A 72,089-nucleotide genomic window follows, 5' to 3' on the forward strand; every position below is an offset into this window, starting at 1 on the left:
GTCTCATTGCTGCAACTCCCCAACGGGCTCGGGAGAGGCGAAGGTCGAGTCATGCGTCCTCCGAAACATGAACCTCCAAACCGCGCTCCTTAACACCCGCTCGCTTAAACCGGAAGCCAACCTCACCAGTAAAGCCCCCCCCAATTGTGCGGCGCCCTATGGGTGTCCTGGCAATTGTGCTATTTTGTGTGTGTTTTTTTGTTTGTTTTTGCACTGTTTTCAACATTTTTGGCACAAAATGTTTCCACCATTTTCTATGACTGAAAAGAGCTTCTGGACATCAGAACAGCGATTACTCACCTCAAACTGGACAAGGATTTTTTCTTTAATGAGTCGGACGTGAAGGATATACTGCTCTTCCCAGACCAGGCCCAAATCCCTGTCATTTGTATTAAGAGGAGACTCCATTACATAGGTCGAAGAAACTGCATTGGCGAGTGGATAATCCACCTTTACCCTCCATTCTACTGGCGAACGTGCAATCAACTGGATGAGCTCTGTTCGAGATGGGACATTGAAAACTGTAATATCTTTTATTTCACCAAGTCGTGGTTGAACAAGGACATGGATAATATACATTTTGCTAGGGTTTTCCGTGCATCGGCAAGACAGAACAGCAGCCTCTGGTAAGATCAGGTGGGGTGGTGTATGCCCCTTTGTCAACAGCTGGTGCGCAATATCTAATATGAAGGAAGTCTCGAGTTAGAGTAAATCTTGATAACTAGTGTGGTCTACAGCTTTTCATCTATATTCTTTGTAGCTGTCTATTTACCACCACAAACCAATGCTGGCACTAAATCCGCACTCAATAAGGCCATAAGCAAACAAGAAAATGGTCATCCGGAAGCGGAACTCCTAGTTTCCGGGGACTTAAATGCAGGAAAACTGAAATCAGTTTTACCTCATTTCTACCAGCATGTCACATGTGCAACTAGAGGGGAAAAAAACTCTACATAACCTTTACTCCACACACAGAAATGCGTACAAAGCTCTCCCTCGCCGTCCATTTGGCAAATCTGACCATAATCCTCCTGATTCCTGCTTACAGGCAAAAACTCAAACAGGAAGTACCAGTGATGTGCTCAATACGGAAGTGGTCCGATGATGCGGATGCTAAGCTACAGGACTGTTTCCCTAGCATAGATGGGAGTATGTTACGGGATTCATTCGATGGCAATGAGGAGTATACCACGTCAGTCTCCTGCTTCATTAATAAGTGCATCAACGACTTTGTCCCAACAGTGACCGTACGTACATATCATTCAATCAATCAATCAAATGTATTTATAAAGCCCTTCTTACATCAGCTGATGTCACAAAGTGATGTACAGAAAGCCAGCCTAAAACCCCAAACAGCAAGCAATGCAGGTGTAGAAGCACAGTGGCTAGGAAAAACTCCCTAGAAAGGCCAGAACCTAGGAGCACCTTAATGGTGGCGGGTTAGCGCTGCTTATCGTTTGAAAAAACACGTTTCATTCACTGCATGGCAGGAGTCCCAATGGACTCTTGGAGTGGGCAGACGACATGAGACCAAAGATTGTCATGCCGGAATGTGCCTTCACCGTGTGAACCAGTAAGTTGTCTAGGTAGTCCAAAACCTATATTACCTGACGAGTCAACGGTTTTATTTCTGCCTCCAAGCATTAGCTTGGAAGGCGAAACGCAGGAGCTTCCTGTGATGCGGACGCACCGGCACTTGGAAGTATGCATCCTTTAGGTTTATGCTTATACAGCTTTGTTGCAGACACAGTCCAGCAGACACTTTGTCGTAAGCATTCGAAAGGGCCGTTTGGCTATGCTCTCGTTGAGAGTGTGGAAATCCAATATTGGCTTCATTCCCCCCATCTTTTTTGGCACTAGGAAGTAGGGTGAATATAGCCCGGTGTTCCGTTGCTCTTGGGGAACTACTGTGACCGCCTCCTTCGCCAAAAGTTCCGTAATCTTTTTCACAAGAGCGGCTACTTTCTCTGGCGTCTTCATCAACGTCTCCACCACGCCCGAAAACGGGGGAGGAGTTGGATGGCGTAACCCTTCTCCAGCGTCCGGCTTAGCCAGGTGGAGAGGGTGCAGCTTTGCTGCCACTCCCAATAATGCTCTGAGAGCGGGAGAGTGCGAAGCTGTGGTGCAGACAGTAGGAAGGACCTGTATTCCTCTATGGCCAAAGCCGCTGTCCCCCAACATTGAAGTGGTGCGACAGCCCAAGGTGGGCCCCCCTCAAAAGAGGGAGGAAAAATTGCCGCGTTCTGTGAGAAACGGGGGCGACGACACGTTGGTTATACTCATAACCTTGTAGTTCCAGCCCTCCTTGAATGCAGCACGGGTTTGAGCTGCACTAACTGAGGAGCTTGCCTGAGTTAGTGCGCCATCTCCCAACAGCGATTGTGTCATCAAACCAACATGGGGCTGTGTAGGCTGGCTGTTCTCAGAACCCTGAGCCACATTACTCCTAGGAGTTTGTGGTGTAGGGTTCTTATGAAGTGTAGCATAGCGGCTCAAAAGAGTGTCCACTTTGCTGCCCTCTTATTCTTCCCACTCAAACCGCCCTCATGTGTGTGCTCAGCAACGCACCCATAGTGGGCTGTGCTACACTCAGAGTGGTGAGAAGAAGAAAGAGAGTGCATGAATTCGTTCTGAGAAACGAGAGCGATGACACGTTGGTTATACTCGTGACCTCGTGGTTCCAGCCCTCCGTGAATGTAGCACTGGTCTGAGCTGCACTGACTGAGGTGCCAGCCTGAGTCAGAGTGCCGTCTCCAAACAGCGATTGCGTTATCAGCTCCGAAGCGGGCTGTGCATACAGTCTGCTATGTACAACCTGAACCACATTACTCCTAGGATACTGTGGTGTGAGGTTTTTATAAGGTGTAGCTCGGGGGCTCATGTTCACCCTGCCACCTTATTTTTAACCTTACTCAAACCGGTCTATGTGTGTGCTCAGCTACGCACTCAAGGTGGGCTGTGCTACACTCAGAGTGGTGAGAGGGAGAGAGAGAGAAAGGGAACCTGAACGGTCTCTGGTTTGTCATGGAAAAGAGGTTGTCTTGAGACAAAGTCAATTGGAATCCATTCTTTATTAGACAAACAACATGTTGGCTCAACCATGGGGGGGGAACGGGACAGTGGGCACACGTGAACGAAGCACTGTGCTCTCTGCCGATCTGTCCCCCACATTTCGTCAGAGGCAGCCCTTCGGGTGATGCCAGGTGGACGGCTTGACGACCTCTTGCCGGCGGAACGGTTGGTCTCTCCGACGCTGCAGGAGAGGCGGGGCCCGTTCCCGTGCTGCTGGAGGGTGCCATCTGGCGCCAGGCACAACGCTTAGCGGTTTAGACCAGGTCAATTGTGTAACCCATGGGGTGCTACATACTTACCTTGGCTGAGAATAAGGGCCGCCCTCCATCATATCCAGCTCCGGTTGGAGGGAATGAGGGGCAGCTTGATCTCCAGCCGGCTCGCAGCCTGCTCAATGAGCCCTGGAAATCAGAGCGCAGAGAGGCCGTTGCGTAGGAGGGGGCTGCTGAAAACTCAGAGCTCGTCTCTTCCTCGCCCAAGGATGTGAAATTCCCCTCGCTCTCCCTAGCCACGGTCAGTGGGGTGGGTTTTTCCAGAGAAAAACCCAGACACTTCCCAACGTCCTCGTCTTCTCCGGAGGTGCCGTTGTCATATGACGCCTCAGAACATGAGGATAACACAGACATGGCGTCCTCTAGAGGGAGATCTACCCTAAAAAAAAATGCCCACTGCTGCTTCCTCTCCTTTAAAAAAAGGAGGGCGCAGCTAGGGCATTCCGGGGGATCTGTGAACCTAAGCACACGAAACATACAGTTGAAGTTGGAGTCATTAAAACTTAAAATACTCCACAAATGTCTTGTTAAGAAACTATAGTTTTGGCAAATCGGTTAGGACATCTACCTTATGCATGACATAAGTAATTTTTCCAACAATTGTTTACAGACAGATTATTTCACTTATAATTCACTGTATCACAATTACAGTGGGTCAGAAGTTTACATACACTAAGTTGACTGTGCCTTTAAACAGCTTGGAAAATTCCAGAAAATGATGTTATGGCTTTAGAAGCTTCTGATAGGCTAATTAACATCATTTGAGTCAATTGGAGTTGTACCTGTGGATGTATTTTAAGGCATACCTTCAAACTCAGTGCCTCTTTGCTTGACATCATAGGAAATTCAAAAGAAATCAGCCAAGACCTCAGAAATGTTTTTTGTAGACGTCTACAAAGTCTACAAGTCTGGTTCATCCTTGGGAGAAATTTCCAAATGCCTGAAGATACCACGTTCATCTGTACAAACAATCGTACGCAAGTATAAACACCATGGGACCACGCAGCCGTCACTCCGCTCAGGAAGGAGACGCATTCTGTCTCCTAGAGATGAACGTACTTTGGTGCGAAAAGTGCAAATCATTCCGAGAATAACAGCAAAGTACCTTGTGAAGATGCTGGAGGAAACAGGTACAAAAGTATCTATATCCACAGTAAAATGAGTCCTATATCGACATAACCTGAAAGGCCGCTCAGCAAGGAAGAAGCCACTGCTCCAAAACCGCCATAAAAAAGCCAGACTACCGTTTGCAACTGCACATGGGGACAAAGATCATACTTTTTGGAGAAATGTCCTCTGGTCTGATGAAACAAAAATAGAACTGTTTGGCCATGATGACCATCGTTATGTTTGGAGGAAAAAGGGGGAAGCTTGCAAGCCGAAGAACACCATCCCAACCGTGAAGCACGGGGGTGGCAGCATCATGTTGTGAGGGTACTTTGCTGCAGGAGGGACTGGTGCACTTCACAAAATAGATGGCATCATGAGGGAGAAAAATTATGTGGATATATTGAAGCAACATCTCAAGACATTAGTCAGGAAGTTAAAGTCACAAATGGGTCTTCCAAATGGACAATGACCCCAAGCATACTTCCAAAGTTGTGGCAAAATGGCTTAAGGACAACAAAGTCAAGGTATTGGAGTGGCCATCACAAAGCCCTGCCCTCAATCCTATAGAAAATTTGTGGGCAGAACTGAAAAACATGTGCGAGCAAGGAGGCCTACAAACCTGATTCAGTTACACCAGCTCTGTCAGGAGGAATGGGCCAAAATTCACGCAACTTATTGTGGGAAGCTTGTAGAAGGCTACCCACAACGTTTGACCCAAATTAAACAATTTAAAGGCAATGCTAACAAGTACTTATTGAGTGTATGTAAACTTCTGACCCACTGGGAATGTGATGGAAGAAATAAAAGCTGAAATAAATCATTCTCTCTACTATTATTCTGACATTTCACATTCTTAAAATAAAGTTGTGATCCTAACTGACCTGAGACAGGGAATTTTTACTATGATTAAATGTCAGGAATTGTGAAAAACTGAGTTTAAATGTAGTTGGCTAAGGTGTATGTAAACTTCCAACTTCAACTGTAAGTCGTGCAGGTCCGTAGCCGCCATAGTGGAGCATCGACACTGAGCTCTTAAAAGAGCTTTTGGGTGTGGAAAATGCGTGCTCATTGAAGTAGGAAGTCGAGACCAGGAGAGTCCTGAGACTTCTCTCTTCTCTGCTTCTTCAGTCCAGTCCTGTAGCTGAAGATAATGGGAGGCTGATTGAGGGGAAGCATCCCCTTATATAGGGACACCTGTACTACTATTGGCTGCAGATGTGTGCATAATTTTTTCTCTGTCTATTTACTGCCTAGGCAGCTGGGTAAACCACTAGGAGAGCTCCCATATGGGGCGGAGCTCCACGACATAGAAACCTTAGCTCACTATACTTCACTGATGAGTTGTAATTCGTGTAAAGAAAAGGTGGAGAAAAGACGCTTGTGGCGCCATCACAATAGGTGCCCTCCTCTCTCAACCTGTCTCATCACAAGCTCCCAGACACCGCAACCTTTTAAAGTGCTGAAACTAAAGCACTTAAGTTTAATTCTGCGGAACAGCAACTCGTTTTGGAATATCACCCAGATAGAGCAGGACTGAAGTATTTAACGGAGGCAAAGCTCTTCCTATGGCAAATGACACAGAGAATGACCCATGCCACAGCAATCTGCACATTGACAAGGGGAACCCGCGCATCAGCGCGATCATGTTCTCCGCCGGAGTGATAGGGAACTTGGCCGCTTTGATCCTTTTGGAGATCCGCCGCAGGAAGTACCAGAGCCGGCAGCGACTGTCGCTCTTTCACGTTCTGGTCACCACGCTGGTCGTCACGGACTTGATGGGCACCTGTCTGGTCAGCCCTTTCGTCCTGGCTGCCTATTCCTTAAACACCACCATTATTGCTATGATTAAGACTGAACCTCCTGCAATGTGTGAGTATTTTGGATTCTGTATGACTTTTTTCAGCTTGGCCACATTATTTCTCCTCTTCGCCATGGCGCTCGAGCGATGCCTCTCAATTGGCTACCCCTACTTCTACGGGCGGCACATCACTAAACGTTGTGGATATATCACCATTCCGTTCATCTATTTAGTTTGCGCGGTGTTTTGCATCATGCCCTTTTTGGGTTTCGGGGACTACGTGCAGTATTGCCCGGGGACGTGGTGCTTCATTGACATGAATCCGTTAATGTCTGAAGACCGTGTTTACCCAGTCCTGTACGCAACTGTTATGCTCATTTTAGTCCTTTCTGTAGCGGCTTGTAACGCCTTTGTCGTTTATCACCTGGTTTTGATGTACCGGAGGCGCAAACTAAACGGGGGACCCGTGACAACTCGGAGTAAGAAGGACCGGAGAGTCCTCTCCATGTCCGAAGAGGTCGAGCATCTCATCGTACTGGTGTTCATGACGGTGATATTCATGATTTGCTCCCTTCCTCTGGTGGTAAGTTTTTTAACTTTTCTAAATGTTGTACTGTTTGCCTCCCAAGTGTCCCTTTGATAGTCTGACACGTATATTTTGCGCAATCGAGTCAAGCTATATTTGATTTCTCACTTGATAGGTAATAACAATTTACTTGGTCTGCAGACAGCTCTAATGCCATATTACTTGTTATAACAGTGGTAGGATACATTTTAGGTTTATATGGTAGGCTATGTCTCTCTATGAAATCTTTAACGTACTCAAAATGACTGTTATTTAATCATGATCATTATTATGATAATAGTTAGACATAAGCTAATAACCCGTCTCGCAATGCCTTATAACTGCATCACAATGCATTATACCTTGTCATATAGTCTACTGAAAGTAAAAGGCAAAGCCAACATCCAAACAGTTGCACATCCAAAAATATTAGGATGCCTGTCTAATACAGTCAGCATAAAAATGTACATGTATCAACAAAGAGTGTTTCTCAGAAAAGAAAGACAAACATGAGTAACACATGTTCTTATTCAGTACAGTTATGCAATAAAGAGGGCATTGCATTTCAATAAAGACATTCACATATGTCTTTTATATCTCAAAGCATTTTGCAACCTAAGATAAAGCATAAAAGGTTAACCACAACTAGCATGTCAAATTGTGCCCATATGTTGGAGCTATATTTCTCCTGCTCCTAAAAATCTGCTTGTCATTGACTGAGGTATTGCCTCAATACCCTGTTCATGGCATATTCTGAGGATCAATGTACATTAACCTAAGGCTTTAGATGGGATTTTGTGAATCCATGTGGAATGGTATGTCAGGGGTGGACACTTGTCTCTGTCAGCTGTGATTTGTTGTGATTAGCAGATTCAGTCCTGTAAAGACACGGCAATCCCAGTGTCCCATATATCACCATTCATGGAGTTACATGGTCATTAGTCCTAATTGCCTCTGGTTCAATAAAGTGGTGATTGAATCCTCCTGGCTCTTGATTTATGTCAGATTAGACTAGCGTTCCCTGAGGATTGTGTGCCAGTTATGCTATGATATAAACACATTATGTACTTTAACACTTACTACATGGAGTTTGTGTTATTATTAGTATATCTTATGAAAGACACTCAGAAACGGAAGGAAGTAGACAACAATAGGAAACAGAGTGGTACCTACTTATAGATCACTGTATGCGTCATGTAGGCAGGAAACCAAATGCCAACCAACCAGTGACATTTCACACAGAACAATTCCCCCACAAAACCAAAACAGGTTATTAGAAAAGTCAACTTTGGTAATTTAACTCTGACAGGTATAATCATTTAGAGTGCATTGACATTTATGATGTCTCGTTATAAGGCTATAAGGGGGGTCATACATTACGAAAAGTCAATGCATTATACCTGTATCATAAGGCATTACCTGTCAGTCAGCTTTCTCACAATTGGAGCTTCATCAGGGTCGCACAGTGGCGGTCCAGGGCCCCAACAGTGGGGCCAATGCAGTTTCCCTCTCAACCACCCCCGCTCCATATGATGGATGAGATCCATTGATAGATTTGAGGTCACCAATAGGTAGATGGCATGAAAAATGTGCTTGTTACAGAATAATGATCTCCTGCTAAATTGACAAGGTGTCTGCCCCTATGGAGAAAAGCAACATCGGCCATACGCGCAAACGCATGGATGTCCCATGACGCCATCTGTAAACCAATCGTGAAAGCGGAACATCGGCCTTGCTTATCATGCCAAACACAGGACCCCGCATACTGTAAAAGTATGGTTGTTAACCACATAACTTGTATAGGTTATCAATAACAACATCATTCGTTCAATTTCAAACATTCCATTGTGTTCGAAAACTCGGGACTCTTAAAAGGTGATAAATGAGGATCCTATACTTTTAAACGTATTTCCCACGTCTTGGTTAATCGTTCTTATCGCTCAGAGGTAGTGTTATAGGCAGTATAGCGCACTAGACTCTATCTAAGGTAATGCCGACACAGTCAGAGCCCCCTGTGGGATTTAAGCCTATACTCTAGGTCGGTCTGCTGTTAATGAAACCGCATCCTGCTTCTGTACGCTCAGTCACAGATGATATGATGAATAATTAAACATAGTTTCACTGTTGCAATTGAACACCTACTGAGAATACAGCTATCTGCTTGTCTCATCAACATCCACCCAGAGTGCTCTCTAACTAAACAACAAGCAACCGCATGAAACAATCCAGCCAGAGTTTTCTCAAGTTCCAGGGTACGTAGGGTTCAGACAGAGCAGAATTAGTGGAGAATTTGAAGAAGCTCTCTGAAGTATTTTTATTTAGTAGATTAAACCCTGGGGGATAAGGTGCTGTTCCCTAACCCCCTGACTCTTGGGAAACAAAATTGCACCTCGGCTGGAGGGAATACCAAAATTACATGTAGGCTATTTCTTCATTCGTCTTTTGCTCGATTCCTCAAGTCCTATCTCATCGCTTCCTTCTCCAAAAACGCATTGGAGGAGAAAGTCAGAAATACGTTCTGAGGAGCCATAGAGAAAGGACACAAGGAAAGAATAGTAGAGAATCACAATCTGGAGGTACTTATAAAGCCATTACTATATTTGCCTAATGCTTACTGGAATATGAATGTATTGAGAACACTAATCAACCCTCACACTTAGCAGGGTCAATAATTCATATGGATGAGCTTGGCCCCATTGCACTTTGTGAGTACCTAAGGTCCTGTACACCGTGCAGACACAAAAGTAAGGCATGGCTGTGGTGTGTTTTTCACTCTCCTCGAGGTTGTTCACACTGCTAGTTCCACCCACAGGATATTGGAGTAATTATGGTTGTTTCAGGAAATTGGCCCACTTTTACTGGAGTCAGCATTTGTGTGTCACACTGGGAAAGCCAAACAGTGCACATAGCTTAGCTACATAGAGCAGGGGCTGTGTGTGCCCGGTCGAGGAATGTGTCTCACTAATACTGAGAGTAATAACCTGTGAGATGGTCACATTTTCCTATCATTATTGTGGAATTACTTGATAGGGATATTGATGGCATTTGTACTTTATTTGACTTTATTTCAGAAAATAGCATCTGTTCTAAGGTATCTAGCGACAGACAGACTGGTGGAAATTTGTACCAGACCAAATCTTGTTTCGCTCCTGCAAATACATCTTCGACTCTGTGACATTTAGCATGTGGAATAGAAATGTAGATAGTGTCATTGTTGCTCTGGCCTCAGCCTACCCTCTCTTGTTTGATTAGCTTACATACAAACTCTGTATGTTTTAAAGTTGCACTATGCAGAAATTGCTCCACCATTTCCTGGTTGCTAAAACTCTAATAGTTTGCCTAATTTCATTTTATGTGGCAAAATAAGCGAGTATAGTGTGGATAATCTTTGTACCATCTAAACTGCTGTGAAATGTAGTGTATTTTCCATAACCAAAAATATTGTTATTTCAGCTGTTTGAAGCTGGTGTACAAAACCGAAAGTAAAAGACACAAAAACAAAACTTAAGGGAAGCATAGAAATAGTGCACATAGAACATATCTACCGCTTGTTATACTTTACATTTTTATTTGTTATTATTATTTTGTAGATCAGCTTTAATATTGCAGATAGATTGTGGCTTCCATCAATGTAATTGTCTGCATTATTTCCAATCCCCCATATATTTATTTTGTAAATATATATTTTTAAATACATTTTCCTTTATTATTTTCCCCTAACCCTACCACACCTCTGCTAATTGGAGTAAAATAATGGACAATAGCACTTAGGCTTCTACTTCCAGCTTATATATACTGTCATATTTGTGTGTGTAGGTGGCAGGGAAGTCAGGTGCAGGAGAAACCAACTTGGGGTAAATGGAGTAGTTTAATAAATATAAAACAAACTCCAAAAAAAACTACGTACATAAATAAATAAACATGGGTAAAATAACCCGTCGCGCACCAATACAAAACACGAGCACATAACACAAACAATCTCTGACAAGGACATGAGGGGAAACGGAGGGTTAAATACACAACATGTAATGAATTGGATTGGAACCAGGTGTGTAGGAAGACAAAACCAATGCAAAATGAAAAATGGATCAATGATGGCTAGAAGACCGGTGACGTCGACCGCCGAGCACCACCCGAACAAGGAGAGGCATCGACTTAGGCAGAAGTCGTGACATATACATTTTACGGACACAGTATATTTTACAATAGTTACCTTTTGTTTGTTTTTAATCCCATCCTTCAGCTCCACTCAACCCCTTTCACATATCTCTGAAGACCGTCCAGTTTTGATTTCTATTTGCCATATATTTTTCAACTGTGCTGTGATGCTTCACAAAAGTATTGAACCTTTCTATTCTCATAGTTTCTACAGATTGTAAATTAAATAATTATTTTGCGAAAAATATTATTATATTATTGATCGATTGACTATGACTTTTTAAATCACCCAGCAGTGCTATTTAGCTCCAGGTAAATGTTGCAATTCTTCAGCCATTCCTGAACCTGCGACCAAAAACAAGCTACATATGGACAGTACCAAAACAAATGATCTAATGATTCTGTCACTTCGCAGCAAAATCTACAGAGCTGGGATGGTTGTATCCCGCTTATATATAATATTCTATTGGTTGCAAGAATTCTGTATAATCATTTAAATTGAAAAACTCTTAAGTTTTGAATCCAGCATTGTTTTGTGTATCGGTTGATAAACCATCTGCCATGGTATTAGTACATCAAATCTCTGTGGTACAGCTGTTCATTTTTTTGTCCTTAAATTAAATTTGTATACTTAAAAAAAAAAATGTATCACAATTTTCTTTAACCAATACTGGTCTTTAAAGCAAGGCCAACAGACAAGTTCCTTACTTTCTCCCCCTTCCACTTGGCTCTTCCATTTTTGCGGTAGTGCTGCAATTAGTTGGTTGTAATTTTGAGTAGAGCAGACATTTCCATATATTTTTGTGAGCTGCATGTGTGACTACTTCACCAGTCCTATTTATGATAACATTTACAAAGGTTATACTTAAAAAAAAAATTATGACATCGTTTTTTTAATCAATTAGTATATTTGAGTTTAACCATAATATTTATTGTAATAGTTGTTCTGTCTTTTCTGGTGGATTAAACTGAAATTGCAACCAACTTTTAATGGCATGTTTTAATAGCGATATTTTGGATTTTAATTTTCAAATAACAAAGTGAGAGATTGTAATCTGATTAAAGGGAAAAGGGCCATTGTTGAATATGGGGTGAGACATTTTTACTAATCTGCTAGATAACCAGTTTGGGTTTAAGTATAACTTTTGTATGACTGAAGACTTCAGTGAGAGGTCTAATGCTTTAATATTTAATCATTTCTGCCCTCCGAATTCATATTTGTTATATAAATAGGCCTGTTTAATTTTGTCTGAAATGCCGTTCCAAATCAAATGGAATATTTTTTGCTCATATAATTAAAAAAACAAGTCACTAGGTGTAGGCAAGACCATAAGCAAATAGGTATACTGGGAAATTACTAAAGAGTTAATCAGGGTGGTTATTTTCATTTCCATGGTAGCAAGATCTTGATGGAAGCTTGGGAGGTGTGAGCATGGCCACTAAAGTGCTATGGATAGTTAAATCCAAGACTAAGTTATGGGCTAGAAAGTCTAAGCTGCTTGATAAGGACCATGAGAGGGCTAGCTACTGCCCTCATTCAATGCCATTTTTACTACGCTGGTACTTCCTGGTTTGGGGGCTTATCTAAGCTTCTGAAGGGGAAGCTCAAGATAGCCCAGCATAAACTGATCAGGGTAGTATTGAAGGTGAGTCCACATACTCACATAGGCAGGAGCTGCTTTCAGGAATTCAACTGGCTGCCTGTTGAGGCTATGGTGTCCCAGATTAGACTGAGTTTGGTTTACAGTAGTATTAAATAGGTGTACAAGCACCACCTGGACTGGACACAGCTAGACAAACTTATGTTTTTGAGAAGATCAGGGAGTTTTGCGACAAAGAGGCTACGGACATCACATGCCCTGCACCAAAAGCAGGACAGAGGCAGGACAGAAACAGGCTCTCCGAATATAGATTCCCTTTTTCATGCATGGTTCAGATGGACCAGTCATCAGCACTATCTGCAGTGCCACTATTCAAGTGACTCTCCTAACACACACGCCATACGAACTGCTACTAAAAAATGTTTTATCCTGCTGCTCAGCAATTTTACCACTGATTGTATGCCTATAAATACCTCATCTATCACTGATATTGTTATTGATATTGTTCTTGTACATACTGGATATTATTTAATTTATATTTACACTATCTATTTATGATATTGCTACTATGCAAGTAACCATGTGGCTGTACTGTTTACACCTTCTGTAGATACCCATCCACTTGGCAAGATGTGGCTGGGGGTTATAGCATTTCTATCAAATCAAAGTTTATTTGTCACGTGCGCCGAATACAACAGGTGTAGACCTTACAGTGAAATGCTTACTTACAGGCTCTAACCAATAGTGCAAAAAAGGTATTAGGTGAACAATAGGTAAGTATAGAAAACAAACAACAGTAAAAAGACAGTGAAAAATATAAGTAGCGAGGCTACATACAGACACAGGTTAGTCGGGCTGATTGAGGTAGTATGTACATGTACAGTCGTGGCCAAAAGTTTTGAGAATGACACAAATATTCATTTTCACAAAGTCTGCTGCCTCAGTTTGTATGATGGCAATTTGCATATACTCCAGAAGGTTATGAAGTCCCTCTTTGCCATGCAAATTAACTGAATCCCCCAAAAACATTTCCACTGCATTTCAGCCCTGCCACAAATGGACCAGCTGACATCATGTCAGTGATTCTCTCGTTAACACAGGTGTGAGTGTTGACGAGGACGAGGCTGGAAATCGCTCTGTCCTGCTGATTGAGTTCGAATAACAGACTGGAAGCTTCAAAAGGAGGGTGGTGCTTGGAATCATTGTTCTTCCTCTGTCAACCATGGTTACCTGCAAGGAAACACGTGCCGTCATCATTGCTTTGCACAAAAAGGGCTTCACAGGCAAGGATATTGCTGCCAGTAAGATTGCACCTAAATCAACCATTTATCGGATCATCAAGAACTTCAAGGAGAGCGGTTCAATTGTTGTGAAGAAGGCTTCAGGGTGGTCAAGAAAGTCCAGCAAGCGCCAGGACCGTCTCCTAAAGTTGATTCAGCTGCGGGATCAGGGCACCACCAGTACAGAGCTTGCTCAGGAATGGCCTGGTGTCAAGAAGGGCAGCAAAGAAGCCACTTCTCTCCAGGAAAAACATCAGGGACAGGCTGATATTCTGCAAAAGGTACAGGGATTGGACTGGGGTAAAGTCATTTTCTCTGATGAATCCCCTTTCTGATTGTTTGGGGCATAATAAAAAAAGCTTGTTCGGAGAAGACAAGGTGAGCGCTACCATCAGTCCTGTGTCATGCCAACAGTAAAGCATCCTGAGACCATTCATGTGTGGGGTTGCTTCTCAGCCAAGGTAGTGGGCTCACTCACAATTTTGCCTAAGAACACAGCCATGAATAAAGAGTGATACCAACACATCCTCCGAGAGCAACTTCTCCCAAGCATCCAGGAACAGTTTGGTGACGAACAATGCCTTTTCCAGCATGATGGAGAACCTTGCCATAAGGCAAAAGTGATAACTAAGTAGCTCGGAGAACAAAACATCAATATTTTAGGTCCATGGCCAGGAAACTCCCCAGACCTTAATCCTATTGAGAATTTGTGGTCAATCCTCAAGTGGCAGGTGGACAAACAAAAACCCACACATTCTGACAAACTACAAGCATTGATTATTGCCCCGACCAACCAGAATGGGATGCCATCAGTCAGGATGTGGCCCGGAAGATAATTGACAGCATGCCAGGGTGGATTGCAGAGGTCTTGAAAAAGAAGGGTCAACACTGCAAATATTGTCTCTTTGCATCAACTTCATGTAATTGTCAATAAAGGCCTTTGACACTTATGAAATGCTTGTAATTATACTTTAGTATTCCATAGTAACATCTGACAAAAATATCTAAAGACCCTGAAGCAGCAGACTTTGTGAAAATGTATATTTGTGTCATTCTCAAAACTTTTGGCCACAACTGTAGATATGGTTAAAGTGACTATGCATATATGATGAACAGAGAGTAGCAGTAGCGTAAAAGAGGGGTTGGCGGGTGGTGGGTGGCGGGACACAATTCAGATAGCCCGGTTAGCCAATATGCGAGAGCACTGGTTGGTCGGGGCAATTGAAGTAGTATGTACATGAATGTATAGTAAAGTGACAATGCATACATATATGATAAACAGAGAGTAGCAGCAGCGTAAAAGAGGGGTTGGGGGACACACACAGTGCAAATAGTCTGGGTAGCCATTTGATTACCTGTTCAGGAGTCTTATGGCTTGGGGGTAAAAACTGTTGACCCATCAATTTAGACAAGTGTGTCTGGGTTAGTGTCATCTAATATTTATAAAATATTTATATCTGGACACTTTCTGTGTACCTGGAATTTTTCCTTATTGTAGGCTACTACTTTTACCACATTTAGTCTTAATCTACTACACCACTCACTGTTTAGCACCTCATGTGAATCCTTAAAGAGATGGGTGGGGCTGGCTTAAGAGGGCGTGAACAATGCTGAATGGGTGTAGACAAAGGAGAGCTCTCCAGTAGCCACCAAATATTCACAGACTATTTTCTGAAAAGTTGGTGTTTACAAGTTTATCAACTTTCAAAGCAGAATTACTTTCCCATTGTTCCTCAAGTGCAGTGTGTGATATACCATTTTGTAGCTCTGAGTCTCTACTTTTATCCAATGTAAAAAACACAATTTCAAATGTTCCTACATAAGACCGATTTGAGCCGGTCCCTCACATGTATGGTTCTGCACCCAGATATCTAACTGTTTATTTTCCACATGTTAGGGATGCACACAACCACGGCACCAGATCAAATCAAATGTTATTGGTCACATACACATGTTTAGCAGATGTTATTGCGTGTAGCAGAATGCTTGTCTTTGTAGCTCCAACAGTACAGTAATATATAGCAATTCACAACAATACACACAATACACACAAACTTAAAAGTAAAATAATGGAATTAAGTAATATATAAATATTAGGATGAGCAATGTCGGAGTGGCATAGACTACAGTAGAATAGAATACAGTATGTACATATGAGATGAGAAAAGCAGTATGTAAACATTATTAAAGTGACTAGTGTACCATTATTAAAGTGGCCAGTGATTTCAAGTTTATGTATATAGGTCAGCAGCCTCTCAGGTGCAGGGTTACGTAACCGGGTGGAAGCCACCTAATGATGGCTAACAGTCTGATGGCCTTGAAATAGAAGCTGTTTTTCAGTCTCTCGGTCCCCTTTGATGCACATGTACTGACCTCTCCTTCTGGATGATAGTGCGGTGAACAGGCAGTGGCTCGGGTGGTTGTTGTCCTTGATGATCTTTTTGGCCTTCCTGTGACATTGGGTGGTGTAGGTGTCCTGGATGGCAGGTAGTTTGCCCCCGGTGATGCGTTGTGCAGACCGCACCACCCTCTGGAGAGCCCTGCGGTTGCGGGCGGTGCAGTTGCCATACCAGGCGGTGATACAGCCTGACAGGATGCTCTCAATTGTGCATCTGTAAAAGTTTGTGAAGGTTTTAGGTGCCAAGCCAAATTTCTTCAGCCTCCTGAGGTTGAAGAGGCGCTGTTGCGCCTTCTTCACCACACTGTCTGTGTGGGTGTACCATTTCAGATCGTCAGTGATGTGTATGCCGAGGAACTTGAAGCTTTCCACCTGCCCCCTATGGTCTCGTCGATGTGGATAGGGGTTTCCTGCTGTTTCCTGAAGTCCACGATCAGCTCCTTTGTTTTGTCGACATTAACCTCTCTGGGGGCACACTATTCAACAGCCAGTGAAATAGCAGGGCAGCAAATTTAAAACAACAAAAATCTCATAATTCAAATTTCTCAAAAATACAACTATTATATCCCATTTTAAAGAAACACTTCTCGTTAATCCAACCACATTGTCCGATTTCAAAAAGGCGTTACGGCGAAAGCATAACATTAGATTATGTTAGGACAGAGCCTAAACAAGAAAAACCACACAGCCATTTTCCAAGCAAGAAGAGGCATCACAAAAACCAGAAATACAGCTAAAATTAATCACTAACCTTTGATGATCTTCATCAGATGACACTCCCAGGACTCAATGTAACACAATACATGTATGTTTTGTTCAATAAAGTTCATATTTATATCCATAAACCCCATTTTACATTGGCGCGTGATGTTCAGAAAATGTATTGTCTCCAATCTTCCGGTGAATGAGCACATCAATTTACAATAATACTCATCATAAACGTTGATAAAATTTACAACATTTTTTTAAAAGAATTATAGATACACTTCTCCTTAATGCAACCGCTGTGTCAGATTTCAAAATAGCTTTACGGCGAAAGCACATTGTTCAATATGCTGAGTACAGAGCTCAGCCATCAAAGCAAGCTATACAGTTAACTGCCAAGTTCTGGAGTCAACAAAACTCAGAATTAGTATTATAAATCTTCACTTCCCTTTGCTGATCTTCGTCGGAATGCACTCCCACTTCCACAAGAAATGTTTGTTTTGTTCGATAAACTCCATATTTATGTCCAAATACCTCCTTTTGTTCGCGCGTTCAGATCACTAATCCAAAGACATAATGCGTGAGTGCAAAACCCGAGACGAAAAGTCAAATAGTTCCATTACCGTTCGTAGAAACATGTCAAACGATGTTTACAATCAATCCTTAGGGTCTTTTTAACATAAATCTTCGATAATATTCCAACCGGACAATAGCGTATTCATTACAGAGGAAAAAGAAGGAACAGCACGCCTGCGTGCCCGCGCAGTAAACAACTCGTTGGTCCCAGGCTTGAGACAGCTCTTATTCTCTCCCCAGTAACAATAGAAGCACGAAACAAGGTTCTAAAGACTGTTGACATTTAGTGGAAGCCTTAGGGAGTGCAAAATGACCCCACAGACACTGTAGTTTGGAAAGGCAATCATTTGTAAAACTACAAACCACTTTTGGGTTGGATTTTTTCTCAGGTTTTTGCCTGCCATATGAGTTATGTTATACTCACAGACATCATTCAAACAGTTTTAGAAACTTCAGAGTGTTTTCTATCCAAATCTACTAATAATATGCATATCCTACCTTCTGGGCCCGAGTAGCAGGCAGTTTAATTTGGGTACGTTATTCATCTGAATTTCTGAATACTGCCCCCTGTCACCAAGAAGTTAAGTGAGAGATTTTTTTCCTGGCACCACACTCCCAGGGCCCTCACCTCCTGTAAGCTGTCTTGTCATTGTTGGTAATCTGACCTACTACCGTTGTGTCATCTGCAAACTTGATGATTGAGTTGGAGACGTGCGTGACCACGCAGTCATGGGTGAACAGGGAGTACAGGAGGGTGCTGAATATGCACTCTTGTGGGGCCCCTGTGTAGAGGATCAGCGAAGTGGAGGTGTTGTTTCCTACCTTCACCACCTGGGTGCGGCCTGTCAGGAAGTCCAGGACCCAGTTGCACAGGGCCCCAAGCTTAATGGTGAGCTTGGAGGGTACTATGGAGTTGAATGTTGAGCCAAAGTCAATGAACAGCATTCTTACATTGGTATTCCTCTTGTCCAGATGGGATAGGGCAGTGTGCAGTGCGATGGCGATTGCATTGTCTGTGGATCTATTGGGGCGGTAAGCAAATTGAAGTGGGTCTAGGGTGTCAGGCAAGGTAGAGGTGATGTGATCCTTAACTAGCCTCTCAAAGCACTTCATGATGACAGAAGTGAGTGCTACGGGGCGATAGTCATTTAGTGATGGACATCTTGAAGCAAGTGGGGACAGCAGACTGGGATAGGGAGATCAAATCAAATCAAATGTATTTGTCACATACACATGGTTAGCTGTTAATGCAAGTGTAGCGAAATGCTTGTGCTTCTAGTTCCGACCATGCAGTAATATCTAACAAGTAATATAACCTAACAATTTCACAACAACTACCTTTCAGTCTCTCGGTCCCCTTTGATGCACCTGTACTGACCTTGCCTTCTGGATTATAGCGGGGTGAACAGGCAGTGGCTCGGGTGGTTGTTGTCCTTGATGATCTTTTTGGCCTTCCTGTGACATCGGGTGGTGTAGGTGTCCTGGAGGACAGGTAGTTTGCACCCGGTGATGCGTTGTGCAGACCTCACTACCCTCTGGAGAGCCTTCCGGTTATGGGCGGAGCAGCTGCCGCACCAGGCGGTGATACAGCCTGACAGGATGCTCTCGATTGTGCATCTGTAAAAGTTTGTGAGTGCTTTTGGTGACAAGCCGAATTTCTTCAGCCTCCTGAGGTTGAAGAGGCGCTGCTGTGCCTTCACCACGCTGTCTGTGTGGGTGGACCATTTCAGTTTGTCCGTGATGTGTACGTCGAGGAACTTAAAACTCTCCACCCTCTCCACTACTGTCTCGTCAATGTAGATAGGGGGCTGCTCCCTTTGCTGTTTCCTGAAATCCACGATCATCTCCTTTGTTTTGTTGACATTGAGTGTGAGGTTATTTTCCTGACACCACACTCCGAGGGCCTTCACCTCCTCCCTATAGTCCGTCTCGTCGTTGTTGGTAATCAAGCCTACCACTGTAGTGTCGTCTGCAAACTTGATGATTGAGTTGGAACGTGCATGGCCACGCAGTCGTGGGTGAACAGGGAGTACAGGAGAGGGCTGAGAACGCACCCTTGTGGGGACCCAGTGTTGAGGATCAGCGGGGTGGAGATGTTGTTACCTATCCTCACCACCTGGGGGTGGCCCGTCAGGAAGTCCAGGACCCAGTTGCACAGGGCGGGGTCGAGACCCAGGGTCTCAAGCTTAATGACGAGTTTGGAGGGTACTATGGTGTTAAATGCTGAGCTGTAATCGATGAACAGCATTCTTACATAGGTATTCCTCCTCTCCAGATGGGTTAGGGCAGTGTGCAGTGTGATGGCGATTGCGTCGTCTGTGGACCTATTGGGGCGGTAAGCAAATTGGAGTGGGTCTAGTGTGTCAGGTAGGGTGGAGGTGATATGGTCCTTGACAGAGAGAATAAAGTAGACGGCATCGGTCAAAATCGTGATTTATGACCCTATGTCCAGCTGGGGCGTACATGCCCAAATAAGGGCATCCGGTCAGGACATCCTGGCGGGAAGGTGTCACGTGGTTAGGGTCATATAGTTGCATCCTGTTCGAGTGTTAGAGTGTGTGTTATTTTATATCTATATTGCATCACTTTGAGGTTGTCATGATGATTGATGTGTAGGGACCTCGTTGAGCTGGGGGGGTTGTGTTTGAACATTTCAAAGAGGATGGCCCCCACACCCCCCTATTTTATTGCTCTTATGGTTGTTGTCTATGAATTAGGAATGTCCGGGGGGCTATGTGTTGGAGACAGACGTCTTATAAATACGCCCCAGACACACATGCGGCCCCAGAACACTAAACAAGATTTAAAAAATAAACATGGATTTTGGTAAAGCAGTGATGACCGTAACAACGGAAGCAGGACCGCGGTTGAAACATAGAGAAAAGTCCCAGTATAAAGCAACAATATACGATGTGCCAAAAAAGCGGTTTCTATGTGTGTGTAGAACCCAAATACCGCCCATAACTGCACTGAAAGATCAAGTGATGACGTCTAATGGACAGCACTGGGGGTCTCAGTTTGATTACCCGGCCCGTAGAGTGAAACTCTATACCGTAGCCGAAGGTGGAGAATATACAGACCAGACTTTAGGAGTGGGCTATGGGGCTGAAGACTGGTCGGGTTTTCGCAAGGTTTTGTGTCCCGAACTGAGAGTTATCACCAAGGGGTATAGCTTGTTTACGGTCTACGAGACCCGTTGGGAAGGTACCCCAGACTCCTCAGGAAGAGTATTTCACAGGGTGATAAATACAGAGAAAGAATGGACTTCCATGTGGATGCGTGGAGTTCTATATCAGCAATGAGGAAACCTGCAACCAAAACATTCGTGATGGTGGCCTGACTGGGGATTTTAGGTTGCGAATGCTTATTCCTTTTAAAAGTTGGGATCTAATGGAATTGAGCATGTTGAGTTGTTGGATGTTCTTTTTGTACAGAGCCAACAGTGGCAGAGCATTGTTCGGCTAAGGAAGTGCATAATATATACGAATCCTGAGGATTATGATTCAAAGGAATCCCAAGAAGGGTCATCCTCAGAAGGGTCAGCCCCCGAAGAACTAAGTACGCGGCTGCGTTAACCACGCCCTGACCCCCCAAAGGCCTGGTTCTACAATAAAAGGAGGTCCCTTAAAGCCTCCACTTCTTCATTTCAGCATATACCATGGATATTCCTACAACATACCTGGACTCTGATACGTCATGGGGGCCAGACCCTAAGGACTGTATGCCTCGCAGCCAACCATTCTACTCCCCCCAGCCAAGATCCCCGACACTCCCTACATGTCCACAGCCCGCATCCGTGTTTATACGAGCCCCAAAAATACTACTTTTCAACCATTTTGAGGAGCTGGTGAAAAGACTGTGGTCCTGCAGGTTTATACCTGCGCTGGTCAGAGCCCTGGAGTCTATGGGTCTTGTGCCGTCTATTCCCAGAGTTTACGGGGTAACCGAGGCTTTCCTACATGAACTGAAGGAGGCGATCTACATCCACGAGAAACTCAAAGAAATCCGACACACCCTGGTGGACGACAACAAATACCGGGAAGCTGTGGTGGAGGACGTGATGACTTTCTGGCTCAACAAAACCCCAGAGACCGAGTGACAATACCTATTTGTTATTTAGATGTAAAGCAATGGGGAACTATATACATACGTTGTTAGAGAGAATAAATACGTTTTTTTCTTTTGAGAGCACTTACAAATGTGATGCATCAAATTATTGAAAATAAAGTGAACAATGTATTGTTCTACACAATCCATAATACATGGGCTAATGTAGAGCGTGTGCTAAAAATGGAGCAAATCATGAATCATGTACGACATACGGGCGAGAGTATGCAATGGACACAACTGGTCTCCCGTCTTGTGGCTGATTCTGAAGAACTAGAAGCAAACTTGTCTAAGATTTTACTTTATTTGTTTGAAACACCGTTTAATTGTAACATGTATCACATTTGTTGTTTATATACTTATATAGCTGATGTGTGGGTTTTAAAAATTCAGCGACACAAGCCTGTAAATCTAAACCAAATATACAGGGTGTTGCATGCTGGGATCGTTGAGAAAACGGGGACAAGTATCCTGCAACGAATCCTAAATTGCCTGTATATGTAATACATGATGTTTGCAAAAATAAAAATACAAAAATGAAACTGAAATGTTGTCGTTATTTGAAAGTGGCTCATTAACATTATTGTACCTCAGAGAGGCAGGAAGGATGGTGGAGCAGATGTTGAAAAACGTGTATTACACCCCCTCTAACCCTGGGTCTTATGGGGGTAAGGAGCATTTACAGAGAGCTATAGCCGAAGGAACAGGTAGCCGGTTAGGCGTTGCTCAAGTGGATGATTGGTTAGCCGCGCAGGATGCTTATACTATGCATAAACCTGTATGAAACAATTTCCAAGAAATATAGTTTTTTCTACTCATCCCTTGTCCCAGTTTCAGGCGAATCTATGTGACATGCAGGCCCATACAGATAAAAATGATGGAAATCGATACATGCTAACGGTTATAGATATTTTCTCTAAAATGGCCTTTGTAAGAGTCTTAAGAAATAAGAGTGGGGCAGAGGTGACCAGGGCCTTTGGCGCTATCTTGAAGGAAGGAGGAGTCCCCAAGAAAGTGCAGACTGATGGCGGAAAATAATTTTTTTATTATACTTTTCAGAAACTCATGGAGAAGCACAATATAGTACATTTTGCCACAGGCTCGGATTTGAAAGCTTCAGTTGTCGAACGCTTTAACAGAACTCTGAAGGAGCGGATGTGGCGATATTTTACAGATCACAACACGCATAGATATATCGAAATAGTTCAAGATTTAGTAAAGGGTTACAACTACAGCTACCATAAGAGTATAAGGATGAAGCCCGCAGAGGTCTCTTCTGAAAACTCTTTTCAAGTCTTTAAAAATCTGTATAGTTTGTTCCCCCTTCGCTGTAAGATTTTTTTTTATTTTAAATTCATAGTGGGGGACATGGTACGTATATCAATGTTGAGGGGTGTTTTCGACAAGAAATATGAGCAAGGTTACAGTGACGAAGACACCGTTACCGAATGTCTACCTCGCATACCCCTGTCTACAAATTAAAAGATTATGACGGGGAGCTTATAGAGGGATCGTTTTATGAGAAGGAACTACAGAAGGTACAGATGGTTAAAGACATATATATATATATATATATATATATATATTATATATATATAACAGATATAATGGCTTCAAACCTTGTCCGTGTCGGGCCGTTTCTTGAAGCAGTAACTTTTCGGGCCAGTGGGATTCTGCGCAATGCACTTGCGCAGATGTTGTGCCATGTTTGGGGCGGAAATATGGAGCTTGGTTCCTGGGGGGAGTTAGGGTAAACCCATTCGAACAGAAAGGCAGAATAGCATCGACGTCCTCGTTCAGAGTACATGAAGCACCCGTGATCCATCTTTTGGGTCTGTCCGCTGTAAACACAAAAAATAGCTTTTAATATAGGGTTCACACTTTTTGTTTTTAATGTATACATTTTCTTAGGGATTTTTATTATTGAACTTACGTCAACAATAGTGTGATGGAGATTGGCTACTTAAAGGGCTGCACGCAGTTTGATTCTGAGAATCACCCACTGACGAATGCTGTTCCAAATCATCTATCCCCCGGAGAAGCTGTGTAAAGGATTGAGACCCTACAGACGTTAGATACTATTAACATATATTTATACGAAATATACACATTTTTTAAATATGAGAATACGTGCATTTGACATATTACCTAAAAATCATTGTCCATCCGTTTTAGAATAGCGATATCAAATTTTTAATATCCATACAATTCCCTGAAAATACCTCTCCAAATCTAATATATTATTTTTATGGTGGTTTTGGAGCAGTGGCTTCTTCCTTGCTGAGCGGCCTTTCAGGTTATGTCGATATAGGACTCGTTTTACTGTGGATATAGATACTTTTGTACCTGTTTCCTCCAGCATCTTCACAAGGTCCTTTGCTTTTGTTCTGGGATTGATTTGCACTTTTCGCACCAACAGAACACGTCTCCTTCCTGAGCAGTATGATGGCTGCGTGGTCCCATTGTGTTTATACTTGTGTACTATTGTTTGTACAGATGAACGTGGTACCTTCAGGCGTTTGGCTCCCAAGGATGAACCAGACTTGTGGAGGTCTACAATTTATTTTCTGAGGTCTTGGCTGATTTCTTTTGATTTTCCCGTGATGTCAAGCAAAGAGGCACTGAGTTTGAAGATAGGCCTTGAAATACATCCACAGGTACACCTCCAATTGACTCAAATGATGTCAATTAGCCTATCAGAAGCTTCTAAAGCCATGACATAATTTTCTGGAATTTTCCAAGCTGTTTAAAGGCACAGTCAACTTAGTGTATGTAAACTTCTGACCCTCTGGAATTGTGATACAGTGAATTGTAAGTGAAATAATCTGTCTGTAAACAATTGTTGGAAAAATTACTTGTGTCATGCACAAAGTAGATGTCCTAACCAACTTGCCAAAACTATAGTTAGTTAACATCAAATTTGTGGAGTGGTTGAAAAATGAGTTTTAATGACTTCAACCTAAGTGTATTTAAACTTCTTACTTCAACTGTACATGGCGGAGGCTGAATCAAGCCAGTCATCTTGACTACTTTCTTATGTCATTCTCGCTGGCAACAAAAAAGGTGTTGATAAGGGACAGAATGCAGTCTGACCATCAAATATTTTGCATATACAGTGCATTCGGAAAGCAATCAGATGAAATATATTTTCTCCTCATCAATCAACACCAAAAAATGATGTGGGTATATTGAAGCAACATCTCAAGACATCAGTCAGGAAGTTATAGCTTGGTCGCAAATGGGTCCAAATGCACAATCACCCCAAGCATACTTCCAAATTTGTGGCAAAATGGCTTAAGGACAACAAAGTCAAGGTATTGGAGTGACCATCACAAAGCATTGACCTCAATCCCATAGAAAATGTGTGGGCAGAACTGAAAATGCATGTGCGAGCAAGGAGGCCTACAAACCTGACTCAGTTACACCAGCTCTGTCAGGAGGAATGGGCCAAAATTCACCCAACTTATTGTGGGAAGCTTGTGGAAGACTACCCGAAACGTTTGACCCAAGTTAAACAATTTAAAGGTAATGCTACAAAATACCAATTGAGTGTATGTAAACTTCTGAACCACTGGAAATATGATGAAGGAAATAAAAGCTAAAAATAAATAATTCTCTCTACTATTATTCTGACATTTCACGTTCTTAAAATAAAGTGGTGATCCTAACTGACCTAAGACAGGGAATTTTTACAATGATTAAATATCAGAAGTTTTGAAAAACTGATTATAAATGTATTTGGCTAAGGTGTATGTAAACTTCTGACTTCAACTGTCTATCTCACTAGGTCATGATATATAAGCCTCCATATATCCACTAGTTCCAATATATCCATGATATTCGTGATTTCCTTAAGTGCATAAGGGTGATATTTTGTAGTGTGATTTCCTTTACGGTCCATTGAGGTATTTAAAACCGTATTATAATCTCCCACCATAATAATAGAGTCTTGTATTGCTTGTAGGCTTGATAAATTATTATATACTGAACAAAAATGTAAAAACAACATGTAAAGTTTTGGTCCCATGTTTCATGAGCTGAAATAAAACATCACAGAAATGTTCCATATGCACAAAACGCGTATTTCTCTAAAATGTTGTGCAGAAATGTGTTTAAATCCCTGTAAGTGAGCATTTCTCCTTTGCCAAGATAATCCATCCACCTGACAGGTGTGGCAAATAAAGAAGCTGATTATCATAAACAGCATTATCATTACACAGGTGTGCCTTGCATTGGGGACAATAAAAGGCCACTCTAAAATGTGCAGGTTTGTCACACAACACACAACACACAATGCGACAGATGTCCCAAGTTTTGAGGGAGGGTGCAATTGGTATGCTGACTGTAGGAATGGCCACCAGAGCTGCTGCCAGAGAATTTAATGTGCATTTCTCTAACATAAGCCGCCTGTTTTAGAGAATTGGTAGTATGTCTAACCAGCCTCACAACCGCAGACCACATGTAACCACGCCAGCCCAGGACCTCAACATCTAGCTTCTTCACCTATGGGATCATCTGAGACCAGCCACCCAGACAGCTGATGAAACTGAGGAGTATTTCTGTCTGTAATAAAGCCCTTTTGTGGGGAAAAACTCATTCTGATTGGCTGGGCCTGGCTCCCCAGTGGGTGGGCCTGGCTTCCAAGTGGATGGGCCCACCTATGACTGCACCCCTGCCCAGTCATATGAAATCCATAGATTAGGGCCTAATGATTTTATTTAAATTCACTGCTTTCCTTATATGAACTGTAACTCAGTAAAATCACAGACATTTTTGCATGTTGCATTTATATTGTTATTCAGTATTTACAGTATGTTTTCAAAGAAGCATGGATCATCATTATTCTTATACTTGCTTTGAAGTAGAATGATCAGTAAAGATCCATATTACTATATTATTTTAATATTCTCCATAAGTAGGATTGCATATTTCCATCTTCTTGGTCCAATTAATATATAAAAATGTGAGGCTATTTTAGATAATAAACAATTTCTCAAGTGTAAGGCAGTCTTAAATAATCTAAATACAGTACTCTCGAGTATAGGGTTACATACCATCAGTGCATGGTTGCGTTGGTACGTTTTCTCACTCACAGTCAACCATTGTTGTGATCTTTGCAACGCCATGGGCCCAGTAGTGTGTTGTATTGGATCACTTTTTATGAGCTTGTTAAGGGTGATGTTCGAGAGGACACAACCAAGGTTCCCATGCTGCTATCCTCTGAGGTCCTGCCAAAATGTGTTTCTATATTTATTTATTACTTAACAGCCTTCCTTTTTGTTTATTTGAGAGAGTTACTCCATAATTAGCTTCCTCTTCTGAAGCTTTTGTTTCACTAAAGACGATCTGTTTCCGATAATCTGACATTGACGCTGATCTCCTAAAATGCATTTCATCTACTGGCCCTTGCCAACTTCACCCATTGCCGATCCTGTGTTTGAGGGTTTCAAAACAAACATAGGAATGTGGTTTGGCTGGTTAGGTACTAGCAAAGAGTACATTCTGGTCTGCTTTACTTTTGGGAGAATGAGATAAACAGGATGTTTGCGAGAGCTTAAAAAATATACTCTTTTAAGCCTTGCCAGTTATTGATGGTGACAGCGGTGGGATCCCGTGCTTAGACAGTTGGTGGCAGAGGTGGGATCCCACACTTTTTAAAAATATTATTTTGGGGGTATTTTCATTTTATTCAGAGAGGGATAGGATGAAATGAGTGGGGAGCCACAGAGAGGGGGGAATGAAGAATAGTAGTGGGGCTGGGATTCGTACCCATGCTGGGGGGGGGGGGGGATGAATACAGTATGTGCTGCAGGTGTTGGCGTTACCCGTTAAACAAGCCTCAGGCACAGATACCGCACTTAGACATCCTGCGGTAAGACATTAGGACTTGCTATTCAGTGTCTTCTCTTCCTCTCTTGTCTCTTAGATCCGTGTGTACATAAACTCCGTGGGCCAGCGGAAAGAGAGCCACAAGACAGACCTCATCGCCCTCCTCTTTCTCTCCACCAACTCCATCGTGGACCCCTGGGTGTTCATCTTCCTCAGCCCGTCAGTGCTGCGCTTCTTCTGGGGAGCGTTGTGCAAGGTGCCCCTCCTGCGCTCCAGGTAGTCTTTCTTCAAGTCTTCCCTGGGGAAGGACACGCACGCCCAGCTGGAACTGTGCCATCCCAGTGCTTCCTCTGAGTTCACCCACCCCACATGTCCACGCAGATGGTTTGACCCGCTGATGTATTGGACCTGATTGGGGCCTTGTAATAGCCTCCGAAGGGAGTAGCCACTCAGAATAGAGCTGCTGCCCACATGTCCCGGCCTGCCTAGTGGTCTGGTTCTATGGCGGGGGGAGAGGTGTTGAGCTACTTAGGGGCAACAGCTGGACAAGCGGAACAGCAACCTACACATTCCTGCAAACGTAGGCTGCTGCTGCTGCATTCTTGTTTTAGAACAAGCTCTGAGAGGCTCAAATTGGAAGCCTCCGGAGGCCAGCAGCAGACGGACAGTTGGACTCGAACTCCAAGGAGAGTGGGGTTGCAGTACGGGTCACGTTCTTTAAAGCACTACACATTATATGTTCTTACAGCATGGACTCCCAAACCAGAGGCTACTACAAGGACAGCAACATAGGATTCACAACACTGAAGGGACTAAATCAGATAAGGACTGTTTATTCTATATGAGTTGATCATGTTCCAGAGGCATGTGTTGTTGGCGCCATGCCCTTTTAGCATGCCCCGGGACTCCCAGGGAAGTTTCTTTGTATTGAGATGTTCCTTCCGCTATCATATGCCATCCTTGTGGTTTTGGGAATTGCGTATCATGATCAGAACCTTCAGAGACTTCATCCATGTGATGCAAGCTGGATTCACACACACACTATCCCTGCTCCCTGCAGCTATGATCTGTTCACCTTTCCTCCCACTGGGTGCTCACCTCGAAAAGCCAAAGGGCAAGAGCTCGAGCATGACATTTATTTTTGACACACATTATTTTTTTTATCTTTCTTTTGTCAGATGGGTAAGCGGCACTACGAACTTCGAACCAGATGTTGGTTATTTGAAGTTGGGTAGCATGCAAAATGTATGTGGGGATGTTATGCTGGAATCGTGAGAAGATAAAGGTGTCCTCTGTATTCTTGAGGTTTCTTTGTGATGAAATGACAGCCTGAGTATTTATTATGATGTGTGTTCAGACCTCATTGATGTATTAGTGCACCTGAAGGTGACAAGGAGCTTATGATGTTCAGTGTGCAGTTCTAAATCTGTTCGTTCCTGTGTGTACGTGTGTGTGTCAGTGTCAAAGAGATGGCACCGAAAATAATTGATATTTACAGGGAACCCTACCATGTACCTATTATACCTATTGTTCATGTATTCACGTTAATCAGTACTGCGGAAGATCCTGATTGAGACTGACAGACGTGTATTAATGTACATGTGCCAGCGCGTGTGTGTGCGCCACTGTGTGTGTGTACGTTTGTGCATTTGTGTGTATGCATGTGTTAACACTTCTCTAAATATGCGCCTGACTCATCCATCCGTCAGCCTTTATCCGTCAAACCCTTTCTGGAACCCCACCTCCTGTCATAGGCCCACGTCGGGGATGGCATCCAGATGTGTGTGTTAACAAAGTTAGACTCTTAACCACCCCTTTAAAAAGTTATTACTCTTCCATAATCAAAACAAACAGGGATCTGACCTGCTCCACCAATAGAACTTACACAAGCAAATCAGATGCTCATGTGGCCTTTGGGAGACCACATTGAATTAACAACATGCAGAGCCTTGAATTGGATCACTAGTCACGAATACTAACGAAATAAACAGAATAATGACATCATAATTATATAGCGTTAATTACATAACAGCTGGCTCCCCGGGAACAGGCATGCGAATTCGATTACAAATGTGATTAATTCTGTTTATTCTCTGGATTGATTAATAAAGCCGATTAGTCATGTCATCTGTAAGTCCTGGGTCGTGTTTATTAGGCACAGAACAAAAGATAAATGGACCGAAACGGAGGAACTAGCTGAAGTTTTCCAATAATAAAAGCTCAATTTCGGTTTTAGCTGCAAAACATTTACTCATAGAGCCTTTGAGGTTGGAGATGCCATAGCTAAGGTCTGTTATGGCAAGGCGGCCTAAGGCCCCCTGCCTCGTGGTGGGAGAGAATGTTGATTGGATTTATATAATCAAGCTCCTGCAAAGGGGATTGGGAGACCAGAGGCACGAACCACCTCTTCCAGATTGCCTTCAGAAAGTACTCACACCCCTTAACTTTTTCCACATTTTGTTGTGTTACAAAGTGAGAATAATTTGTTTTCAATTGTCCTTTTTGGTCAACGATCTACACAAAATACTCTGTAATGTCAAAGTGGAAGAATAATTCTAACATTTATTACAAATGAATGAAAAATAAAACACTTGAGCTTGAGCTCCAGGTGAGCTTTGCACACCTGGATTATACAATATTTGCCCATTATTATTTTAAAATTCTTCGTTGATCATTGCTAGAAAGCCATTTTCAAGTCTTGTCATAGATTTCCAGGCTGATTTATGTCAAAACTGTAACTAGGCCACTCAGGAACATTCAATGTCATCTTGGTAAGCAACTCCAGTATATATTTGGTCTTGTGTTTTAGGTTATTGTGCTGCTGAAAGGTGAATTCGTCTCTCAGTGTCTGTTGAAAAGAAGACCGAATCAGGTTTTCCTCTAGGATTTAGCCTGTGCTTAGCTGTATTCCGTTTATTTGCATCCTAAGAAACTCCCTAGACCTTTCTCTGTTGACAAGCATACCCATAACATGGTACTCAGTAATGTGTTGTGTTGGATTTGCCCCAAACATAACGCCTTGTATTCAGGATAAAAAGTGAATTTCTTTGCCACATTTTTTGCATTATTACCTAAGTGCCTTGTTGCAAACATGATACATGTTTGGAATATTTGTATTCTGTACAGGCTTAATTCTTTTCACTCTGTCATTTAGGTTAGTATTGTGGAGTAACTACAATGTTGTTGATCCATCCACATTTTTCTCATATCACAACCATTAAACTCTGTAATTGTTTTTAAAATACCCATTGGCCTTATGGTGAAATCCCTGAGCATTTCCTCTCCGGCAACTGAGTTAGGAAGGACGCTTTGTAGGGACTGGGTGTATTGGTACACCATTCAAAGCCTAATTAATAACTTCACCATGCTCAAAGGAATATTCATCTTTTTTTTCTATAAACATTGACCAATTGGTACCCTTCTTTGAAGGCACTAAAATAACCTACCTGGTCTTTGTGGTTGAATCTGCGCTTGAAATTCAGTACTCGATTGAGGGACCTTACAGATAATTGATTGTGTGGGATACAGAGATGGGGTAGTCATTCAAAAATCATGTTAACCACTATTATTGAACACAGAATAAGTCCATGCAACTTATTATGTGATTTGTTAAGCACATTTTTACTCCTGAACTTAGGCTTGCCATAACAAAGGAGTTGAATACTTATTGACTCAAGACATTTCAGCTTTACATTTTTTATTAATTTCCAAAATGTTCTACAAACAAAATTTCACTTAACATTATGGGGTATTGTGTGTAGATCAGTGACACAAAATCCTAATTTAATCACAAAAAAAGTGGTGTGAATACTTTCTGAAGGCACTGTATGAAATCAATGGCTGAAGCCATGGCAACCCACCACTAGCTCTCCAACAGATACACAATTCAGAAGTGCTTTACAAATGTGTGTCTTTGGGCTTCCTTTATCAGATAAAATTATTCACCTTGTCCGTTTTAAGAAAATGTGTTATTGATACAGTTGCTATTCAAAGTCATTCAAAAGGAACCTGTAATATCTGCTGAACATATCCCTCTTTGCCTGCATCCCAAATAGCACCCTATTCTCTACATACTGCACTTACTTTTATATATATACGGTAGGGAATAGGGTGCCATTTGGGACATAACACACTGGGCACAAACTGGTTAAATCAACATTGTTTCAATGTAATTTGTCAACGTATTTTAATGTGGAATCTACATAGAAAATACATTGGATTTGAAAAAAATCATCAAACTTGTTTTGAGTGTGAAATTTCAACCACAGGATTATGTTATCATGGTAAACAAATTTGAACATAGACAAACATTTGTATCTTTTTAAAACAATTCAGTCACTCATCGGAGAGAGAAAGAAACGTGTTTATCACCAACAGTAATGTGGTGTCTGTCAATGTGGCACACGTTGCCAAGAGCTGCCATCCTCCCAGACTTGATCGTTTGATTCCCCTCGTTCAACCTGTCTGGTGTCATTTGGGTTCGGCTGACTCATACGTTTTGTACATTTAGAATGTACACGTGGTTGCCTTGACGGAAACCCAACGTGACATATTCCAGGCCTTGTACCTACGTATCATTGCAGGCTATGATAATTTCAAGAAAGGCAGCTCGAAAACAAAGTCAAAGTATGTCATTTCTTGCCTTGTCGCTTACAGCTAGTACTGTTTGTGTCTCAATGGACGATTTTTTTTTTTTTAAATGTGTCGATAAAATGATCGATGTTTTGGTTTTGTAACATGACATAATAAAGCTGGTACCACTACAGATGATTTCTGTGCCATGTTCTTTTTTCCCGCTTTTGTCAGCAGCTCTACCATTTCCTGTGAGATAGTTATCACCTAAACCAAGGGCCTCATCACGAGATCCAAAATGTCAGCACTGTTTCGTCCTTCATCAAAAATCCAATTCAATCTCATATTATTAAAGATGTCCTTGTTAATATAATTATCTCTTGGCAGCCCTGGGTTTAATGGGCGCAGAGGGAGGAAGCATTCGCAATGTTGATGTGTGTTTATTGCGTTCCTCGGGACAGGCAAAGCCAGGGCACTGGAAGATCTACAGAAGAGAGTCAGAGAAAGGGGCAGACAGGAAACAACTGCTATGTGGCATGTTGAGCGATATGAGTGTGGCGGGTTACACACACACACACACACACACACACACACACACACACACACACACACACACACACACACACACACACACACACACACACACACACACACAGAGTTCAAGTGAGATAAGGGAGACCTCATGGGTGGAGAGTTCTAAATGCCAATCGCAAAGGCCAAACATCTCAAAAATGACTCAAGCACTTGAAGAAAGATTAACAATGCATACGCAGAGATAGATGGTACATTAATAAATATACATACCCTTCCGTTCAAAAGTTTGGGGTCACTTAGAAATGTGCTTGTTTTTGAAAGAAAAGCTCATTTTTTGTCCATTAAAATAACATAAAATTGATCAGAAATACAGTGTAGACATTGTTAATATTTTAAAGGACTATTGTAGCTGGAAAAGTCTGATTTTTAATGGAATATCTACATAGGGGTATAGAGGCCCATTATCAGCAACCATCACTCCTGTGTTCCAATGGCACGTTGTGTTAGCTAATCTAAGTTTATGATTTTAAAAGGCTAATTGATCATTTGTCACGACTTCCGCCGAAGTCGGTTCCTCTCCTTGTTCGGGCGGCGCTCGGCGGTTGACATCGCCGGTCTTCTAGCCATCGCCGATCCACTTTTCATTTTCCATTGGTTTTGTCTTTGTTTCCCACACACCTGGTTTTCATTTCCCAATTACTGGTTATGTATTTAACCCTCTGTTTCCCCCATGTCTTTGTGTGTGATTGTATTGTTCAGGTCGGTACGTTTCCGGCAGTTTTTTTCCGGGTGCTGTGTTCACCCGTGTTTTGTGACAACCGTTATTGTTCGCACATTGGTATGTTTACTTTGGGCTATTTATTAAGTAAAGTGCTATCCTACGCCTGACTTAATGCACCAGCTAGACCCACCGCCTGACATCATTAGAAAACCCTTTTGCAATTGTTAGCACAGCTGACAACTGTTGTTCTGATTAAAGAAGCAATAAAACTATCCTTCTTTAGACTGGTTGAGTATCTGGAGCATCAGAATTTGTGGGTTCGATTACAGGCTCAAAACTGCTAGAAACAAAGAACATTCCTCTGAAACTCGTCAGTCTATTCTTGTTCTGGGAAATGAAGGCTATTCCATGCGAGAAATTGACAAGAAACTGAAGAGCTCGTACAACGCTGTGTACTACTCCCTTCAAAGAACAGCGCAAACTGGCCCTAACCAGAATAGAAAGAGGAGTGGGAGGTCCCGGTGCACAACTGAGCAAGAGGACAAGTACATTGGAGTGTCTAGTTTGAGAGACCGACGCCTCACAAGTCCTCAACTGGTGGCTTCATTAAATAGTACCCGCAAAACACCAGTCTCAACATCAACAGTGAAGAGGCGATGCCGAGATGCTGCCCTTCTAGACAGAGTTGCAAAGAAAAAGCCATATATCAGACTAGCCAATAAAAAGAAAAGATTAAGATTGGCAAAACAACACAGACACTGGACAGAGGAAGATTGGAAAAAAGTGTTATGGACAGACAAATCTAAGTTTGAGGTGTTTGGATCACAAAAAAATAACATTCATGAGATGCAGAAAAAATGAAAAGATGCTGGAGGAGTGCTTGACGCCATCTGTCAAGCATGGTGGAGGCAATGTGATGGTCTGGGGGTGCTTTGGTGGTGGTAAAGTGGAAGATTTGTACAGGGTAAAAGAGATCTTGAAGAAGGAAGGCTATCACTTCATTTTGCAACGCCATGGCATACGCTGTGGACGGCGCTTAATTGGAGCCAATTTCCTCCTACAACAGGACAATGACCCAAAGCACAGCTCCAAACTATGCAAGAACTATTTAGGGAAGAAGCAGTCAGCTGGTATTCTGTCTATAATGGTGTGGCCAGCAGTCACCGGATCTCAACCCTTTGAGCTGTTGTGGGAGCAGCTTGACCGTATGGTATGTAAGAAGTGCCCATCAAGACACTCCAACTTGTGGGAGGTGCTTCAGGAAGAATGGGGTGAAATCTCTTCAGATTACCTCAACAAACTGACAACAATGCCAAAGGTCTGCAAGGCTGTAATTGCTGCAAATGGAGGATTCTTTGACGAAAGCAAAGTTTGAAGGACACAATTATTATTTCTAACCTCGTCAACATCTTGACTATATTTCCTATTTATTTTGCAACTCATTTCATGTATGTTTTCATGGAAAACAAGGACATTTCTAAGTGACCCCAAACACACTGAAATATGGGTATTGGGTAAATAAAGTTATTCTATTGATTTTAATATTCACCACTGGTACATATGTCTACACACAAACACACAGATAAGCACTGATCTAGCTTTTGATGGTGTTTGTGTGTAGGCGTATGCACCTGTGGTGTGCATGCACACACCAATAAGCAACTGATCTGTCCATGATATTGTGTGTGCGGCAGTCATGGCTGCTTTAGTGATAAGCCTCTTGCTGAGCAAGGACTTGAGTGTTCCCTGGCGCCAGCTCCCTGCCTCGGGCTACAAAGGGGATATTCGGCAGTTTGGCACTGTTCAAGCAGTGTGTGTGTGCACGCATGTGTGCAAGATGTGTATGTGTGTCAGCATCATGACTTCCCTGGAAATTGCAACAGATAGCTACCATTAAACCCATTAAACACATCTCACAGTCTCCCAGAGTCAAGGTACTGTATGCACCAGGAATTACTGGAAAGTCTGTACCACAATGCGTCACTATCTTACAGTATATTACTCATCTAAGAGTAGTTTTATTGAACCCAATGAGTCCCACCGTCGCAACGTTGCGATTTAGGACTTCTAACCCCTTTTAAACATTGTGTGTTTGAGCTACATCCTTCTGGGTTGTACCATTTAGATTTGTCTATTTCTTCTGTATCCGTTACCAACCGTTAGTCTCTGTGATTAACGGGGGCTGAGCTATAGTCGTGTTCGAGGATCCAGAAGGGGCCAGGGTCTTTTTTCCAAGAACATTTGTAGAGTCAGAATGCTTTGGTCTACAAACTATTAAACGCTATCTATGAAAAGCTGAGACAAGTTTTAATCTGATGCTCACAAGCTACACAAGTCATTAGAAGGTAAGGGGTTCTTCTACATAGACGATCATAGGAAATAGTGTATATAATGTAATAAGCTCACATAGTGGCTGTCAGAAACTCCAAACAGTTGTCACTCATATTTAAAATATCCAGTAATGCATATTGTTCTTTTTTTTCCAGTTTCAATTTTTTAAAGTTTCACACCAAATTCAATTTTCATATCATAAAAGTACAAACATATAGACCAGTATGTCCACAATATAAAAGAAAACACAAAAATACATCAAATCTGTCAATTAATATTCCTTTCACATACATTACATAGAAACTAGTAATTGCCTATTAGGCTGCTCTGTTACATATAACCATATAAGGTTATTGCCAAAAGATCTACACAGATAAACTGTTTCATTACAAATAAATCAAACAATGAAAACCCATGAGTGAGGACGCCTGTTCTCTGACCAAAAGGTAATGCTAACCCTGAACAGTGCTATTCCATAGCAATGAAATTTACGCTTTTTCTACAAATATTAACTTTTAAATCCCAAACACAGAGTAAACTTTAGGAAGTCAGTGCAACATATATACAGTGCCTTCAGAAAGTTATATCACACGCATTGACTTTTTCCACATTTTGCTCTGTTACAGCCTGAATTTAAAATGGATTAAATTGAGATTTTGTGTCATTGGCATACACACAAAGTGGAATTTTATACATTTTTACAAATTAATTAAAATTGAAAATGTCTTGAGTCAATGAGTATTCAACCCCTTTGTTGTGGCAAGCCTAAAAAAGTTTCAGAGTAAACATTTTCTTAACAAGTAACAATACTGTAAGTTGCATGGACTCACTCTGTGTGCAATAATAGTATTTAACATGATGAATTACCTAATTTCTGTACGCCCCACATACAATTATCTGTAAGCTCCCTCAGTCGAGCAGTGAATTTCAGACACAGATTCTACCACAAAGACCAGGGAGGTTTTCCAATGCCTCATAAAGAAGGGCACCTATTGGTAGATGAGTAAAAAAAAAGCAGACATTGAATATCCTTTTGTGCATGATCAAGTTATTAATTACACTTTGGATGGTGTATCAATACACCCAGCCACTACAAAGATACAGGCGTTCTTCCTAACTCAGTTGCTGGAGAGGAAGGAAACCACTCAGTGATTTCACCATGAGGCGAATGGTGACTTTAAAACAGTTTAATGGCTGTGGTAGGAGAAAACTGAGGATGGATCAAAAACATTGTAGTTACTCCACAATACTAACCTATATGACAGAATGAAAAGAAGGAAGCCTGTACAGAATAAAAATATTCCAAAACATGCATCCTGTTTGCAATAAGGCACTAAAGTAAAACTGCAAAACAATGTGGCAAAGAAATTAAATTCATGTCCTGAATACAAAGTGTTATGTTTGGGGCAAATCCAACACAACACATCACTGAGCACAACTCTTCATATTTTCAAGCATGGTGGCGGCTGCATCATGTTATGGGTATGCTTTTCATCGGCAAGGACTAAGGAGTTTTTTTTGGATAAAAAGAAACGGAATACAGCTAAGCACAGGAAAACCTGGTTCAGTCTGCTTTCAAACATACACTGGGAGACAAATGTACCTTTCAGCAGGACAATAACCTAAAACACAAGGCCAAATATACACTGGAGTTGCTTACCAAGATGACATTGAATGTTCCTGAGTGGCCTAGTTACAGTTTTGACTTAAATTGGCTTGAAAATCTATGTCAAGACTTGAAAATGGCTGTCTAAGAATAAGCATCCGCTACAAGACCATGGTGCTTGCCTACGGAGCTGTGAGGGGAACGGCACCTCCATACCTTCAGGCTCTGATCAGGCCCTACACCCAAACAAGGGCACTGCGTTCATCCACCTCTGGCCTGCTCGCCTCCCTACCTCTGTGGAAGCACAGTTCCCGCTCAGCCCAGTCAAAACTGTTCGCTGCTCTGGCACCCCAATGGTGGAACAAGCTCCCTCACGACGCCAGGACCACGGAGTCAATCACCACCTTCCGGAGACACCTGAAACCCCACCTCTTTAAGGAATACCTAGGATAGGATAAAGTAATCCTTCTAACCCCCCCCCCCTTAAAAGATTTAGATGCACTATTGTAAAGTGGTTGTTCCACTGGATATCATAAGGTGAATGCACCAATTTGTAAGTCGCTCTGGATAAGAGCGTCTGCTAAATGACTTAAATGTAAATGTAAATGTAATGTGCAAATATTGTACAATCTAGGTGTGCAAAGCTCTTAGAGACTCACAGCTGGAATCACTGCCAAAGGTGATTCTAACATGTATTGACTCAGGGGTGTGAATATTTATGTAAATGAGATATTTCTGTATTTCATTTTCAATAAATTTGAGAAAAAAATTCTAAAAACATGTTTTGACTGTCATTATGGGGTATTGTGTGTAGATGCTGTAACACAACAAAATGTGGAATAATTTAAGGGGTATGAATACTTTTTGAAGACACTGTAGATTGAAAATATAACTTAAAAGGAGCAGTATGTTATTTAAATCAAAAGGAAAATTTACCGTAGCATATTTGACCATTCACATTCACTAGACATACAGTAGCTTAGCATAACACCAGACCATTAGTTTCCAATGGAGGAAATGCTAACATAGCTTAACTCGGTCAAAAATATATTTATACTCAAATTAGACACCAAAGTAAAGTTAGATGAACTTGTTATCTCAATAATTGAAGTCATATTTCATACTTGTGTACATTACTAACCATTTTACACAGGGAGAAAGAAGACACAGGAGATAAGTTTGTTTCTCAGTCTGGCAGTTTCATCCTCTTTTTCGCTATAGAGGAATTTTGTGTATTCTATACCCTCACGCTCCTGCAGCTCCCCCTAGTGGTACAGACTGAATAACATTGTTCCCATTGGAGGTTCATGAAAAACTGAAATAAAAAAATAACAAGTTTCTCAAAACAGCAAATTGTGACCAACATATTTGTGTGTGTCACATGCTCCTTGACAAAAATAAGATAGCTCCTGACATTACTACATATTTACAACTCGTTAACTTTCTTCCACACTTTAGGTCCTTTACTACACATAAGGTGAGTAGTTGAAAGGTAAGTAGGTTGGGTTGGGTGGGAATTGGTAAGGAGGTGGGAAGTGGCAAGTTGTTCCCCATACTAGCAAATAAGGTGCACTATAAGCCCCTATTGAGTTGACTGTAAGATGTGTAGTGAAGGCTGACCTAGTGTATGGTATGTGAACATCTGTCCCTACTGGATCGTCTGACTTGTTCAGTGTGCGAGGCATTTACTGGGGAATTTATAGATCTCTCCTCAGTAACTGGTTCTTCACACTGTTCGTGTGAAAAGTGTGTGTTTACTGTGAACACTGAAGCTGTACCCGCTTTAAGTTACAGTTTCAGACAGTGGTCAAGTAGGCTACTTCGTCTATTTGATCATAAGGTAGGCCTATCAGATTGGCCTACCATCAAAAAATGCATCCCATAACATTTTAACATGGAAATAGCTGTTCTATCATACAGCCTTCAGTAGCAGCCAATGTGTGGTGTTCAGTGTAGGCCTACATTCCATGAGACTTTAGAAGAAAAACATGCAGGGCTTGAAATTAACATGTTTATACACTTGTCTTTCAGACAATGAGGTGACTGAAAATGTTGTTTTTTGTTGCAAGAAACCACTTTGCAAAATAAAATGCATTATTATTCCCATACCATTATTACAGAGAATCAGACAAATTATGCTACCCTCTGCCTATTGACTATTTAGCTTCGGCAAGCCTGTTTTTAAATACAACACTGCCCCCTTTAAGACAAAAAAAGGAGCTCTTTACCCGAAATGTACACGTTTTCTGCTCTTGTAGGAAGCAATCAGTCCCTCATTGGAGACTATAAATTATCAATAACTGAGCCAATAACTCACTAACTAGCAAAGGATATGAACAAATGTGCACACGTGGCTACATGCAGCTCTCGCTTTGATCTCAAAACAAGCTCATCTATTCACGACCGATCAAGCTGTAAACACATTCCATTTCAAAGTGAATGGCACAGATCCATATACAGTTGAAGTCTGAAGTTTACATACACTTAGGTTGGAGTCATTAAAACTCGTTTTTCAACCACTCCACAAATTTCTTCTTAACAAACTATAGTTTTGGCAAATCTACTTTGTGCATGACACAAGTAATTTTTCCAACAATTGTTTACAGACAGATTATTTAACTTATAATTCATTGTATCACATTTCCAGTGGGTCAGAAGTTTACATACACTAAGTTAACTGTGCCTTTAAACAGCTTGGAAAATTCCATAAAATTATGTCATGGCTTTAGAAGCTTCTGATAAGCTAATTGACATCATTGGAGTCAATTGGAGGTGTACCTGTGGATGTATTTCACGGCCTACCTTCAAACTCAGTGCCTCTTTGCTAGGCATCATGGGAAAATCAAAAGAAATCAGCCAAGACTTCAGAAATATTTTTTTAGACCTCCAATAGTCTGGTTCATACTTGGGAGCAATTTCCAAACGCCTGAAGGTACCACGTTCATCTGTACAAACAATAGTACGCAAGTATAAACACCATGGGACCACGCAGCCATCATACTGCTCAGGAAGGAGACGCGTTCTGTCTCCTAGAGATGAACGTACTTTGGTGCGAAAAGTGCAAATCAATCCCAGAACAACAGCAAAGGACCTTGTGAAGATGCTGGAGAAAACAGGTACAAAAGTATCTATATCCACAGTAAAATGAGTCCTATATCAACATAACATGAAAGGCCGCTCAGTAAAGAAGAAGCCACTGCTCCAAAACCGCCATGAAAAAGCCTGACTACGGTTTGCAACTGCACATGGGGACAAAGATTGTACTTTTTGGAGAAATGTCCTCTGGTCTGATGAAACAAAAATAGAACTGTTTGGCCATAATGACCATCGTTATGTTTGGAGGAAAAGGGGGAGGCTTGCAAGCCGAAGAACACCATCCCAAACGTGAAGCACGGGGGTGGCAGCGTCATGTTGTGGGGGTGCTTTGCTGCAGGAGGGACTGGTGCACTTCACAAAATAGATGGCAACATGAGGATGGAAAATGATGTGGATATATTGAAGCAACATCTCAAGACATCAGTCAGGAAGTTAAAGCTTGGACGCAAATGGTCTTCCAAATGGACAATGACCCTAAGCATACTTCCAAAGTTGTGGCAAAATGGCTTAAGGACAACAAAGTCAAGGTATTGGAGAGGCCATCACAAAGCCCTGACCTCAATCCCATAGAAAATTAGTGGGCGGAACTGAAAAAGCGTGTGCGAGCAAGGAGGCCTACAAACCTGACTCGGTTACACCAGCTCTGTCAGGAGGAATGGGCCAAAATTCACCCAACTTATTGTGGGAAGCTTGTGGAAGACTACCCGAAACATTTGACCCAAGTTAAACAATTTAAAGGCATTGCTACCAAATACTAATTGAGTGTATATGAACTTTTGACCCACTGGGAATATGATGAAAGAAATAAAATCTGAAATAAATCATTCTCTCCACTATTATTCTGACATTTCACATTCTTAAAATAAAGTGGTGATCCTAACTGACCTAAGACAGGGAATTTTTACTTGGATTAAATGTTAGGAATTGTGAAAAACGGAGTTTAAATGTATTTGGCTAAGGTGTACGAAAACTTCCAACTTCAACTGTATGTTACCCGATTCAGGAAACTAGGCATATGTCGCAAGTCACAACTTCACAGGAGAGCCGTTTGAACGTAACAAATATTTGATTGGTCACATACACATAGTTAGCAGATGTTTTTGCTAGTATAGCGAAATGCTTCTAGATCCGACAGTGCGGCAGTATCTAACAGGTAATATCTAACAATTTCACAGCAAAACCTAATATCTAACAAATTCTACAACAAAACCTAATACACACAATCTAGTAAAGGAATGGGATAAGAATATATAAGTATAAAATATATGGATGAGCAATGACAAAGCGGTTATGATGCAATAGATAGTAAAGCATAGATAGTGAAGGATACAGTCTACATTATATACATATGAGATGACTAATTCGAGATATGTAAACATTCTTAAAGTGGCATTATTAAAGTGACTAGTGTTCCATTCATTAAAGTGGCCAATGATATCAAGTCTGTAGGTAGGCAGCCACCTCTCTGTGCTAGTGGTGGCTATTTAACAATCTGATGGCCTTGAGATTGAAAAACAGCTTCAATCTCTCTGTCCCAGCTGTACTGACCTCGCCTTCTGGATGGAAGCGGGGTGAACAGGCAGTGGCTCGGGTGGTTATTGTCCTTGATGATCTTTTTTGCCTTCCTGTGACATCAGGTGTTGTAGGTGACCAGGAGGGCAGGTAGTTTGCCCCCGGTGATGCGCTGTGCAGATCCCACCACCCTCTGGAGAGCCATGTGGTTGTGGGCGGTGCAGTTGCCGTACCATACGGTGATGGAGCCGGAGGGGAAGGCTGCAGTCTTATCGGCTCTGAACCAACCATGCTATTTTGTTTGTTTTTTCATGTGGTTCGTAATTTGTTTTGTACATAATGTTGCTGCTACCGTCTCTTATGACCGAAAGAGCTTCTGGATATCAAAACTGCGATTGCTTACCTCAAAATGGACGAAGAGTTATTTTTCAATGAGTCGGACTGGAGGGATATAATACAGACATCTGACCAGGCCCAGATCCACGTTATTGGAGATTATAACATCACATGGCCTAGATGTTCAAATGTTCATAAATGACCAGCATTGTCAAATAATAATAATCATAGTAGTGGTCGAGGGTGCAACAAGGCAGCAACACAGGAGTAAGTGTCAGTTGGCTTTTTCATAGCCGATCTTTGAGAGTATCTCTACCGCTCCTGCTGTCTCTAGAGAGTTGAAAACAGCAGGTCTGGGACAGGTAGCACGTCCGGTGAATAGGTCAGGGTTCCAGCAGGTCTGGGACAACAGGTCTGGGACAGGTAGCACGTCCGGTGAACAGGTCAGGGTTCCAAGGGGACATTAAAAACTGTAATATCTTATGTTTCCCCAGAGTCGTGGCTGAATGACAACATTAATGCAGCTGGCGGATTATACACTCTATTGGCAGGACAGAACAGCAGCCTCTGGTAAGACTCGGGGCGGGGGCCTATGCATTTATGTAAACAACAGCTGGTGCACGACATCTAAGGAAGTCTTGAGGTTTTGCTCGCATGAGGTAGAGTATCTCATGATAAGCTGTAGACCACACCATCTACCTAGAGAGTTTTCATCTGTATTTTTCGTAGCAGTCTACATACCACCACAGACCGATGCTGGCACTAAAACCGCACTCAATGAGCTGTATACCGCCATAAGCAAACAAGAAAACGCTCATCCAGAGGCGGCGCTCCTGTGGCCGGGGACTTTAATGCACGGAAACTTAAATCAGTTTTACCTCATTTCTATCAGTGTGTTAAATGTGCAACCGGAGGGAAAAAAATTAGAAACCACCTTTCCTCCACACACAGAGACTCGTACAAAGCTCTCTCTTGCCCACCATTTGACAGACCTGACCATAATTCTATCCTCCTGATTCCTGCTTACAAGCAAAATTAAAGCAGGAAGCACCATTGACTCGATCTTTAAAAAAGTGGTCAGATGAAGCAGATGCTAAACTACAGGACTGTTTTGCTAGCACAGACTGGAATATGTTCCAGGATTATTCCGATGGCATTGAGGAGTACACCACATCAGTCACTGGCTTTATCAATAAGTGCATTGAGGATGTCGTCCCCACATTGACTGTACGTACATACTCCAACCAGAAGCCATGGATTACAGGCAACATTCTCACTGAGCTAAAGGGTAGAGCTGCCGCTTTCAAGGAGCGGGACTCTAATCTGGAAGCTAATAAGAAATTCCGCTATGCCCTCTGACGAACCATCAAACAGGCAAAGCATCAATACAGGACTAAGATCAAATCGTACTGCACCGGCTCCGACGTTCGTCGGATGTGGCAGGGCCTGCAAACTATTACAGACTACAAAGGGAAGCACAGCCGAGAGCTGCTCAGTGACACAAACCTACCAGGCGAGCTAAATAACTTATATGCTCGCCTCGAGGCACGTAACACTGAAACATGCATATGAGAGCATCAGCTGTTCCGGACGACTGTGTGATCACGCTCTCCACAGCCAATGTGAGTACGACCTTTAAACAACTCAACATTCACAAAACCGCAGTGCCAGATGGATTACCAGGACGTGTACTCCGAGCATGCGCTGACCAACTGGCAAGTGTCTTCACTGACATGTTCAACCTCTCCCTGTCTGAGTCTGTAATACCAACATGTTTCAACCAGACCACCATAGTCCCTGTGCCCAAGAACACTAAGGTAACCTGCCTAAATGACTACCGACCCGTAGCACTCACGTCCGTAGCCATGAAATGCTTTGAAAGGCTGGTCATGGCTGACATCAACAACATTATCCCAGAAACCCTAGACCCACTCAAATTTGTGTACCGAACCAACAGATGATGCAATCTCTATTGCACTCCACACTGCCCTTTTCACACCTGGACAAAAGGAACACCTGTGTGAGAATGCTATTCATTGACTACAGCTCAGCGTTCAACACCATAGTGCCCTCAAAGCTCATCACTAAGCTAAGGACCCTGGGACTAAACACCTCCTTCTGCAACTGAATCCTGGACTTCCTGACGGGCCACCCCCAGGTGCTAAGGGTAGGTAACAACACGTCCGCCACGCTGATCCTCAACACGGGGGCCCCTCAGGGGTGCGTGCTCAGTCCCCTCCTGTACTCCTTGTTCACTCATGACTGCACGGCCTGGCATGACTCCAACACCATCATTAAGTTTGCTGATGCCACAACAGTGGTAGGCCTGATCACCGACAACGATGAGACAGCCTATAGGGAGGAGGTCAGAGACCTGACCGGGTGGTGCAAGAACAACAACCTCTCCCTCAACGTGATCAATACAAAGGAGATGATTGTGGACTACAGGAAAAGGAGGACCGAGCAAGCCCCCATTCTCGTTGACGGGGCTGTAGTGGAGCAGGTTGAGAGCTTCAAGTTCCTTTGTGTCCACATCACCAACAATCTAACATGGTCCAAGCACACCAAGACAGTCGTGAAGAGGGCACGACAAAACCTATTCCCCTCAGGAGACTGAAAGGATTTGGCATGGGTCCTCAGATCCTCAAAAGGTTTTACAGCTGCACCATCGAGAGCATCCTGACGGGTTGCATCACTGCCTGGTATGGAAACTGCTCGGCCTCCGACCGCAAGGCAGTACAGAGGGTAGTGGATCACTGGGGCCAAGCTTCCTGCCATCCAGGACCGCTGTACCAGGCGGTGTCAGAGGAAGGCCCTAAAAATTGTCAAAGACTTCAGCCACCCTAGTCATAGACGGTTCTCTCTACTACCGCACGGCAAGTGGCACCGGAGCGCCAAGTCTATGTCCAAGAGGCTGCTAAACAGCTTCTACCCCCAAGCCATAAGACTCCTGAATAGCTAATCAAATGGCTGCCCAGACTATTTGCATTGCCCCCCCCCCCCGGAACGCTGCTGCTACTCTGTTATTGTCTATCCATAGTCACTTTAATAACTCTACCTACATGTACATATTACCTCAATTACCTCGACACCGGTGCCCCCGCACATTGACTCTGTACCGGTACCACTGTATATATTATTTAGTGATGCTCTTTAATCATTTGTTATTAGGGTTAGGGTTAGGGTTATTTTTAGGTATTTTCTTAAAACTGCATTTTTGGTTAAGGGCTTGTAGGTACGTAAGCATTTCACTGTATTCGGCACATGTCACAAATACAATTTGATTTGATTTGATACATCCAGACAGGATGCTCTCAATTGTGCACCTGTAAAAGTTAGTGAGGGTTTCCGGTGACAAGACACATTTTTTCAGCCTCCTGAGGTTGAAGAGCCGCTGTTGCGCCTTCTTCACCACACTGTCTGTGCGCGTGGACCATTTCAGTTTATTGGTGATATGTACATAGAGGAACTTAACTTTCCACCTCCACTGCTGTCCCGTCGATGTGGATAGGGGGGTGCTCCCTTTGCTGTTTCCTAAAGTCCACGATCATCTCTTTTATTTTTCTGACATTTGAGTGAGAGGTCATTTTCCTGACACCACAATTTTCATGTGCCTTAATAACAAACTTGTATGCCATCTGTAAATACGAATAAAATTGTTAAATTACGAGCCTTGTTGGTTAAGCCACAGAAAAAGTGGCAACCTTCCCACTAGCCATGATTGGCTGAGATAATGAGTGGGCTGGACATGCCAAGAGAGGAGTTCGGATTGGTCTGCCATCATCAGTCTGTGTTGGTAATCCTGTCGAACGCGTCTTTTTAAAAAAAATGTATTGTGTGTGGAGCTGCATAAGTGTTGCTCTCCACTTTCTGGAGGATCAAGTTTTGAAATCAGTGGAATTAGAGTATGATAGCTAAAGAGACGGAGAAAACACCAGTCTCCGGATTACATCTTCAAACTAAGGGCAACCGTGGCATGGCATGGCATTCCTGACAGGGAGACGCGTCCAGCATGCATGATTATGTACACAGGTAAGATAGTCTAGCGTTAGCTAGCTACATTTTCAGATATTACACGTTTTCTAATTTTGTCAGAAAGTGGTTTCATTTCAAGCTAAAATGTACTGTTAGCTGGCTGGCTCCCTAGCTGACGTTATTATTTGTTTTCCAGAGTGGTTTGCTGTTCAAGTTAGAGCCTAATGTTAGCTTGCTAACATTGAACATGGTTGGTTAGCTCCCAGCACTGTGGCAAAGTTGGCACTGTTCATTGTTGTTTAACTAGCTAAAGTTAGCTGGCTGGCTCGTTAGCTAACATTACGTGACATGTGTGATCTTACACTTTGTTTACCTAGCTAGGTATATTGTTTTCCTAGCTAGCTAGCTATATGTCTTAAGCTAAAGTGTACTGTTAGCTAGCGTTGGCTGGCTGGCTCCCTAGCTGACGTTATTATTCGTTTCCCAGAGCCGTTTGCTGTTCTAGTTAGAGCCTAATGTTAGCTAGCTAATATTGAACGTGGTTGGTTAGCTCCCAGCACTGTGACATTGTTGGCATTGTTCATTGTAGTTTAACTAGCTAACATTACGTGTACAACACCCGTTGAATATGGCCGGTGTCAGTAAACGTCTGCAAAAAAGCGTAATGATATTGTTGCCAGCATAGCTGGTTAGGCTGTTTTCATGTTATCCAGAGGTAAACAAATCATCGACCAGAGCGTCAGGTGTGCGCTCTGAGAGCGAAACGAGATGGGTGGGGCTAAATCTTAAGAGGGTGTGAACGATGCTGAATGGGTGTAGACAAAGAGAAGCTCTTCACTAGATAGCAAAACATTCAAAGGCAATTTTCTCAACAGCTAATTTACAAGTTGATCAACTTCCAAAGCAGAATTACTTTCCCATTATTCCTCAAATGCAGTGTATGATATACCATTTTGAATCGCTACTTTTATCTAATGTAAAAAACACAATTTCAAATTTTGCTACATAAGACCGAATCCAGGTGGTGAGTAACATGTGGCAATGGTCTATTTGCATATAGGCCTACTGCAGCTGATTGGTTATGCCACATCAGTCTGTGTAGAGTTGGGCCTAAGTAGTGCCTACTAGAATCCTACTCCAATGCGTTTATCTTTGCTTATTTGAGCTGTTCTTGCCATAATATGTACTTTTGAACTATAATATGAACTGTTTTACCAAATAGGGCTACCTTCTGTGTACCAGTTGTGTGTCACAACTGATTGACTCAAACACATTAAAGGAATTCCACAAATTTACTTTTAACAAGGCAAACCTGTTAATTGAAATGCATTCCAGGTAACTGGTTGAGAGAATGCCAAGTGTGTGCAAAACGTCATCAAGGCAAAGGGTGGCTACTTTGAAGAATCTCAAATATAAAATATATGTTGATTTGTTTAACACTTTTTTGGTTACTACATGATTCCATATGTGTTATTTCATAGTTTTGATGTCTTCACTATTATTGTACAATGTAGAGAATAGTAAAAATAAAGAAAAACCTTTGAAAGAGTAGTTTTCTCCAAACTTTTGACTGGTACTGTATATACTAGGCGGTGTCAGAGGTAGGCCCAAAAATTGTCAAAGACTCCAGTCACCAGCCTCGTTATTGTTATTTTATTTTGTTACTTTTCATTAAATGTTTTACTTTAGTTTATTTAGTAAATATTTTCTTAACTATTTTCTTAAAACTGCATTGTTGGTTAAGGGCTTGTAAGTAAGCATTTCACACCTATTGTATTCTGAGCATGTGACAAATAACATTTGATTTGATCGTTTTTTATGCAGATTTGAGAATATGCACATTAATATGTCGCAAATTGGATGGAAACCTACCTTATGTCTTGGAGTGTGTAGTTATGTGTAACAGATTTTGGAATGCAGTACCTTTCATTCAAGGTTTGCAAAATGCCATCATCTAATTTCCCCATCACTCTCCCTATGCCTATCCACTATTTAAACTTATAGGCCGCAAGTCAAGGAAGGACGTTCTGGTCTCATTGAAGCTGGGTCGGAATGTCTTCCTGCCTATCTTGTAGACTGGTGTTGGGAGGACCACTGGTAGAAGTCTTAAAGCGATGTCACCTTGTGTGTCTGGAGAGAAGAATGTTTAGTGAATAACTTGATTGTTTCAGGTTAAAAATAAATTAGCATCTGAGACACCACCAGCAGGGTCATTTCAAACTATACCTGCACTTCAAAGAGAAGATATTGGGCCTGCTTTTCTCTGGGCTAACGAAGCGAAGTTGTTTGTCCTTGAAGACCACGATCCAGTTATCAGTGAGTTTCCCCAAGCAGTTTGGGTTTAAAATGAGAAGTCTTGAGTAATCAGTAGTAAAGCAGACAATAACTTTGTAAAAAAAAAAAAACGTAAAAAATAATCTTTTTAAGAAACAACAACATGCATTGACAAAAACAATAGACAACTTAATTTGCATACATATCAACAAACATCAATGACATCCCACTTGCTCAAATCCACATGTTCCCACCGTATCCACATGCAATGCTGTTTCTAATGCTTGTGAGACTCAAAATTGTGTTATGTTGTAACCAGACAAACAATTACTTTTCCATCACTAGTCTGGCTAACACATAACTATTGAAGTCCACCTGATTTATTTGATGTTGTCGTCACAATGTGTCGATAATGAAGAGGCCTGTGCTTTTACTGGTTTACTCTCCTCTGTGTCTTTCTCACTCAAACACACACAGCCTCACACAGGCCCTAAGCGCCACCCCCTTCTATTACAATGGTTGGATTTTCAAATCCAAACAATGAGAGTTCTCAAAAAAACATTTGAGAGAACCAATCAAACCCTGTCGTACAATTTATTAGCAAATATTGCATTAACAAACAGCCTCCTTTCCAGCCCAGTGTGGTCACAACTCTCCCTGCGATGTGAGTCATGTGGGTCGCTCCAGCAGACATAATCAAATTCAAGTCTAATGTTTTTGTAAAATATTTAACCCACCATGTCTGGAGTATCCAGTAGACGCAGATACTCTCAGACTATCTTGGCCCCATTCTGTCTGGTCTACTGAGCCCTCTGGATCATGGTCTCCTTCATGTACTCTGCAAACTGGTTTGCCAGCCAGACCTTGTTCAGCCACTTGGTCATCTGGGCTGCCCTCTCACATTTGACTCTGTTGTGAGCACAAAGTATTCAATTAATTATAAATTCCTTTTAACAATCAGTTTTCAAAATACACAACAAATCTTTCAACATGTACCTGGCAAGACCCGGCTACTGCGCAAGCTTGTGTGTCTCTTGGTGTGTCCACAGTCCTATGTATTCATGTGTGTGTCCCGAGGACGTCCTCTTGTTTATAAAAAAGGTTGCGTTTACAGAATACTCACTGCATGTAAGGCTATTATGTTCTTCTTTAACTTCAGGCTATAGTCGAGTCCTCCAACAGCAAGAGTGTTTCATGTTCCAACTCTTCCACTGCAAAAGAGAGGGTAAAAGGGGTACCTAATCAAAGCATTAAACCGAAAAATGAATGAATGTCTTCCACATTTAACTAAACCCTCTGAATCAGAGAGGTGCGGGGGACTGCCTTAATTGAATCCACGGGAGCAGTTGTTGTTGGAGGATTATTGCCAAAGCTCAAGGGCAGAACGGCAGACTTTTCAACTTGCTGGCCTGGGGATTCGAATCAATGATCTTAACCGCTAGGCTTAACCGCTAGGGGGGAGATCTTAAGGGATAGTTTCACTCACATTTCTAAATGAAATACTTTGAGGGAAGGGTTGATAAGCTAGGTCAAATGGTTGCACAAAGGGGGTGGCAGTAGCTTTGAGATCAGAAAGGTAGGCCGATATTTGAATATCAGAACTGCCTGCGGGGAAATCTGCAGGGAGTGATCTGTCAGCCAGTTTACCAGCTACGATATCTCTGTATACTACCTTCTGCTGTTGTGCCCTTGAGTAAGGCACTTTACCCCTATGAGCCCATGAGCTGCTCCCAGCCTGTGATGTGTGTGTTGTGTGTCAGGTTGGTCACTGTGACAGAACATCTGTGCAAATTACCAATAAAGCAAGTATGGTAAAATGAAGGCCAGACTATCTATGGTAGCTGTGCATGTAATGTATCTAGTCCCAAAGTGGTTGCATGGTTCTAAGAGTCTATGGTGAAGTTAAGCCTTTCAAGTATCCATTAAGCTTGTACTATTGGTTATCAATGACAATTTAGAAGGATGTTTTACACAGGGTCAATGAAAATCTGTGTTTTTTCACCCCCAAAGCTCTGTCCCAACTCTCAAAATGGAATTTCTAAATTTTACTTCATCATTTACCATCAAACTTTGTAATCAAAGAGGCCAGGTTCCACTCATTCAGGGTATCTTTACAAAGCTGTCCATTCACTGGCCTTGACTTTGCATTTAACCCCTTTGGGCTAGGGGGCACTATTTTCACGTCCGGATGAAAAGCGTGCCCAAAGTAAACTGCCTGCTACTCAGGCCCAGAAGCTAGGATATGCATATAATTGGTAGATTTGGATAGACACTCTAAAGTTTCTAAAACTGTTAAAATTATGTCTGTGAGTATAACAGAATGTATTTGGCAGGCGAAACCCCGAGGACAAACCATCCAGGAAAAAACAAATTGTGGTCACTGTGTTTTCAATGAGTATTTCTATGGGAAACCATATTTATGAGGCAGCTGGTTGCAGTTCCTATGGCTTCCACCAGATGTGAACAGTCTTTAGAAATTGGTTGATGTTTTTCTTTTGAGAAATGAAGAAGTAGGGCTGTTCATTGTAAGTGTCAAGCCAAGTGGACTCTATTGTTTGTTGCGCGCGACCTGGAGCTCACTCCACATTGTTTTTATCCGCTATTGAACACAGTATATTCCGTCTTAAATTTTATCGATTATTTACGTTTTAGGATACCAAAGGTTGGATTAGGAAAGTTGTTTGGACCAAGTTTACAGGTAACTTATTAGATCATTTGTAGTCATGTTGGGCGAGTTGGAACCGGTGTATTTCTGAATCAAACGCACCAAATAAATGGACATTTTGGGGATATAAAGAAGGAATTTATCGAACAAAAGGACCATTTGTGATGTTTCTGGGACATTTTGGAGTGCCAACAGAAGAAGATCTTCAAAGGTAATGCTTGAATTATATCGTTATTTCTGACTTTCGTGTCGCACCTCCCTGGTTGAAATATGTTTGTCATGCATTTGTATGATGGGGCGCTGTCCTCAGATAATCGCATGGTTTACATTCGCCGTAAAGCCTTTTTGAAATCTGACACGGCGGCTGGATTTACAAGAAGTTAAGCTTTATTTTGATGCATTGCACTTGTGATTTTATGAAAGTTAATATTTCTAATAATTTAATTTGAATTTCGAGCTCTGCAATTTCACTGGATGTTGTCGAGATGTTCCGCTAGCGGAACGTCTGGCCGTGACAGGTTTTAAGCCATTTTGCCACAACTTTGGAAGTATGCTTGGGGTCATTGTTCATTTGGAAGACCCATTTGCGACCAAGTTTTAACTTCCTGACTGATGTCTTGAGATGTTGCTTCAATTTATTCACGTAATTTTCCTCCTTCATGATGCCATCTATTTTGTGAAGTGCACGAGTCCCTTCTGCAGCAAAGCACCCCCACAACATGATGCTGCCACCCCCGTGCTTCATGGTTGGGATGGTGTTTTTCGGCTTGCAAGCCTCCCCCTTTTTCCTCCAAACATAACGATGGTCATTATGGCCATACAGCTCCAAGAAGTACGATCTTTGTCCCCATGTGCAGTTGCAAACCGTAGTCTGGCTTTTTCATGGTGGTTTTGGAGCAGTGGCTTCTTCCTTGCTGAGCAGCCTTTCAGGTTATGTTGATATAGGACTCGTTTTACTGTGGATATGGATACTTTTGTACCTGTTTCCTCCAGCATCTTCACAAGGTCCTTTGCTGTTGTTCTGGGATTGATTTGCACTTTTCGCACCAAAGTACGTTCATCTCTAGGAGACAGAACGCATCTCCTTTCTGAGCAGTATGACAGCTGCGTGGCCCATGGTGTTTATACTTGCTTACTATTGTTTGTACAGATGAATGTGGTACCTTCAGGCGTTTGGAAATTGCTGATGAACCAGACTTGTGGAGGTCTAAAAAAAAATTCGGAGGTCTTGGCTGATTTCTTTTGATTTTCCCATGATGTCAAGCAATGAGGCACTGAGTTTGAAGGTAGGCCTTGAAATACATCCACAGGTACACCCCCAATTTACTCAAATTATGTCAATTAGCTTATCAGAAGCTTCTAAAGCCATGGCATCATTTTCTGGAATTTTCCAAGCTGTTTAAAGGCACAGTCAACTTAGTGTATGTAAACTTCTGACCAACTGGAATTGTGATACAGTGAATTATAAGTGAAATAATATGTCTGTAAACAATTGTTGGACAAATTGCTTGTGTCATGCACAAAGTAGATGTCCTAACCGACTTGCCAAAACTATAGTTTGTTAATAACAAGAAATTTGTGGAGTGGTTGAAAAACGAGTTTTAATGACTCCAACCAAAGTGTATGTAAACTTCAGATTTCAACTGTATACACTCCAGTCGTACTTTATCAAAAGTCAGCTATGAAAACCAGGCCTGGTTTCCCAGATATTTCATAGTGTTCTATTGTTTCCAGTACTTGTGTTATATTATCTCCAATGTTTCGTCCATGTAAAAAACCTGTCTGATTAGGATGAATAATAACAAAACCTTTTTAATTCTATGCACTAAGCATTTAGCTATAATTTTTGCATCACAACACTGAAGTGTAAGAGGCCTCCCATTTTTTATATGGACTGGATCTTTATGTATATACACCACTTGGATCCTGTTTCAGTAATAATGAAATCAGACATTCTTGTTGAGTGTCCGATAATCTACCATTTAAATAGGAATGGTTAAAACATGCTAATAATGGTACACTGAGTATCTCAGGACATGTTCGGTATACCTCCATTGGTATGTCATCCAGCCCTGGAGTTTTCCCAGACTTAAAGGCTTTAATTATATCAAGAAGTTCCTCCTCTGTAATTTGGCCTTCACATGAGTCTTTCTGTACACATGTTCATTTTACATTATTAATAGGAAAGAAATCCGTACAATTAGCTTCGGTTAGTGGAGATGGAGGAGACTGAAACGAAAACGTATGTTTTAAGTACTTTACTTCCTCTTTCAAAATATCGTTCAGTGAATCATGAGTAACTCCATCATTTGTAACAAGTTTCAGTAAAACAATTTTGGTAGCATTTTTATGTTGAAGATTGAAAAATAATTTGCATACATGCATTTACTTATCTTACCTTATAAATTGAAGAAGATACAGTCATTCATCACTCAAAAAAAGTGTTATGAGTGAGTGCACCACAAACATATTTCCAGGGTGTTGATGGATCCTCCTCCCAATACATCCTCTTCCAACACCACTGGTGGAGGAAGGGTATCCATCTGCAAAAGTTACGTTTTGCTTTGATGTCAAATCAACTTATATTGTTGCTACCTACCTTAGCTGTTGTGCTAGCTAACATGCTACTGAACTGTGATGCTAGCATATTAACAAGCATATTGGTATTATAATACAGCAACGAATTCACCTAAAAATATAAGTGTTAAGACAAATCATTAGTTAGCTAGCTATCACATGAATTGTGAAAAAATATGATAGCTAACATTAGCTAGCTATGCGCTCGCCAGTAAGTCAGTGGCGCTGACAGATTGAAACTAGAATCAACAAAATGTGTTTCTATCTATCCCATAAAACATGACATTGCTAACGAGGCATAATTTAGCTAATACCATTTTAAAGTTTATTAGGAAGTTTAATTAATACTTTAACAACTTTGGTAGGTACTGTAGCTAGCTAGATAGCTAGGTTTCCATTTTCCAGCAGATGTTAATCCACTTGATTGGTTACTGGTCTTGGAACTCGTGCGTTCACCAGAAACGGCTTCTGGCAAACTGTTTGTCACATTCGTCATAAGGATGGGACCAAGACGCAGCGGGAATGTGTATGCTCATCTTCTTTATTAAGAAGAAAACCAAAATAAACACAAACAAAAACAACGACGAGAAAACAGTCCTGTGAGGCACACAGCTACACATGGAACAACTACCCACAAAATCCCATGGACAAAATCAAATCAAATTTTCAAATCAAATTTATTTTTATATAGCCCTTCGTACATCAGCTGATATTCTCAAAGTGCTGTACAGAAACCCAGCCTAAAACCCCAAACAGCAAGCAAAGCATGTGAAAGAAGCACGGTGGCTAGGAAAAACTCCCTAGGAAAAACTCCCTAGAAAGGCCAAAAACCTAGGAAGAAACCTAGAGAGGAACCAGGCTATGAGGGGTGGCCAGTCCTCTTCTGGCTGTGCAGGGTGGATATTATAACAGAACATGGTCAAAATGTTAAAATGTTAAAATGTTCATAAATGACCAGCATGGTCAAATAATAATAATCATAGTAGTTGTCGAGGGTGCAACAAGCACGTCCGGTGAACAGGTCAGGGTTCCATAGCCGCAGGCAGAACAGTTGAAACTGGAGCAGCAGCACGGCCTGGTGGACTGGGGACAGCAAGGAGTCATCATACCAGGTAGTCCTGAGGCATGGTCCTAGGGCTCAGGTCCTCCGAGAGAAAGACAGAAAGAGAGAAAGAGAGAATTAGAGAGAGCATATTTAAATACACACAGGACACCGGATAAGACAAGAGAAATACTCCAGATGTAACAGACTGACCCTAGCCCCCGACACATAAACTACTGCAGCATAAATACTGGAGGCTGAGACAGGAGGGATCAGAAGACACTGTGGCCCCATCCGATGATACCCCGGACAGGGCCAAACAGGCAGGATATAACCCCACCCACTTTGCCAAAGCACAGCCCCCACACCACTAGAGGGATGTCTCCAACCACCAACTTACCGTCCTAAGACAAGGCCGAGTATAGCCCACAACGATCTCCGCCATGGCACAACCCAAGGGGGGGCGCCAACCCAGACAGGAAGACCACGTCAGTGACTCAACCCACTCAAGTGACGCACCCCTCCCATGGACGGCATGGAAGAACACCAGTAGGCCAGTGACTCAGCCTCTGTAAAAGGGTTAGAGGCAGAGAATCCCAGTGGAAAGAGGGGAACCGGCAAGGCAGAGACAGCAAGGGCGGTTCGTTGCTCCAGCCTTTCCGTTCACCTTCACACTCCTGGGCCAGACTATACTTAATCATAGGACCTACTGAAGAGATAAGTCTTCAGTAAAGACTTAAAGGTTGAGACTGAGTCTGCGTCTCTCACATTGGTAGGCAGACCATTCCATAAAAATGGAGCTCTATAGGAGAAAGCCCTACCTCCAGCCGTTTGCTTAGAAATTCTAGGGACAATTAGGAGGCCTGCGTCTTGTGACCGTAGCGTACGTGTAGGTATGTACGGCAGGACCAAATCGGAAAGATAGGTAGGAGCAAGCCCATGTAATGCTTTGTAGGTTAGCAGTAAAACCTTGAAATCAGCCCTTGCCTTAACAGGAAGCCAGTGTAGGGAGGCTAACACTGGAGTAATATGATCAAATTTTTTGGTTCTAGTCAGGATTCTAGCAGCCGTATTTAGCACTAACTGAAGTTTATTTAGTGCTTTATCCGGGTAGCCGGAAAGTAGAGCATTGCAGTAGTCCAGCCTAGAAGTAACAAAAGCATGGATAAATTTTTCTGCGTCATTTTTGGACAGAAAATTTCTGATTTTTGCAATGTTACGTAGATGGAAAAAGCTGTCCTTGAAACAGTCTTGATATGTTCTTCAAAAGAGAGATCAGGGTCCAGAGTAACGCCGAGGTCCTTCACAGTTTTATTTGAGACGACTGTACAAAACACCCCTATTAAATAGGACCTTCAATTAGAGGCAACAAGAAACAGCTGCCTCCAATTGAAGGTCAAACCAATAAACTAAGCATAGAAATAGACTAACTAGACACAGACATAGAAATAGATTAACATAGAACATTAACCAAAAAACCCCAAAACACATAAAACAAACACCCCTTGCCACGTCCTGACCACACTACAATAACAAATAACCCCTTTTACTGGTCAGGACTTGACACTGTTTGCCACTAGTGGCAATAAATGTTGCTGCCATAGGTTTGCCACAGATTCAAATAGAATCTTGAGAGAATTCTCAACCAGAAAAAAACCTCTGGCGAACTGTTTGCTACTAGTGGCAATAAATATTATTGTTGCCAAAGGTTTACCGCAGATTCACCAATAGTGGCAAACTTTTGAAAACTTCTTGCAACATTTTGTGTCACACTATTTAGTTTGCAGCAAATTTGCCACACACTTGCGGGAAGTTTGCAGCAACAAATTCATTTTTGTAAGAGCCCATTTGAGGTATATGAAAAAATAAAATAAAAACAAATATATTTATGTATCTCTTTCTCAAAACACCAAATTGTGACTAACATATTTGTGTATGTCACGCTCGTCATAAAGATGGGATCAAGGCGCAGCGGGAATGTGTATGCTCATCTTCTTGTTTAAAGAAACAAAACAAAACACTTAATCAAAACAACAATGACGAAAAAACAGTCCTGTGAGACACACAGCTACACATGGAACAACTACCCACAAAAACCCATGAAAAAACACCCCTACTAAATAGGACCTTCAATTAGAGGCAACGAGGAACACTCCTAAAAGTAAAAAAAAAAATAGAAAGAAATTAAACATAGAACATTAACCAAAAACCCCGAAACACATGAAACAAACACCCCCTGCCACGTCCTGACCAAACTACAATAACAAAAAAAACTTTACTGGTCAGGACGTGACAGTACCCCCCCCCAAAGGTGCAGACCCTGGATGCACCTCAAACAAAAAACACAAAAATTAACCCCAAAACAAAAATAATCACAAACTAAAGGGAGGGAAGGGAGGGTGGCCACCGTCACCGATGGTTCTTGTGCTACACCCCCCCCCTCCCCAATCCTCCTACTATGGAGGTGGCTCAGGCTCTGGCCTTAGTCCCCAACCTAACCTGTCCACCCCCGCTGAAGGCTCAGGGCTAAAGTGCGTCGCTGGAGACCTCGGGCTGAGGCGCATCGCTGGAGATCTCGGGCTGAGGCGCGTCGCTGGAGACCTCGGGCTGATGGGCGACTCTGGCTGTGCCGGTTCCGGACTGTAGGGTGACTCTGGCTGCGCCGGTTCCGGACTGTAGGGCGACTCTGGCTGCGCCGGTTCCCGGACTGTAGGGCGACTCTGGCTGCGCCGGTTCCGGACTGTAGGGCGACTCTGGCTGCGCCGGTTCCGGACTGTAGGGCGACTCTGGCTGCGCCGGTTCCGGACTGTAGGGCGACTCTGGCTGCGCCGGTTCCGGACTGTAGGGCCGTCTCTGCAGGCTCCGGACTGTAGGGCCGTCTCTGCAGGCTCCGGACTGTAGGGCCGTCTCTGCAGGCTCCGGACTGTAGGGCCGTCTCTGCAGGCTCCGGACTGTAGGGCCGTCTCTGCAGGCTCCGGACTGTAGGGCCGTCTCTGCAGGCTCCGGACTGTAGGGCCGTCTCTGCAGGCTCCGGACTGTAGGGCCGTCTCTGCAGGCTCCGGACTGTAGGGCCGTCTCTGCAGGCTCCGGACTGTAGGGCCGTCTCTGCAGGCTCCGGACTGTAGGGCCGTCTCTGCAGGCTCCGGACTGTAGGGCCGTCTCTGCAGGCTCCGGACTGTGGGCCGTCTCTGCAGGCTCCGGACTGTGGGCCGTCTCTGCAGGCTCCGGACTGTGGGCCGTCTCTGCAGGCTCCGGACTGTGGGCCGTCTCTGCAGGCTCCGGACTGTGGGCCGTCTCTGCAGGCTCCGGACTGTGGGCCGTCTCTGCAGGCTCCGGACTGTGGGCCGTCTCTGCAGGCTCCGGACTGTGGGCCGTCTTTGCAGGCTCCGGACTGTGGGCCATCGCCGGAAGCACTGGACGGGGAACTGTCGCCGGAAGCTCTGGACGGGGAACTGGCGCCGGAAGCTCTGGACGGGGAACTGGCGCCGGAAGCTCTGGACGGGGAACTGTCGCCGGAAGCTCTGGACGGGGGACTGTCTCCGGAAGCTCTGGACTGGACAGGCGCACTACAGGCCTGGTGCGTGGGGCTGGCTTTGGAGATGCCAAACTGGTAACACGCACCTCAAGGCCAGTGCGAGGAGCAGGAGCAGGACGAACTGGACTGGGCTGATGCACTGGAGGCCTAGTGCGTGGGGCTGGTACTGGAGGTACCAGACTGGAGACACGCACCTCAAGGCTAGTGCGAGGAGCAGGAACAGGACGTACTGGACTAGGCTGACGCACATGAGGCCTGGTGCGTGGTGCTGGCTTTGGAGGCACCAGACTAGAGACACGCACCTCAGGGCCAGTGCGAGGAGCAGGAGCTGGATACACCGGGCCATGAACAAGCCCTGGAGGTCTGGAGCGCACAGCCTGCCCAACCCATCTTGGCTGGGTGGTAACAGTAGCCCAGCACGGGCGGCGTGCTGGCACAGGGCGAACTGGGCTGTGCAGAGGCCTGATGGCTGCCGTGCGTAGAGCAGGCGCAGGGTAGCCTGGGCCTAGGAAACGTACTGGTGGCCAGATGTACTGCGCAGGCATACTCCTACCTGGCTGGATGCCCACTCTAGCACGGCACTTGCGAGGGGCTGGAATCGCTCGCACCGGACTGTGCGTGCGCATGGGCGAGATCGTGCGCACTTCCTCATAGACCGGCGCACTCATGATCCGCTGCTCCCCATAATAAGCACGGGGAGTTGGCTTAGGTCTATCGCCTGACCTAGTCAATCTACCCGTGTGCCCCCCAAAAAATTTCTTGGGGGTGCCTCTCGTGCTTCCGTCGTTGGGCACGCTCTTCGTACTGTCGCCGTTCTTCCCTCGCTGTCTCCACCTGTTTCCATGGCAGGGTCTTGTCCCCTGCCATTACCTCCTCCCATGTCCATGATGTCCTCCACTCCCTTCTTTCCCTGGCCCAGGATCCTTGCTCCTCCTGGGCCCGCTGCTTGGTCCATTGGTGGTGGGTAGTTCTGTCACGCTCGTCGTAAAGATGGGACCAAGGCGCAGTGGGAATGTGTATGCTCATCTTCTTGTTTATTAAAGAAACGAAACAAAACACTTAATCAAAACAACAACGACGAAAAAACTGTCCTGTGAGACACACAGCATGGAACAACTACCCACAAAAACCCATGAAAAAACACCCCTACTAAATAGGACCTTCAATTAGAGGCAACGAGGAACAGCTGCCTCCAATTAAAGGTCAACCCAATAAACTAAACATAGAAATAGAAAGACTAGAACGAACATAGAAATATACCAACATAGAACATTAACCAACAAAAAGGCGAAACACATAAAACAAACACCCCCTGCCAGGTCCTGACCAAACTACAATAACAAATAACCCCTTTACTGGTCAGGACGTGACAGTATGTCACACAAACAATTTCTCAGGTTTTTTCTTTGGTGGACCTTGTTTTTTTTATTTGTCAATAAAACGCATGAAGACAACTGTTTATGTCAAATTGCTTTGTATTCTTCTTGTAGCACTGGTTGTCCTGAAAAGAAAATGGTAAAACACTTCATTGTGAGGCTAAATACAAGGGCTGGACATGCAGAGAAATTAAAGTCAGATAAATGAAAAGCCGATTTTTGCTGTGGTCTCATGATAGTTAATTAGGTATGAAGTGTGCTCTGCCAGATAAGATAGTGATGTTTTTATACTTGATCTTTTATGTTCTTATGTGAGAATTCTGATAAATAATGTGATATGTTTGCTTTCAAGTGTGTTTCAGGTGCCTTTGAAGATTTTTCTTCGTCAAGTACCAGTTGTTTTCTCTATCTCAGTGCATAGTTCTACCAAAACAGCTCAAGGTTTGAGAAATGCATTAGCACTCCTCTCGTGATGGCTCTAAGTATGTTCTACAAAATAAATGAATACACATACGTTTAACTGTGTTACAAGAATTCTTCATGTTGAAAAGATTTAAGCATATGAGTAATCAAGTAACATGCACTAGTAACATGCTCATTTCATTTAGAGAAAGTGTCCCATCTCTCACTTGCTTTGTTGCTTGTGAAAGAATGCAATCAATGTAGGCACAAAAATTCTGAAACAAATGCTGTGTTGGCACAAGCCAAGATACTGTACTTCCACAATGAAAAATCATCCCAACAAAGTTTATTTTTGATTACAATTTAGTTTAGTTTTTTTTTAAACAATGACCAAGTAACTGGTGAAATATTCTCAGAACATGATTAAATGGTACTGAGGCCATATCTACTGTATGAGAATAAGCTTAGCTGGGGGGCTATGTCACTTATTTACTACCATGGGAAACAACAAACCATGAAATCCAAATGATTTGGACGAGGCTCAATATTGTTTTAGCTCACGAGATGACCACAACTTCTGAGAGGTCCTTGCATATCTGCTCTCCTCGCACGCACAACCCCTCACATCCAAACATTCTCCCTTTTACTCCAACAGTTTGAGATCATGCCAGAGAAAACATGGGAAAGATAGATGGTTGACTGGCTTTTGTCAAGATTGAGGAATATCCTTTCTTGAGACAGCTGCAAATGGTGAAACCACAACAAGTTTCAACCACTTCGGGGCTGGTATTCATAAAGCGTCTCAGAGTAGGAGTGAAGATCCAGGATCAGTTTGGACTTTGAGATCATAATGAATAATATTACATGGACACGGGAGGCCTGATCCTAGATCAGCACTCCTACTCGGAGACTTGATACTCATGTGAACAGAGGGATGAATTAAATACCATATGTGTATGGCTTTTGGAGAAAAAAAAATTGACCAGATACAATGCCATTTCATAGTAAACAAATTAACAACAGATGTGAAAGCACATTTTGCAATATTCTAAGTACATAGCCCAGGCATCACGGGCTCGCTATTTAGACACCCGGCAAGTTTAGCACTCACCATAATCATATTTACTATTATAAAAGTTTGATTACCTTTTGTTGTCTTCGTCAGAATGCACTCCCCGGACTGCTACTTCAATAACAAATGTTGGTTTGGTCCAAGATAATCCATCGTTATATCCGAATAGCGGCGTTTTGTTCGTGCGTTCCAGACACTATCCGAAATAGTAAAGAAGTGTCACGCGCATGGCGCAATTCGTGACAATAAAATTCTAAATATTCCATTACCGTACTTCGAAGCATGTCAACCGCTGTTTAAAATCAATTTTTACGACATTTTTCTCGTAGAAAAGCGATAATATTCCGACAGGGAATCTCCTTTTCGGCAAACAGAGGAAAAAATCCCAAAGGCGGGGCGGTCGGGGTCACGCGCATAAGCCCGTGTCCCTTGATCGGCCACTTGAGAAAGGCGATAATGTGTTTCAGCCTGGGGCTGGAATGACGACATTCTGTTTTTTCCCGGGCTCTGAGCGCCTATGGACGACGTGGGAAGTGTCACGTTAGAGCAGAGATCCTTAGTAAATGATAGAGATGGAAAAGAAGTTCAAGAAATGGTCAGACAGGCCACTTCCTGTAAAGGAATCTCTCAGGTTTTGACCTGCCATTTGAGTTCTGTTATACTCACAGACACCATTCAAACAGTTTTAGAAAATTTAGGGTGTTTTCTATCCATATGTAATAAGTATATGCATATTCTAGTTACTGGGTAGGAGTGGTAACCAGATTAAATCGGGTATGTTTTTTATCCAGCCGTGTCAATACTGCCCCCTATCCTAAACAGGTTAACTGACTTGCCTAGTTAAATAAAGGGAAAAAACACTGATGATTGGCTGAAGAAATTGATAATAAGATTGTGGGAGCAGTTTTGTTAGACTTCAGTGCAGCTTTTGACATTATCAATTATAATCTGCTGCTGAATTTTTTTTTAATGTGTTATGGCTTTACATCCCCTGCCATATCGTGGACTGAGACCTACCTATCTAAAAGCTCAAACACACAGGTAGGATTGTCGAATGTTTTCCTGACAACAGTACTTACGCCTCGATCACACCTACAGCATCATTGCGCAAAATGGTACGCAGCATCATCTGGATATGTGTGCCACAAAAGTTTAACATTCACCTTCTGCTACCATTTCTGTCAAGCCATCTACGCATACAGTTTGACGCATACTTTCGATAAATCCAACGTATGCACCACACAGAATGCACTGCATCTGCCTCTGCAACACAGACGCAGCGTTCCAATGGAAATGAATGTACTTCTGTTGTACCAAAATGCAATGACGCTGTTGGTGTGATCGAGGTGTTAGCACCTATGTCAATCTCTTTTGTGTTCACACAGCAAAGTCCTTGGAAGTCGTCAGCCACTCAGCCTTGTTAAGTAAAGACTCTGTGTCTATGTACGCTGATGACTTAACATTATACACGTCAGCTACCACAGCAAGTGAAATCACTGCAATGCTTAACAAAGAGCTGCAGTCAGTTTTAGAATGGGTGGCTAGTAATAAGCTAGTCCTAAATATATAAAAAACTAAAAGCAATGTATTTGGGACAAATCACTCGCTAAACCCTTAACCGCAACTAAATCTTATAATGAATGGGATTTTTGAGCAAGTTGAGGAGACTAAACTTCTTGGTGTAACCCTAGATTGTAAACTGACATGGTCAAAACATATTGATGCAACGGTTGCTAAGATGGGGAGAGATCTGTCTATGGTAAAGCACTGCTCTACATTCTTGACATCACAATCAAACAAACAAGTCCTACATGGCCTAGTTTTATCACACCTGGACTACTGCCTACCTGGACAACTGCCCAGTTATATGGTCAAGTGCTGCTAGGTAAATTACAGTTGGCCCAGAACAGAGCAGCAAGGCTGGCCCTTAAATGTAAATGGAGGGCTAATATCTCTCAAAGTAGAGGAGAGATTGACTGCATCACTACTTGTCTTTGTGAGAGACATGTTGAAAACACCACATGTTCTGTTCAAACAGCTACACACTGCTCAGACACCCATACATACCCCACAAGACATGCCACCAGCGGTCTCTTTACAGTCCCAAGTCCAGAACAGAGGCTGGGAAATGCACAGTACTAGATAGAGCCAAGACTACATGGACCTCTCTTCCACATATGATAACTCAAACTAGCAGTAAAATCAGATTAAAATAAAACAGATAAAACAACATCTCACGACACACACTAACACACATACACTATACACACACCCACACATTGTAATATTCTAATATTGTATTGTCGTAATATTGTACATTTAAATGTGTAATGGTGGAGCAGTGTACATGTTACAGTGCTCAATGTCTTGTGTGATGTATTGTTTTATTTATGATGTAGACTATTGTTTTGTTTTGTTGTGTTGTTTTGTTCCTGTTTGGACCCCAGGAAGAGTAATGGCTGCCTTGGCAGCAGCTAATCGGGATCCTAAATATGGCAACTGTTTTCAGTTAGCTAGATCTGAGTAATACTAACCGAAGCTATAACAACATTCTTCCAACAAAAAAGCTGATGGCGATTTACGGAAAGAGAAAACCTCAGGCCTCAATTGGATTCAGATGAGGCAGAGAAAAGAGTGTTCGGATTCATGGTTGCCACAGTGCCGTAAGGCAGCCTAAACAGAGAGCTCTGTAAATGTTGTACATATATTTTATGTTTTTGTCACGCCCTGGCCTTAGATTGCCGTTTATTTTCTCTTTTTTGGGTTAGGTCAGGGTGTGATGTGGGGTGGGCATTCTATGCCATTCTATGTGTTGTATTTCTTTGTTTTGGCTGAGCATGGTTTCCAATCAGAGGCAGCTGTCTATCGTTGTCTCTGATTGGGAATCATACTTAGGCAGCCCTTTTGCCCTCCTTCTGTGTGGGATCTTGTCTTTGTGTTGCATGTGTTTGCATGCCTAGCTTTTTCGTTCGGTCATTGTATTGTTTATTGTTTTTGCTGGTTCACATTGAGAATAAAGTATGATGAACCCAACTCACGCTGCACCTTGGTCTCCTCCTAATGACGAACGTCACAGTTTTTCCATGTTTTTTGATCGCTTTTTAATCAGCTTTTTAGTTTCTGATAAGTCATTGAGTTGTGGATGGGATATATCTGGATATTTTTACCCACAGAGTTGCAGGGACTGATGGCGGGTTGACTTGTCTAGTTTGGCTAGCTAGCTAGACTGCTTCTTGATCAATGAGACCTGACTGCATTATGGAAATGGCAGAGAGCTCATGGTGAGGATGTCTACTGCTCTGGACTGATGTGTGGTGGGATTTTTTGCGCTGTAACAGCAGCAAAAGCATCACCCAAGTGGGTGCTACACGTTTGTTGTAAGGGAGTACAAAGTCCAGGCCACAGAGAGGATGAGCTGATGACAACATCAGGACCAGCAAGCCAACTCCACCATCACCTGGCATCACAGGCTACAGAGAAGCCCAGGATAACATCAGAGCCGGCAAGCCAACTGCATCAACATCGTCTGGCATTACCTGGCATCATCATCATTAAACAATCATCTAACTCAGTTTAGATCTACTGCTCTATGGCTATGACAATGTCGTCTTGTCCTTTGTTTCATTATGTGTACTCCAAGTATGCCTTGTAGCCTTGGTCTACTGTGTAGCCTAGGCCTACAATGTTTACAGCAGTAGTGGAAAAAGTACCCAATTTTCATACTTGAGTAAAAGTAAAGATACTTTAAAAGAAAATGACTCAAGTAAAAGTGAAAGTTACCCATTAAAATAACACTTGAGTAAAAGTCTAAAAGTATTTGGTTTTAATGTACTTAAGTATCAAAAGTAAATGTTATCACTAAAATATACTTTAAAAAAGTAAAAGTATAAATAATTTCAAAGTCCTTTAAGCAAACCAGACGGCATTATTTTCTAGATTTTTTACATTTACTTATTTACAATAACGGCCTACCGGGGAACAGTGGGTTAACTGCCTTGTTCAGGGGCAGAACAACAGATTTTTTACCTTGTCATCTCGGGGATTCCATCCACAACCTTTCGGTTACTGGCCCAACGCTCTAACCACTAGGCTACCTGCCACCCCAAAACAGTAAAATAAAGCACAGATACCCCAAAAAACGCTTAAGTAGTACTTTATAGTATTTTTACTTAAGTACTTTACACCACTGGTTTACAGTATGTTTGTTAATTTTTTTAAACATTTATTTAAGAGGACCACAATGGAAATACGTTTTAAAAATGTTTTGTGTCATCCTCAATGATTTTAAATTCATATCCACATGTTGTATTTTAAATGATCAAATAAATCTATCTATCCATTTATCTATATATCTATGGTACAAATATTAAACTTTAATATGGCCATTTATTAGACTGTGTCTAAAGCAGCTTACAGTTTCTGTTAAGTGGCGCATGAGGGATTTGAACTTTCAACTACCATAATCGCATTCTCGCAACCACCTGTTCTACAACTTTCTGAGGATGCTTGAACCAACCCACTCCTTTCACCATATTCTTCACCAAACCACTTCCTTTGACAAAACCACTCCAGATTTTGTTCGGTGAGAAAGGGAGGTCGCCTCTGGTTAAAAAAAGAACAGACGTTGCCCAATTCACAAATGCCCAACATTACAGCACTGTCTGACCTCATGAGGCTGAGATTAGCTTTGTGCTCGTCTCCATGGGACCGTCCGAGCAGGGAGATCCCCATCCCACTTCTGACAGAAATGTAACAAATTGGCCAATTCTAACAAATAGTGGACAATGTGGCCACTCCCTCTTATGAACTAGGAGATGGAGACACACACAAATAAATATAATGAGGTGCAGATAAAGAAAGTCACTCTCTGTATTACTCCTAGTCATGTATTATTACATGACTGAACCAACACTTTGTTTAGTCAGTGCCCGGGGTCGTAAATTCCTCTATTTTTTCTAAGCTCCTTCAGATCAACCACAAAATTGGTCTGAGAAAAATCCCTCTTCAAAGACCACTGGGACCATTACAGACCATTACAACCCAGTGAGTCAGCTGATAGTCTGCAGTGTTATACAATGCAGGACATTTCTGATGACGAAAAAACAAGGTAACACTTTATTTGGATAGTCCATTTGTAGATGCTCTACAGATTATCAGTAACATTTCAACTAACTACTAACCCTAACCCTAACCTTAACCCTTACCCTAACCTCAGCCCTAGCAGTAACCTTAACCCTTACCCTAACCCTTATTCTAAGTATGACTATCTGGACTATCCGGACTATCCGAATAAAGTGTAACCACCAACAAGAACAGAAATGGAAGGAATGTTCCAAAAATATGAGATTTGGTATCGTTTCTATATCATATCTTTCTGTTTCTGCGTCTCATGAGGAATGAATAAGACTGATTAGGTGAATAACACATTTTGACCACATTGTGCAGCACATGTACAGTATTATTAGAAAGATATATTAATGCCATGAGTAACGTTGAATTCATAGATGTGTTGGCAGTGCCAGTCTAATCATGATCCTTTTGGGTTTTTTGGGGAAACTACAAGTCAGCTCAGTGGCAGAGCAGTTCAAATTCTTTGAGCAGATGTGATTCCTTACTCACCTAGTCTTTTTATAGGAGTATCATTAGAGACTTGTCTCAACGCATTCTGAGTAACACTCTATTCACAGTTTCTCTCACTCAGATTATTGGATCCTTGCATAGGCCTACCTCTCCCTCCCTTCTGCTACACAAATGTTTGTCATAACGAAGTAACGGTACTTGAGTGTGAATCAACCGCAACCACTCAATCCATTTCAAGTAAGATCTTTATTTTTTTATTTGTGGTATTTCTTATCAAACAGGAAGTGCAAGTCAGTGGAGCGTATCGACAGTTATGGACAAGGAATTGGGGTCTCTCGGGACCAAAAAGTATCAGAGGACCGATATTGTTTATTGAGAAGCTGGTGGGGCATCAAACGTTTAAACGACCACCCATGCTACTGGAAATGTCCTACGGCATATTTACCTCAGCAAATTGCTTGTTCCAATGGAGTTTATGTTCAATTGTTGGGAGTAATTACCATAAAATGGCACACAACTAAAATATAAAGAAGCACTTCCACACACTTTTTATGCATTTTATGTGAACTCCCCAAATGTTTTTAATTTAGCCTAGTAAGTAAAATATTTATGCTATCAAAAATGCCAAATTGCTTTCTTGTAAAAGAGGATAAAGGCTCAAAATGGGAATGGTTCCCGGATTCCCACGCTCCATGGTTAAGGATTTCGTAGGAGGGTCTTCTTGGCACCAAGATAGCAAGCACTTGGTGCCTGGGTAACACATTATAATAAAGTTCAGTAATAAACCATTTATAAAGGCATATACAAATGGTTTTCTCATAATTTATTAATAATCAACTCCCACATTCACACATATAAACAACTTTTAGATTATGTATTAATGATTCATAAGATGCTTAATAAATCCTTAGTAAAGTATTTTTGCAGTCCCTAATCTAAAGTGAGGGCTATTTATACTGACATCACATGCCATTGGTAGATGTTCCAGCAGTAGCCTGATTCTCCTTACGGTCTCAAAATAATCTAGAACATATCAATGGTAAAATAATATGCACAGAACACATGATGTTTAAGAATATGCACACAATACAGGATGTTACCAGTGCCTGAATTGATGTGTTGTATTCCGTGCTTGAGGTGGACTAAATAGGTGGCGGTATTCATTTTGGGTTCCAATACTCTTTATCTTTAGGTGCCTGCTGTACTCATACTTTTTTAAAGCCAATATTCTAGAAGAGGTGCCAGTACTCAGGAAGTATAACATTTGAGGTGTGTTCTTGTCCAATTCTAGCACTGGTTGTACCTAACAAGATGGAGAAGAGTCAACCACCAGACAGCGTGAGGAATAAAGAAGTATTGCAAACTGGCATCCGAATTCCATCTATCACTGTCCTTGTCTGTCTTTTTCTCTCTTATTTTCTCTCTCAAAGGATAAGGAAATAATCTCTCTCGCTCTCTCTCTCTTCTGCTCCCTCTCCCTCTCATCCCTATCAATCTCACGCTTTCCCCCATATTTCTTGTGATTACAAATGACGGTTTAATGGCTCCCACATGCACTCATGCATATCACTGGAGTGGACAGTTAGAGGATCTGCCAAGGGTACCATATGTCCTGTGTGGGATAGCAGGCCTCATCAACAAAACCTCACAACACGCACACACTGTTGTAGATACACACATGCACAAGCACACCAAACCACCCACCCAAACAACCACCCACACACACACACACACACACACACACACACACACACACACACACACACACACACACACACACACACACACACACACACACACACACACACACACACACACACACACACGTTCGTTTAACTATCCTTGTGGGGACCAAACAATGGATTCCCATTCAAAATCCAATTTTCCCTAACCCTAACCCGTTAAACTAACCCTAACATTAACCCTAACCTTAACCCCAAACCCCTAACCCTAATTGTAATCATAACCGTAAACCTTACCCCTAAGCCTAAAACAGCCTTTTTCCTTGTGGCGACTGGCGAAATGTCGCCACTTGTCTGAATGTTCCTTGTTTTACTATCCTTGTGAGGATAGTAAAAACCAAAAATACACACACACACGTGCGCACACACACACACACACACACACACACACACACACACACACACACACACACACACAGTTGTTGATGTAGACAAAGACTTTTTACAGGGACTTTTACCTCTGGCCTGCTAATGATGGCTGTGATCGCTGACACTCTCTGAGCTTACCATCTGCTCAATCGACAACAACTATTCCGGTCAAGGACTTTAGCGGAACCTTTGGTGAAATTTCAACGAAATGACGGCTAGACTGTCTTTGACGGGAACAACAAGGCAGCATTAAGCAGCCACATGTCTGGTTTTGATATCAGTCCCCTGGTGTTATTTCTCACAGATTTTGACCTTTCTACAGTGGGAGGCGAAACTGGACAGAGGGTTAGGAAACTGCTATGAAAGAGCTGGCACATGGCTACAGTTAGGGTTCCGTTCAGCCATGTCTGTTAGCCACTGGCTAAAGATTGGGTCTGTGTCCCAAATGGCACCCCATTCCCTATGTAGTGCACTACTTTTGACCAGGGCCTATAGGATGTAAATTGATCCGTTTAATTGATGCTTACTTGCTAAAGAAGTATTGATAGTTAACCTTGTGATCATTGTTTGAAATTGGTGCTTGAGGGAGTCGACCATATGTTCCCTCAGCCCTATGGGCCCTTACCCATCGACACACAATACCCATCATGACAAAGTTAAAACATGTTTTTAGAAATTTTTGCAAAAGTATTGAAAATTAAATACAGAAATATCTAATTCACATAAGTATTCACACCTCTAAAGCAATACTTTGTAGAAGCACCTTTGGTAGCAATTACAGCTATGAGTCTTTCTGGGTAAGTCTCTAAGAGCTTTCCACACCTGAATGAACTGTGCAACATTTGCCCATTATTCTTTAAAAAAATTATTCAACCTCTGTCAAATTGGTTGTTGATAATTGCTAAACAACCATTAAATCAGGTCTTGCTATAGATTTTCAAGTACATTTAAGTCAAAACTGTAACTCGGCCACTCAGGAACGTACGCTGTCTTCAGTGTAGATTTGGCCTTGTGTTTTAGGTTATTGTCCTGCTGAAAAGGGAATTCATTCATCTTCCAGTGTCTGGTGGAAAGCAGACCAGGTTTTCCTCTAGGATGTTGCCTGTGCTTAGCTCCATCCAAGCATAGCACTTTGTATGCAGTATTGTTGCAAACAGGATGCATGTTTTGGAATGTTTGTTTTCTGTACAGGCTTCCTTCTTTTCACTCTGTCAATTAGGTTAGTATTGTAGAGTAACTACAATGTTGTTGATTCATCCTCAGTTTTTCATCCTCACTTCTATCACAGACATTAAACTCTGTAAACTCTGATTTCACCATGGCCTCATGGTGAAATCCCTGAGCGGTTTCCATCCTCTATTGCAACTGAGTTAGGAAGGACGCCTGTATCTTTGTAGTGACTGTATTGATACACCATCCAAAGTGTAATTAATAACTTCACCATAGTCAAATTGATATTCAATTATATTTTTATTTTAACCCATCTGTCTATCTGTACCCTTCTTTGCGAGGCAGTGGAAAACCTCCCTGGTCTTTGTAGTTGAATCTGTGTTTGAAATGTACTGCTCGACTGAGCAGTAACATGTATGTATGGGGTACAGAGATCAGGTAGTCATTCAAAAATCATGTTAAACACTATTATTGCACACAGAGTGAGTCCATGCAACTTATTATGTGACCTGTTAAGCAAATGTTTACTCCTGAACTTATTTAGGCTTGCCATGACAAAGGGGTTAAATTCGTATTGACTCAAGACATTCCAGATTTTCATGTTCAATTAATTGCCAAACCCTCCCCTAACCTGGACGACGCTGAACCAATTGTGCGCCACCTCATGGGTCTCCAGGTTGCGGCCGGCTGGGACACAGCCCAGGATCAAACCCGGGTCTGTACTGACGCCTCAAGCACTGCGATGCAGTGCCTTAGACCACTGCGCCACTCGGGAGGCCCCCTACAGCCTTATTCTAAAATGGATTAAATAAAACATTTTCCTCATCAATCTACAGACAATACCCCATAATGACCACGTGAAAACAGGTTTTTCGAATTTTTGCTCATTTATTAAAACCTAAAAACTGAAATACCTTCTTTACATAAGTATTCAGACCCTTTGTATTGAGACTCAAATGAGCTCTCGTGAATCCTGTTTCCATTGATCATCCTTGAGATATTTCTACAACTTGATTGGAGTCCACCTGTGGTAAATTCAATTGATTGGACATGATTTGGAAAGGCACACACCTGTCTATATAAGGTCCCACAGTTGACAGTGCATGTCATAGCAAAAACCAAGCCATGAGGTCAAAGGAATTGTCTGTAGAGCTCCTAGACAGGATTGCGTCGAGGCACGGATCTGGGGAAGGGTACCAAAACATTTCTGCAGCATTGAAGCTCCCCATGAACCCAGTGGCCTCCATCATTCTTAAATGGAAGAAGTTTGGAACCACCAAGACTCTTCCTAGAGCTGGTCTCCCGGCCAAACTGAGCAATCAGAGGAGAAGGGCCTTGGTCAGGGAGGTGACCAAGAACACGATCGTTACTCTGACAGAGCTCCAGAGTTCCTCTGGGGAGACGGGAGAATCTTCAGAGAAGGACAAACATCTCTGCAGCACTCCACCAATCAGGCCTTTACGGTAGAGTGGCCAGACAGAAGCCACTCCTCCGTAAAAGGCACATGAAAGCCCACTTGGAGTTTTCCAAAAGACACTTAAAGACTCTCAGACCATGAGAAACAAGATTCTCTGGTCTGATGAAACCAAGATTGAACTCTTTGGCCTGAATGCCATGTGGAAAAACTCCCCAAATACAGGTGTACCAAGCTTGTAGGGTCGTACTCAAGAAGACTCGAGGCTGTGATCGCTGCCAAAGGTGCTTCAACAAAGTACTGAGTAAAGGGTCTGAATACTTATGTAAATTAGATATTTTAGTTTGTTGTTTTAATACAATTTGCAAAAATGTCTAATAGCCTGTCATTATGGGGTATTGTGTGTAGATTGATGACGGGGAAAAAAAACGATTTAATCCATTTTAGAATAAGGCTATAACGTAACAATGTGGGAAAAGTCAAGGGGTTTGAATACTTTCAGAAGGCAGTGTATTTTCTCTCAAACCATGTTCCCTCGACCTTATGTTCCCTCAACCCTATGTTCCCTCAGTACCCACTGAACCAATTTCACAAATGCTTATTTTCCAAATAATTTATATTGTACTCAAATGTGGCCTTCTTTGGGGAAGGAGATCATTAGAATAATACCCAGTGTGATTTGCAAGTGTTCATTTTTACATAACATTTTGGTAATTT

The 72,089-nt window shown here is 42.4% G+C and overlaps 1 protein-coding gene across 1 annotated transcript; it reads left to right on the forward strand.

The window, feature by feature from the left end:
* The first annotated feature begins 5,751 nt into the window (after positions 1–5,751).
* LOC106610617 (prostaglandin E2 receptor EP2 subtype) lies at positions 5,752–32,241 on the forward strand. The gene is made up of 2 exons (XM_014210027.2): positions 5,752–6,835; positions 27,569–32,241. The coding sequence occupies exons 1-2, from the start codon at positions 6,020–6,022 to the stop codon at positions 27,749–27,751; spliced, it is 999 nt and encodes a 332-aa protein (XP_014065502.1). The 5' UTR covers positions 5,752–6,019; the 3' UTR covers positions 27,752–32,241.
* Positions 32,242–72,089: the final 39,848 nt, after the last annotated feature.

This window comes from Salmo salar, chromosome ssa09 (assembly GCF_905237065.1).
Source record: "Salmo salar chromosome ssa09, Ssal_v3.1, whole genome shotgun sequence".
Classification (NCBI taxonomy): domain Eukaryota; kingdom Metazoa; phylum Chordata; class Actinopteri; order Salmoniformes; family Salmonidae; genus Salmo; species Salmo salar.

Bases quoted from the DNA above. Each gene is read 5' to 3' on its own strand.
- LOC106610617 (XM_014210027.2), top strand. From the start codon at position 6,020: ATGGCAAATGACACAGAGAATGACCCATGCCACAGCAATCTGCACATT. The intron at 6,836-27,568 runs GTAAGTTTTTTA...CTTGTCTCTTAG, and splicing joins TTTGCTCCCTTCCTCTGGTG to ATCCGTGTGTACATAAACTC.